Below are 69,525 nucleotides of genomic sequence, written 5' to 3'. Positions count from 1 at the left end.
CAGAGCCTCACCACCATTAATGTTATCAAAGTTTGGGGGTTTTGCCAATCTCACGTCTTAGTGTAGTTGAAATTTGCATTTATCTTTCAACTCATGCTATGTTGGGTATGTTTTCATAAGTTTAAGGGTCATTTGCATTTTTTTTCTGTGAACATTTTGTGCATATCTTCTGTTCAGTTTTTTTTTTATTTTAATGGTCTTTTTCTTCTGAATTTTTAGGTGCTTTCTATATATTAGGGATACTAACTCTTTAACTATGATATACGGTGCAAATATTTTCCAAATTTGTCATTTGTCTTTTTACATCGCTTAACGGCATGAACTTTTGAGTCAAAAGACAGTTAGTGTCTGGATTTTTTGTGTCTGCTCTTGCCTCAAACCTTTGTTACAAAGACTAAATGGTGTTTGTTGAAAATGCTTTGTTAAGTGTTATTCAAATGTGAGTCATTCCAAAGTGATACCTAGCACATCTAATAATATGATTTATACAGGTAGGAGAAAGGTGCCTTCTCTTTTTTCTCTCATTCTCTGGTTAGAGGTAACCTTGATGTAATATAATAGTGGTCTTCTCAAATCAGTAAACTAACCTACCTATCATTACATCTACAACTGTAACTGACCTGAAATTAAGGGGGAAGGTTAATGACTCTAATCACAAATTCGTAAAAGCAGTGGGCAAGTTTCAGAGCCCACAAAGTGATAACATGGCAGACTCCGTGACTTTATTTTTATCATTCAAATTATATTTAGAAACTTTTTTGCTCATCATTCAATTATTTGAAATCAAGCACTGCTTAAACCTATATAGAGAAGGAGCCCCGAACTGGGTGAGAAAGAGATTTTGAGACTGCAAAATACATACAAGACATGACCCAGCTCCTGACTTGCTCAAAGTATTGTTGGATGGGCAAATATGAACGTACTTATAAGTAGTTGACATCTTAATTGGATGTCAATCAGAATTATTGGTTACAAGCATAGAACCAATTTTGGCTAATTTAAATTACAGAATGACAGCAGAGTGGAGAGCCCACAAAATTGACAGAAACCATGAATTAATGCAAGCAGCAGAAACCACATGCAAGGTCTTGCCTCAGTAACCTCTTAGGGCACTGCCATTGACCAACCATCACTTGATACTTGACCACTGTTCTTGGCAGCCATGAGGTAGGGCAATGGAAGATCTTCCCCCACCAGCTTTGGCTTCCATAGAGGAAGAAAGCACATTCTATCTACCCTGCAACACTATACATAGAGGGGAGGTGATAAGTTCCGTGGAGAAAAATAGGGAGGAGAGAGAATGCTGGGGAGTTTGGGCTGCAATTTTTAAAAGGGTAAGTTAGAGGGGTGCCTGGGAGGCTCAGTCGGTTAAGTGTCTGACTTCGGCTCACGTCACGATCTTGTGGCTCATGAGTTCGAGCCCTGCGTCGGGCTCTGTGCTGACAGCTGGGAGCCTGGAGCCTGCTTCGGATTCTGTATCTCCCTCTCCTGCTCCTCCTCCGCCCACACTCTGTCTCTGTCTCTCAAAAATGAATAAACATTAAAAAGAAAAACAAGGTGAGTTAGAGAAAGCCTCACTGAGAAGTGCCATCTGAGCAAAGACCTAAAGAAGCAAGTAGAGCAAATAGAGAAGAAGCAAGAAGAAGCAAGTAGAGAAGATGATGTCAAGAATGTTCTTGCAGGGGATGCAGCAAATGCCAAGTTCTGTCTGGAGTTTGCTTGGGTGCTCAAGACAAGTATGGCTGAATTAGAGCAAGAGAGCAGGGAGGGTAGCGGGTGAGGTCAGAGAAGCAGGAAGTGGTGGTGGAGGTAGTGGTGGGTGATCACGTGGGACCTTTTGTGGCACCATAAGGACTTCGGTTTTGCCGTTTAGGGTTTTGAACAGAGAAGTGACTCCATTTTATGTTTAAAAGGGTCACTTGGGGGCGCCTGGGTGGCTCAGTCGGTTGAACGTCCGACTCTTGATTTCGGTTCAGGTCATAATCTCAAGGTTCATGAGTTTGAGCCCCGCATTGGGCTCTGTGCTCACAGCACGGAGCCTGCTTTGGATCCTCTGTCTCCCTCTCTCTCTCAAAAATAAACAAATGTTTAAAAAAAATTAAAAACAACAACCACAGAAAAGGAATATATTTAAGGATAGAGCCAACAAGAATCGCTGATGGATTTGATATAAGGTACGAGAGAAAGAGATGGGAGTCCAGGATAACTCCAGGGCTTTTGGCTTGAGACACTTAGGTAAAATTGGAGACGGGGAAGAGAAGGCTTGGGGGAGGAAGAACAGAAGTTCTTGGCCTGACCATTGTGGTCAGAGTGGCCCTGCCTGACACTGACGTCCTGTGAGCTGGGTAACGTTCAACAGAAGATGGAGGCCTAGCCATGAGCTCCTAGCCACAGCGAGGCCAGCCAACAAGGTGGGGCCAGCTTCTGGATGTCAGGAGCTACTGTTTCTCTCACCTTCTCAAGGTACCTGGGGAGATGGGGGAAGGGGAACTTGGGACATTCTCTTCTGACTGTTGGGTTTTTCTATGAGACAGGAAGCAAGGCTGTCTGCCGCGAGTGGGGATGCAGGAAGATGTCCGAGGTCTGATGCAGGGAAGGTGTCAGTCACTGGATGCCCATCTTAAAGTTAGTGATGATGACTGAGTGAGACAGCCAGCTCGACTGTAATTTTCTGCAGCCACGTTCTGCTGTGTGGGCTGTGCTCAGAGTAGGTGAAGAGTAGTTGACATAGCGTCAGATGCAACAGATCTGAATCCTAGCTTTGCCATTTTGGTAGCTACATGACCTGCAGGGCTCTGTACCTGAGAGTCTACATCTGCAAAACAGGAAAAATAGTAGTACCTACACCTCGGAAGGTTGTTTTGAAGGTTAAATGCGTAAATAGATATCAGGTACTTAGAACAGTGCCTGGCTTAAGGTAAGCACTCAGAACGTATTAGCTGTTCTACCATTTCCCCCCTTTATCACAAAATCAATGTACAATCTTTCCTGACTTGGTGTTCTAACATTTGGGTCTTGCAATGTGTATGTAGTGGGGGAGAAGGGATAAGGAACAATTCCGTTAGTGCTATGATTAAATAAGGAGATAAAGTAGGAAGCTGAACAAAAGGAAAAGTTGGTGAGCATGAGTAGTGCTCCACGTGTGAATCTAGAGCTAAGCCCAGAGCACTCCCAAGGGAGCAGGTGTTCTGGGGTGTGTGTGTTTTAAGGTTTAAGATAATACCGAGTTTTGAAAGTGCCTCTAAAAACAAGGTCATAACGCATTTTTTATGCATGGGAAGTTTTACTAAGAAAATACACACATCTCATTACAATTTATGTACCTCAAAAGAGAAAAAACAATTCACATCATTATGGAGTGTTTACAGATTCCTGAAACCATCTGTAATAAGTCAGTCTGGTATAACACTCTACACAAGGCTTTCCCCTTAAACTGGTAATTCCCTTAAGCAATTACCACAAGATTATCCCATCCTTTTATCTTAAATGCACAGGTGAGAAAGGCTAAGCGGTCACTTTTGTAATGCATGATTCCCTTGAAATTAGTAATTCATGCTTGGGATGTTATCAAAGGGAACACAGTATCAATTGCAAAAATATGGTTTTAATTTCAGTTAATTTTAAAGGTTATTAGGCAAAGTATAATAAAACATTAGGCAGAAATGCTACTTTGTCAAATATTTAGCTAAAATAGGTCTCAGAAATTCCTTATTCCACACATACATTTTTATATTTCTACTTTTTAACTCTTAGCTTTTTCTCCCCCTCACCTTTTTTTCTTTTTAAGCAAGCTCCACACCCAATTCTGGACTTGAACTCATGACCCAAGATCAAGAGTCACATGCTCTACTGATTGAGCCAGCCAAGCACCCCAACTGTTCTCAGTTTTTAATGGAAGAAGTTATGCATATTATAGGCATATATACATGCCTATAATACAATAGTTACCAGTGTATCAAAATATCACTGCCTCAAGATATGGAAATATATCTCACAATTCAAATTCACATTGGCAGAGGCACCAAGTGTATAAGCATTATTGAAACTGGTTTGCATAGCAGTGATAGCAATTGGTGGTTCTGGAAAGATTATCAAATCAAAAGTGTTAGTGAACTAGCTCTTGAGAATCTTTGATATAAGTTATCAAATTCAAAACCAAATCTTTTATGGTTACATCCAGTACTTAAAATGCTGAAGACTAACACAACAGTGTTATATTGTATTTGAGTTATATACGGGAACAAAGTAAAAATCAAGTAAACTGATAAAACACATTTAAAACGACCTAAGTCTAATCTTAGAAGAACACGTGAGGAGTTTTCATCTGAAATAACACTTCTTGGAGACAACGTATTTAAGATCCAGATAAAATCACCCGTCACAGAGGCCCTTCTTCCTTGAGAGGAGCTGAGGTTAAGAGCCCTGACTCTGCTACTCACCAGCTAGGACCTTGCACAAGGCATTGAACCTCCCTGTGCCTGTGGCCTTTCTAAAACAGGTGCAGTGACAGGAGGTGATTTGCAAATGAAGTATGCTGACGCCTATTAGATGCTTACAAGGAGACGAGGTGCTATCCATAAAATTGACTTTAGCATTATCTGCTAACTGTACATACCTAACATGTTGGTGACATTCAATGACTGTAGGAATCAATGACTTATTAGGATATACACTTAAAATCAGAAAAATGTACACTTAAAATGTACTGGGGAATATTTGTACATAAATATACAAAGCATCCAAAAGTCACCTGGCTTTATTTGTATGTTTTATGCAACTAAATTATGAACACATTTCCTCATCATGTATCATAATATATCGTGTTACTTTTCTGAGAGGCACCATTTTCCTTATCCAAGAAGGGAAATAATTATTGTTTTAAAATCTAATCACGAGTTTACCTGAGTAACTCCTGGCAAGAATTATGCATGAAGAGTCATGTCCTAATCAGGTCCAGCTGAATGTATTAAAATTTGAAACAAAGCATTGAGCTTCTACTCTGCTTCCATTAAAACATTCTCATTTCAGATGAGGGGGAAGTTGTCTATAGTCAAATTATCTTGGCTATTTTAAATATTAAATATGTTACTTTATTTAAGCTTGGCTGTAGAGGATTTATTTCATCTTAACATTTAGATGTACATTAAAGTACAAATCACAAATCAGTTGAGAGCCAACGTAGATAATGATTCTGTGTTCTCTCTTATAAAGTCAGCAATGTGCCAGTCTCTGAATATGTGTGGTCGTGTTTTGGATGGAAACACGATATTGGTGCTGTTTCACTGTTTAGGGTAGTCCCTCTAAATGGAATCCCAGCAGAGAGCTTTGAGATTTCTATCAGTGTCCTTAAGTGTTATTTACACTCAACAGAGAGGATTCCATTTTGGTGAATTCAACAGAACCCTGGAGCTGTTCAAGAGTATGAAGTTCTTTTTGAAAGCTACTGAGTGGCTTGGGGAAAAAAGCTACAGGAGTATTTGGATGAAGTGTTCTTTCTAAGGCAAGACTTTTCTCACTCCTCTACCACCCGTTTGAGTTTTCTGAGTTATCTGAGGGCAGTAAATATATTATGCTCTGTGCCCCTTAATAATTATGCTTTGGTCTTAATTCATTAGCAACTTCTTTGCAAAAAGGAGAATGCAGAATCTTATTTCTGCAGAAGCTGATAATTTAAGGAAAGAAAAGACAAAGGATAAGTTGTATCATAAGGCAACCAACAGAGAAGAAACAATTACCCATTTCATTGCTAATCTTAAAAAAAATTTTTTTTAACATTTATTATTTTTGAGAATGAGAGAGACAGAGCGTGAGCAGGGGAGGGGTAGAGAGAGAGGGAGACACAGAATCGGAAGCAGGCTCCAGGCTCTGAGCTGTCAGCACAGAGCCCGATGCGGGGCTCAAACTCACAAACCGTGAGATCATGACCTGAGCCGAAGTTGGATGCTTACCCGACTGAGCCACCTAGGCGCCCCAGATAGCTAATCTTTTCATAAGTGAAAACTGGCTGCTAGGTTTTACTTAACAAGCGCATTTAAAAACTATACTTCAGGGTTACCTGGGCGGGTCAGTTGGTTAAGCGTCTGACTTCAGCTCAGGTCATGATCTAACAGTTTGTAAGTTCAAGCCCTGTGTCGGGCTTTGCAGTGACAACATTGAACCTGCTTCACATTTTCTGTCTCCCTCTCTCTCTGCCCCTCCCCTGCTCACTCTCACTCTCTCTCAAAAATAAACAAACATTAGGACTTTTTCTAAAACTTAAAAAAATTAAAAAAAACTATACTTCAGAATTGAACAGTATTCTACTTATATATTTTCAGAAAAATCTGTTTAAAAGTTCTATATTAATTCCTGTCCTTATAAACATCTCACAAAAACTCTACATAAGTGGATGAAAACAATTACATGGAAGGACATAATTCCAGTTATCTTTTTTTTATATAAAGTATGTACTATATGAGCACTAAACAAACTGCACATCACACTCAAAACTCTGGAAGAAAGCCACTCAATGCCTTCTCTGTGCCAGCGGCCTAGACATCACCTGGGAGATGGCAAGAAATACAGACTCTCAGGCCCCACCCCAGAGCCACTGCATCAGTGGGAGCCATCAGTTAGCTCTCCAGATAATTCAGATGTACACTTGAAGACAACGGTTGGGAGGCAGGGCACATGTGTGCCAGAATCCCCTGGGGACCTGCTGAAAATACACCTGCCAAGGCTGTCCCTGGTGGTCCAGGGGACCTGGAAGGAAGGGGCAGAGGCATATGTATTGTAAAGAAGCTTCAGGATGGAGGTGCCTGGCTGGCTCGGTCGGAGGACTGTGCCACTCTTGATCTCAGGGCCATTAGTTCAAGCCCCACGTTGGGTGTAGCGATTACTTAAATAAAAACTTAAACAAACACACAAACAAACAAAAAAGCTTCAGGGTGATTCTGAAGCAGCTTCCTGGTTAAGACATCATCCTTTAAAAAGATTTTAACCAAATCTCGAACATGTTCATCATTATACCCCTACTATTTACGCAGGCTGTTTCATACCATGGGTGCTGGTACCAGATTAGAGGCTGTGTTCTCATTTTCCCCTACTGGGTAGTGTCTGACAGACTAAGCTTACAGAATTTCTTCTCTATTCAAAAGAATGAAAATGACTCTCCACTGAGGTTTTTAAAAATAATTACCTTCTTGTTAGGTAACAGATTCCATAGAAGGTCTGAATGTTTGTTTCTTTTCCGATTTGATGCCATAATGCCACCAACCCCCTTCCACTATCCTAATAGCTCCTGCCTAGATTCTTAAAATTTTTTCTTCAAAGTACATCCAGTAATTGTTACTTTGTTGGTAAATACTACATGAGAATAGGTTGCTTTTAATATATATTCCAACGTATATTTATTAAAAGCAACCTGTTCTCATGTGTTACCAACCACTATTTTACTGGTTATATGTATATAATTTCTCTTTTAAATAAGCAGGCTATATACCAGTTGGCCTTGTTTTTTCCTTGAAGTATAATTTCCATGAAGACTATACTAGAAAAAAAAAAGACTATACTAGACATATTTACTACTTCGTAAAATTACTTTAATTCGGCATATGGTCCTGCCTTCAATAAGCACTAGGCAAAAAACAGGATTTGTAATTATTATGCTTGTAATGTTAAACTCAAGATAGTATTTTGGGGGGTGATTTTGTTTTGACAAAGGTAACAAGAAAAACATAAACCTTTCATCTTTAACTAACAGAAACAAATTGTGACCTGGTTGCTTATTTTATAAAACAGATTTATTTAACACACTTCTGACTTCACTCACCTGTTAAATGGATTAATCAATTGCATTTTTCCATACTCCAAATGGCAATGCCATTTCAAGCATTCTTAAAATGTTGAATTATATTCAAAATTAGTATCAATCAATCTCTACCTATAGATAGAAGGAAATATGAGCATAATAATTAAGCCCTTTTTTCCAAGGACCGTGGAGAGAAATACCAAATAATGTCCACCCTTATACGAAGCTATGAATAACTTCTTGTAGTTAATATTCTAGAATGAGCATTTAAAAGTTCCTTCAAAGCAACTATGTTAGGCACACATAAAGTAATACTACTAATTCTCAAAATGCTTTTGGGTTTTGCTTTAGATCTCTCCAATACAGGGGCACCTGGGTGGCTCAGTTGGTTAAGTGTCCAACTCTTGATTTCCACTCAGGTCATGATCTCAGGCTTCGTGAGTTCGAGTCCCATGTCTGCACTGACAAAGCGGAGTCTGCTTGGAATTCCCTCTTTCTCCCTCCCTCTCTGACCCTACCCTGCTCACTGTCTCTCAAAATAAACAAACAAATTTAAAAACCCAAAAAACAACAAACACTTCTCCAATACGCCACGTAAGAAAACTGGCTTCAGTAGCCAATTGTTACCCATTTTAATTGGGATTAAAAATGGCATTTCCTGGTAAGAACACCAACCTTATTTATCCCCACTTAGATCTAAACTAATTAAATTAATTAAAAAATTAATTCCATCTTCAGTAGAGAGAGTTGTCACTAATGGTATTCAAAGGAATGTATCACAGAAACATTCCAAAATTATCTAAGTGATAAAAAGCACCATACTGGAATAGGGGATACAGCTTCTCCAGTTAAGTATGCTTCTTTGGATGTGAAACATATGACTAATTTGTTAAGGGTCACATGATGTCACTTATAATTTATGCATTATATCCCTTCCTTTCAATCATCTAGAAATAAATAAAATGAAAATAGGTATTTTTCATCATAAGCAAACCTAAATTTCTAGTGGGCAATAAAATCGCATCATTGAAGCAAATTAAATTTAGGGTATTACCTTTATTAAATAAAAAAGTTACACTATGATTTTTATACACTATTGAAAACAATGACTATTTTGTTTATTTGTCTAAAGGCAGCAATACTTCCCACTTCTCTCTCATGATGCTAAAGCTTCAAATTAGGTCCAGAAAATAAATAACAGGGTAGATTTTTCACATTTCTCTAGATTTATCAACTCGAAAGGGATTTCAGAGCATAAAGATAAAATGAGGCAGACAAAAAGAAGACTTGCAGATACTGACAGTTTGTCCTCAGAACTTGGTTAAATTTGGCTTCTTAAAATTCTATACTCCTATCCACAGAAGTAAATTTTGATTCTAGGGCTGGGGAGAGAAGATCATTACTATAATAGTAAATAGCGAATACTTTGGCAAGCAGGAATAAGAGCACAAGTGAAGACATTGATAAATACATTTGGAACATCTCTTTGATGTGGTATGAGCTACAAATCAGAATGGAAGCACTATGGTTATTTGATTGCAGGGTCCTGGTGGGCATTAAGAATATAGCCAACACATCTACCCTCTACAGAAGTATAAATTCATGAAAAGAATAAGTCAAGCAAAGCGGTGGGGGAGAATAAAACACAGGAAAAAACCATAAATTTGAGAACATTCTCTCTTTTTGTCTGAAAAAAAAACGGGTTCCCTGAAGCATGGAAAGTATTTCTCAGTGGGTATGCTTCTATTCTGTTATCAGGGGAGGGCTTAATGCAGATTCTGGCCAATCATAAACATCTGGCAGCAACGAATCATATTCACTTCGCCATATTCTTTCTCTAATGTACTTGGCCTTGTCCTCAGGTTCTGGGTATCGAAAAGCCATTTTGTTAGCATACAGGTATTCTGTAACCTGAAAAATAAGTAAGATTACTGTGTAGGCTCTGAATATCAACCTGATTGAGAGAAAAGGTACTATTCAAACACAGAGAAATGAATTTAGAAGAGTGACGTTTTTCTTTTTTCAAAATACAAAACAACATTACTTTGACTCATTTCAAACATTTGGAAACTATTAAAAGCTTAAAAGATGAAATAAAAATTATCTCCAATCTCACTGTAAGTCTGATGTGTTTTAAAGTCACCCCCCACCAACTATTGGCATTTCCTTCATACTTCAATCTAACAAATAATTTTAAGCTCTACTCTGTGTCAGTCAAGTAGACCTACTTGTCCTATTTTCCTTCTCCCTATTTTCAAATGGGGTGTAGGAGACTCGACTTCCTACCCACAGGTGACTGGACTCCGGTGAAAACCTAACCCACAATGAGCCAGGTAGTTTTTGCTCTAGAATCTGGATTAAGAGACACAGAAATTATTATAAATCAGGTGTTGGGCACTGAACTGTAAGGTCAAGTAAAGTTAGGGCTGGGACTTACACATGGAAACTCACTACCACCATCATGGAGTGCCAACCATGTTCTATGTGCTTTACATGGACATTTCATTTAATCCTCACAAGAATCCTACGAGGTAAGTACTGATAGTATTATTTTCATTTTACATATGAGGACACTGAAGTATGAGGAGTTTAAGTAACTTGCCCAAGACAGTTAAAAGAGAGCTGAGTTTTAAACCCAAAGCATTCTGATTATAGATCCCAGGCCCTACACGGTTAAGCTAGATTACCTCCCACGTCACTTGGCTTGAATGGATTTCTGGTATTTGTAACCAAGTCACACACCATGACTGGTGATGAGGATAAACGCTCTGAGCCTCAATTTTGATGTAAAATGAGGTAGTACAAAAAGCTTCCTCACAGGATATAGCACAGTGCCTGTGAAATAGTCAATTCTCAAGTCACGGTTTCATTTTAACTTAAAAAACAATGTAGTGGCAAAGAGTAAAAAAATACTTAAACAATTATGCCTTTCTCCTCCTAGTCTAGTTCCCATTCTAAATGGTGATCATTATTGAAGTTTATTTCAGCTCTCTAAGAAAAAAACTTAACAAAAACTGAAGGATATTAAAAATACGCTTTCATCCCAGGGGCTCAACCTTCCTGTATTTTGTGATGAAAATATGTTTCAATTATTTTCTGGTCTATTGTAAGAAACATATTTGTACCCACGGAAAAGACCGGGGCAAGGCAGGAGATCAGAGTGAGTTCTCCTTGGTCAGGTAGGCATGCAGCAGGTGACTGGTAGCTATAAAGAGATGCTCAGTGGCTGCGGGTTGGGGTGGGGGACAGAAACAAAGCACTGCCTAGTCTCCTGATCCCTTGTTCTTAAAAAGGAAAGCCTCAGTGAAGGAGAAAATTCTCTACTCTAGGGAAGGGGAAGAGACATGATGTGGGGGCTGTACTCCTGTGCCAACTCCTAAACACAGGTATCTCCTATTTCATACGACCTTCCATCTGGGCACGACGGTAACCTCTTGACTGACTGATACGTTCCCAAATCTTTCCCACGTGTAATATCATTCTATAAATTCTAAAGCTGAACTCTTTCCATCCTAGTTCTGGGCTCTAAAATCCTCAGTTGTTTTGCAACAGTAAGGTATTCAGACTCTGTAGTCTGGCTTTCATGTATGTACAAGCTGGCCTTAAGATAACTTTCAAATCCTGTCTTATGCCATTTTCCTACCTATACTTTAGATTCCAGCTCAACTGGAGTGGCTGTTTTTATTTTTTAGGATTTTATTTTTAAATAATTTCTACACACAACCATGGGGCTTGAACTCATGACTCTGAGACCAAGAGTCGCACACTTTACCGAATGAGCCAGCCAGGTGCCCCTGGATTGGCTGTTATTTCTTAAACATATCATCCTTTACTCTAATTCCCAACCTTTGTTTAGTTCATGAGTACTAAAATAATGCAAAAATAACATTTATAGTCAAAGGGGTAAAAATCTTAGGATCATCAGTACACAGTCAAAAATGTGGTTGATAAATTCCGCATCTAATCTTGATGTTTAAGAAAATTTTAGTAATCTGGGAATGAAGCCTACTTCTTTAAAAAGATGAAAGAGGGGCGCCTGGGTGGCACAGTCGGTTAAGCGTCTGACTTCAGCCAGGTCACGATCTTGCGGTCCGTGAGTTCGAGCCCCGCATCAGGCTCTAGGCTGATGGCTCAGAGCCTGGAGCCTGTTTCCGATTCTGTGTCTCCCTCTCTCTCTGCCCCTCCCCCATTCATGCTCTGTCTCTCTCTGTCCCAAAAATAAATAAACGTTGAAAAAAAAACAAGTTTAAAAAAAAAAAAAGATGAAAGAATATTTATTTCAACCAAAAGCTAGTATCACATTCAATATTAAAATATAAGGATGTTCTTATCAACTGAGTTGCTTAAAACTGATCTTAAGGGTAAAAAAAAAAGAGCAATACATATAAATTAATAATACAATTACTTGCAATTGATTTAAAACTCAAAATTCCAAAAGAGTTAATTAAGAGACCATTAAAAGAATAAAAACTGGGGACGCCTGGGTGGCTCGGTAGGTTAAACTTCTGACTCTTGATTTCAGCTCAAGTCATGATCTCCAGTTCGTGAGATGGAGCAGCACAGGGCCCATTTGGGATTCTCTCTCTTCCTCTCTCTGCCCTTCCCCGACTCAGACTCTCTCTCTCAGAATAAATAAACTTTAAAAAAAAAAAAGAATTAACATTGTTCAACTGACTAGTTATCAAGTAAATTCATAAAAATTAATACCTCCCCTATACGGCAGAAATGACTAGCAAGGAAACAGATATGGAAAGAAAAACTTTGTTTGTTATAAAGAACCCAAAATTTTAAATATCCAGGAAAATAAGTATTCAGCAATGTACCACATTTATAGAAGACAACAACAAAATGATATTGAAAGACTTAAAAAAAAGAAAAAGATTGTGGTGAGTGAAAAGAGACACTGATGGGGAAGAAGAGTCAATACTAAAAGACAACTGTACCAATTTAATTTATAAGTATGATAGTTTCATACGTAGTTGCAGGGTCTTCTTTTTTTTTTTTTTTTTTTTTTTTTTTTTTTCAACGTTTATTTTTATTTTTGGGACAGAGAGAGACAGAGCATGAACGGGGGAGGGGCAGAGAGAGAGGGAGACACAGAATCGGAAACAGGCTCCAGGCTCTGAGCCATCAGCCCAGAGCCTGACGCGGGGCTCGAACTCACGGACCGCGAGATCGTGACCTGGCTGAAGTCGGACGCTTAACCGACTGCGCCACCCAGGCGCCCCATGCAGGGTCTTCTTTGAACTCAAAAACTGATCGAAAAATTCATCCAAAAAAATGCACAGTTTAAACAAATCCTAAAAAACCATAATGATGGGAAGGAACTATATAGTATAAAATAATACATATTATATATGCTACAATAACAATTATTTTTCTTAAGGTTTTAAGACTGTTTTTAAGTAATCTCTACGCCCAACTCACAACTGCCAGATCAAGAGTCTGTGGGGCTCAAACTCACAACCGCCAGATCAGGAGTCACATGCTCTACTGACTGAGCCAGCCAGGCACCCCACATACCACAATAATTTTAACAGTGCCTAGTAATAGGCCAATATAGTTAGCAACAGACTCTCAAGATATGAGGACTGTATGTTAATAAAAGGACCATTCTCCATTAATTCGTGCTGGGGCAACTGGTTAACTACTCCGAAAAAAATGTTTCTCTATCTCACATCATATTCTAAAATAATTCTGAGGGGTTAAAAAGTTTTATGTTATTAAAACACGCAGGTAGATATTTATATGATTTTGGGAGTGGGGGAAGGCATTAACATCCATAAAGGGTGAAGAAACAATCCACAGAGTAAACACATCATTCCATAAAAAAAAACTTTTGAAATAAGGCATTCCACAAGTTAAAATAAATGGCAAACGGGAAAATACCTGCACCACAGCCAAGAGGAGGATCACGACACTTAATATATACACAGCCTTTATAAGTTAGTATTAGAAAGAAAACAACCAGTACAATATAAAAACAAGCGAAAGTCGAGGTGACTAGGTGGCTGAGTTGGTTAAGCGTCTGACTTTGGCTCAGGTTATGATCTCACAGTTCATGAGTTCGAGCCCTGTGTCAGGCTCTGTGCTGACAGCTTGGAGCCTGGAATCTGCTTCGGATTTTGTGTCTCCCTCTCTCTCTGCCCCTTCCTCCCTCCCTCCCTCCCTCTCTCAAAAATAAATAAACGTTAAAAAAGATTTTTAAAAACAACGAGATATAATTCTCCACCTATTAAGTATCTATGATTAAAAAAACACTAAGTATTGGCAAAAGTGTGGGAAAACAGATGTATTTCATATCTAATATGTACAATGTAAACTGATACTTTTTTCCTGAAGATATATGATGGTAATTCATATCAGAAGCCTTAGCATAGTAATACTTTTTGTTCTTATGATTAGACATTTATCTTACACAATCACAAATGTGTGCAAAAATTTATCTAAGGATGTTCACTACAATATTTCTAACAAAATGAGAAATGCTTAAATTAAGTCCAAAAATACAGAAATGGTTAAACAAATTATGATATACCAACAAAGAGAACACCATGCAGCATTATTAACAGTCATACAGGAGAATTACTACTGATTTACATGGGAAAAGGTTTATAATACATTTAATGGAGAAAGTGCAGTGAAGAATCAATTATAAAAACAGTCACAGGTGACTGCATGTGTGTGCAGATGTATGCATGTGTTTGGGAAGAAGAAAGACTAGAAGATAACAAATCCAGAATAATAATGTGGGTTACATCCTGGCAGAAAGAATATGGGTCACCTAAAATTTCTTCTTTGTACTCTTGAAATGTTTCAAACTTGTCTCTGTAAACTTGTGCTACTTGCATAAGAATATGCCATTAAAATTTATGTGAGGAGGTATAAATTAATACTTACTTTAATAGCAATGTTAATAGAAACTTCCTGAATATCAGCAAGTGGTGGGTAAAGTCTCCCTTGAGCTAGCTCTTTATCTGTCAATTGATTTGCCAGTGCCTGAAGAGAAAGACAGCATTTTACTTTTGTTTAAATAACACAGAATAAGGATCTAATAAAATGGGAAAGGGGTTTGGGGAGCAGTAAATCATACAGGTATCATAATTCTCCTTACTTTTATCAGGAATATGCTTAAAGCACTGCAGAAATTAAAACTGTTCACCACTAAACAATAAATAACCAGATTTAAAGGCTTATTGACAAATTCTTCTTAACACATACAAAGTTTGGCATAATTACAACAGCTACTATGAAAAGAGACATTAAAATTTGTATTAACACGAGTTCTTCAAAACTCATATTGCAGTCTGGCGCTCCAAAAGGCCAGCACACTCCAAATAAACCAGTATTTGTCCATTAAAAAAATGAAGGTGCCATAGTATATCACCTTCAGATGTATATACTACATATATATGTATATTCACTACACATACACACATACACGTATACATACTATACATATACTATACAGGTACAGTACGTGTCATAAGTATGAAAGGATTCGTAACTTGCAATCAAACACCTAAAACATCATGACAAAAATGAATTTTATGCAAAAGTAGATGGGCAAGTCACAAAATCAATAGATGAAGAACTTCCTTTCCATTCATAAGGCAGATTTGACCCATTCTCTGTCTCTCTGATTTTAATTAGGATCCATTCATCTTTATAACTCATCCTTTATAAAATAGCCAAACAATATTTAGTATGTGTGCTGCCGAAGTGAGCACTGCCAAACACTATTTAAAGCATTTACCTTTGCAGCTTCTAGGAAAACATGGTCACTAATATGCCGGGTATTACAGAGAATAACAGCTAAAGCCACACCTAGAAAACGTTATAAATAGTTTATTTAGTAAGGTCACTTTTCAAATTACGAAAGGAGCCAAATAAATTCCCACACTTAAAGCAAATTAATGGTAACCCACTTCCCCCAGACGGACCTCCAAAACAAAGCAGCCAAGAGAAAACAGAAATCTGAGAGTTAAAAATCAAGTGATCTTTGTTAACTGTTACAATTCTTATTTACCAGAACAATTTCAGAAATAGCAAATGGCTTTTCTCAATTTAACAGTTAGCAAAATTACAAGGCATACAATTCATCAACACTTGTTACAAGAAACATCAATCCCCAGCCCACCTCTAAACACCTTTCCACTTCTTAGACGTTACTATGGACTTCTATAGAGGCAATTACTTTCCATTCTTTTAGTTGATTATTTTAATGTTTCTCTCTCTCACTCTTCAACAGCTTGCTTGAATTTCTCCTGACTGACTTCTGAGTTTTAGAGATCACTGATTCCTTCCTGCAGGAAATAAGTGTGTTGGCTTTCCTTCACATCCCCAGCCTCCTCCCTTCTTCCCACATGGTTAGGGCACAACTTTGGCTGAACCAATATTGTTTATGTTATTAGGACTTCATAAGTGTTACTTGCAGCTGAGCCATTATTAACACCCTGTCATGATTATTTCTCCTCTCCTGCATAACCTTTTGTTTTCCCTGAAGTTACTGTCCGGCTGTTCTCCTTGTTTTAGATTTTCTGTACTTAAAATCACTTCATCCTGAAACACTCATTCAACTGCCTAAATCATGAAGTGTTTCAGCTCCCAGACATAGTCTCTTCTTTCATCCTCTAGAAGAAACCTGTGCTGAAGCTCCCATCTGGTATGGCTGCTATGCATCCCAGACACAGAGTTGGCATCCTGGAAAAACCCCGATTTTCATGGGGACTCCCTTTGCTTCTGAGTTCACTTCCTAAATCCCACTTCTTCCTAGTTGTTTGTTACTTCCCTTTTTGGTAGGATATGTTCTCCTGTAGTTTTCTGAAGATGCTCCCTCTCCTCCCCCCTCCTTTTTTCTACTACTTTCTACTTATTTGATAGTTTCTTTGGGTTTGCAATTCTAGTTTGGAAATAATATCCTATCAGAATTGTAAGCATTATTCCAACACCGTCTAGCTGCCAGCTAGATTGAGCTGATTGAGAAATCAGTGCCAATTTGATTCTCGATCCTTTTCAGTGATTATCTTTTAGCTGCATCTCTGGAAGTATTAGGATCTTTTTTCATACCGAATGTCCTGTAATTTCCCAGCGATGTGCCTTGAGGTTCATGACTTTCACACACCACGTTTGGCACTCAGTGGGAGGGCCTTCCTATCTAGAAACTTGGATCTTTCAGTTTGGGGAACTGTTCATGAAGTTTTTCATAATTTTCTTCCCTCCATCTATCTGTTGTCTTTCTGAAATTTCTATTTTCTGATACTGTACTTCTGGGACTAGTCTGCTAATTATCTTCTTTTATTTTCCACCCCTTGTTCTTTGCTCTATTTCTAAGTGACTTCCTCAGCTTTTTCTTTCTTTTTTTTAATGTTTATTTATTTTTGAGAGCAAGTGGGAGAGAGGCAGAGAGAGACAGAGACCCAGAATCCTGAGCTGGTTCTGTCCTATCAGCACGGAGCCCAAAATGGGGCTTGAACTCATGAACTGTAAGATCATGACCTGAGCCGAAATCAAGAGTCAAACGCTTAACCAACTGAGCCACCCAGGAGCCCCCTTAGCTTTTTCTTATAATCCTTCTGCTATCAAACTTTTCATTTTCAAGCACTCATTTTTGTTTTCTAATGAAAAAAAATAAAATTCTGTCTTGTTTCTGGAACATAATATTTTTGTCTCCATTGATAGTTTTTTAACTTTCCTTCTCCCCACCTAATCCCTGATTCTTTCTAAAAGGCTTTTTTTTTTCTTGTTTATTTGGTCTCTTTTATGAAATACATTGTTCATATAAGAGATTTTCCTCAGCTGATTAGTAATCTTTGAGTGTTTCTCATATGAGCGTTAGGCACTAGAATGATGGCAGCTCTGAGGCGAGGATGGGGTTTGCCCACTCCGAGAATCACTGCGGTGGCTTGGCTTTTAATCACTCTACTTTCTCGCACCTCTGTCCTCAACTGTGTCTGGCGTCTTCCAGTCTAGAAATTCTCAGTTTTACACTATTCAAAAGGTATCCCAACAGTCTTCACCAGAGTGGGGAAGCACAGTTATCTAATTACCCAAGGATGAGAAGAAAATCAGGTGGTTAATAGCTTCCTTATTTAACCCAGCCTCTAGATAATATATATATTTTAGAAAGTAGAGCATTTGTTCTATCTACAGTTAATGTTGTTACTTAAATATCTGGGGCAAGATCTATAGTCTTCTTATATTTTTCTTTTCGATTCCACATTCCTTTTTTTCCTCTTTATTCTTGACTTTCAGATTAAAAAAAAATTATTTTTTAATATTTTATTTATTTTTGAGAGGGAGAGTGCAAGCGGAGGAGGAACAGAGAGAGAGGGAGACTCAGAATCCGAAGCAGGCTCCAGGCTCTGAGCTGTCAGCACAGAGCCCCACGCGGAGCTCCAACTCATGAACTGCGAGATCATGACCTGAGCCAAAGTTGGATGCTTAACCAACTAAGCCACCCAGGCTCCCCTCAGATTTTTAAAAATCATTTCATTTCCTCCTCAAAGGTTCTCTCACCATCGCTGGGAAGTTTTTCTAGTCTTCTAGTGATTATCCTAAAATTTATAACATGCACCCATATGAAAATTCTACGTTAATCTCTAATTTACCCTCCTGACACAAGGCAAGTCCCTCATAACAGTTTAACTCTACTTAACTGACAAGCTATGTATTATTGTTGCTCCTTTCAAGTAAATCTTTTTCCTCTGGCTGCATTCAGTCTTCACTTTGTTGTTGTCTGCTAAAGCCTCACAATGATGTTCCCGGATGTGGCCTTCTTTTTATTTATCCCACATGGGTTTCACTGAGCATCCTGAATATGTGTATTGACATCATTCATCAGGTTCTAAGAAATTCTCAGCCATGAAGCCTACCAATATTGCCTCTGATTCATTCTCATGCCCATCTTCTAGGGCTTCAATAAACCACATCAATTAAAGATATGCATCTGTTTTTCTATATTTTCCTCTTTGTTTGGTCTCTGGATCATTTCTTCTGGCCCATCTTACCATTTAATTCTCTTTGCTCTCATCTGCTATAAGCCTCATTCACTGAGTTCTTAAAATTTATTTTTCAATGCTAGAATTTAGTGTTACTTGGCTGTATTTTTCGAATTTGGTTTTATCTCCATAAACTAATACTAAGCATATTTGTTTCAGAGCACCTGTTTGATATCTAGAATTCCAGAGTTTTCCTGTTGTTTCTGCTCCTTTTGCCTTGTGCTGTCTTATCTCTTTACATGAATTTTTAACTGGGAGTGTATTTCAAAATTTGTGAAAGGAACTTGAAGACTAGGGTGGTGTTACCTTGTTCCACAGAAGATTTCTGTTTGCTTCTGCCAGGCACGTGTGGATGCCGGTAGGCCAGAATAAAGGCCTGAGGTTTTCTAGATCATCCATGTGATAGTGCAAATATACCCCTATTCCAAGGTACAGCTTTAGGGTTTCGGTCCACTAGTGGTTCACTAGAATCCCTTCCTTGGCAGGTGCCGGATGCTAACACTGGTCTTCCCTTGTGGAAAGTACTGCTTTACTGCTCAGCCACTTCTTGCTGATCAGAGAGCACTTCCGGCGTAAGACTCCTTCACATGCTGGTTTTCTGAGCTCTAGTTCTCTCCCTAATCTTGACCCAGAATTCCCCTGAGATCAAGAGTTGCATGTTCTAGGGGCGCCTGGGTGGTGCAGTCAGTTAAGCGTCCGACTTCAGCCAGGTCACGATCTCGCGGTCCGTGAGTTCGAGCCCCGCGTCGGGCTCAGAGCCTGGAGCCTGTTTCCGATTCTGTGTCTCCCTCTCTCTCTGCCCCTCCCCCGTTCATGCTCTGTCTCTCTCTGTCCCAAAAATAAATAAACGTTGAAGAGTTGCATGTTCTACTGACTGAGCTAGCCAGGTGCCCCACAAAAAAACAAACAAACAAAAAAAAAACACTTTTGAATGAACGAATGCCACAGAAATCCCCCACATTACAGTCAACATTTTGTTAGCCTTTTGACTATTTTCAGGTTTTATTTTTGTTGTTATTTCATCCAGTTATAATTACTGGAGTAGGTAATTCAAATATTATTGGAGCCTTACATGTTTACTTGCTTTATAAACAGACTTTTGTCTTCTTGTTTTAAAGCCCATTTTTACCACCACTACCAATTTATTTTTACATCTATATTTATAGTGCTAATAATGGTTATTAATAAAGTTAGGACTTTGTAGTGCTGTATAAAATAATCAATTGCCAAATTCCTTACTAGTTAAATAAGATACAGAAAATGACTTTGTTAAAATGAACAGAAAGGTATTCTTTTCCATGTTCTTATGCTTTTATGCCACAGAAATATTGTTGGATAGAACAGATTGATTTTGATAATTATCAAGTTCAGGAAAGAGATCACTGGTGATGGGAGAGTTTCTACTACAGATACTAGGTCTCCAGAGATAAGCAGGGTAGACCTCTAGACATAAAACTGCCACATGGAAGGAAAAGGAGGAAAAGCGCTGGGATATTCACAGGCTTAAAGTCTTTGACAACAGTTGTAACATGCTTGCTTGATGCCAGCCCATGTACACTAAAAATCTACCTGTCATGAAATCTTAGAGCCTGCTCTCAGCTCTTCAGGGAGAGGCCCACAAGGAGAAAGACACACGTAAAAGGGAAATTCAGATCAAATCCCTATTTTACTAAACATAGTCTCTCATTAAAATGAATGAACTAAGGATCACCAGAAATTTATAGAAAATGAACAGCACAAAAGAAGAAATATTTAAAAGAATCTTAGCCCTTAGGAGACATTTGAAGGGATACTGCAACCTTTAAAAAAAAATAAAAGTGGATATTAAAAAAAAGAGTGAGGGGCGCCTGGGTGGCGCAGTCGGTTAAGCGTCCGACTTCAGCCAGGTCATGATCTCGCGGTCCGTGAGTTCGAGCCCCGCGTCAGGCTCTGGGCTGATGGCTCAGAGCCTGGAGCCTGTTTCCGCTTCTGTGTCTCCCTCTCTCTCTGCGCCTCCCCCATTCATGCTCTGTCTCTCTCTGTCCCAAAAATAAATAAACGTTGAAAAAAAAAATAAAAATAAATAAATAAATAAATAAATAAAAAAATAAAAAAAGAGTGATTTTAGGACAAGAAAAAGGTATTGGGAATAAAAAAGGTATTTGAACCTACTAAACTGATGACATGTGATATTAAACACTGTTAATTTCATGTGGTTATGATACTAGTACTATGGTGATATTTAAATTAAAAAATTACTTTTTCAGAGATATATGCTGAAGTAGTTATGAACAAAATTACATAACATCTCTGATTTGCTTTAAAATAACCCAGTGAGGAAGGCACGGGTGGGAATATATGGTTACCTGTTGATAACTGCTGAAGTGTGGGAGACTGGAGCATGGAACTTTGTTCTTCCCTCTGCTTTTGTGTATGTTTGAAAATTCTTATAATAAAAAAGATTTTGGGGTTTTTTGGTTATTTTTATTTTGTTATATTTATATTTGGTTATTTTTATTTTGTTATATATTTGGTTATATATAAAATTTATTTTATATTGTTATTGTGTTATTTTATCTTAAGCAGGCTCCACACCCCATGTGGGGCTTGGACTCACAACCCTGAGATCAAGAGGTGCATGCTCTACTGATTGAGCCAGCCAGGTGCCCCACAAAAAAAGACTTGAAACATACACTAAAAGTGCTAAAAACAGATGAATGAATGAATGCCACAGAAATCCCCCAAATTACAGAATAAAAAAGGCAGAGGTGAATATGTGAAATAAAATTTACAACTCAAGAACAATAGAGGGATTTGACCCCGGTCTAACATAAGTTCTGTAAGAGGAAAACAGCAACAATGGAAGGGAAAAATGAGAAAGAAACAAAAAGTTACAAAAAATCCTTTGGAAAAGATATAGTGAACTGGCCCACACACATACATGCATAATAAATGGAAATTAAGCCTAAACCTGGATGCATCCTGGTAAGCTTTCAGAAATCCAAAGAGAAAATTTTAAATATTTTTAGGAAGAAAAAGCTAGTATTGCATGAAGAAATGAGAATCTTAATGACATCAAATTTCTCAACAGCAACACTGGCCACTAAAAGGAGAAATATTTTCAAAGATCTGAGAGAATGGACTTTCGGTCTACAAATCTCTACCCAACCAAACTATCAAGTGAGAAGACAAAATAAAGACACTTTAAGATATGTAAAAACTCGGGAACATTTCATCCATGCTCAATAAAAACACTTACTCAAAAATGCATTCCAAAAAGTGAGACCAAGACAGAAATAGGACACATGCGTGTGAGAGAGGACAATAATATGGGGCACAAGAAGTAGTCAACTGTGGAGCACGATCTAGGAGAAACGAAGAAAGCTAACAGGAAATTAAAGAAAGATTCACTATACTTGACACCTGAAAGACTTTTGAGTTTCAAACATTTTTTAATATAGAATTATGTATTCAAATCATACTTGTTTAGACATAAATGATCTATAATCATGTAATTTTAGAATCAATCCATAGACAAAGCACAGAAAACAACAGAACATAATGTAAATGTCCAAAAACCCTCTCTACAGTGTAGAAATACTAACTGACCAAAATTGAGAGATGGAATAAGAACAGATAAGAAAGCTAAGTACCAGATTTTTCAACTGTGGCCAACTAATAAAAACGGTCTTGGGGTGGCTGGGTGGCTCAGTCAGTTAAAGTTAAATGTCCGACTTTGACTCAGGTCATGATCTAGTGATTCTTGAGTTCAAGCCCCACGTCAGGCTCTGTGCTGACAGCTCAGAGCCTGGAGCCTGCTTCAGATTCTCTGTCTCCTTCTCTCTCTGCCCCTCTCCCACCCACACTCCTGTCTCTCTCTCTCTAAGATAAACATTAAAAAATTAAAAAAAAAACAGTCTTAAGTTGTTATCAAAAGGTCTTTAAATATGTTCTATAAAAATAAAGGTAACTACTCTAAAAACTAAAAATAGTAATACAAATTCAGAGGTATAGAGAAGCAGCAAGGTATTAGGAGGTATGTGGACACTACTATATTTTACAGTTGGGAAGTTCATACATACTGTCTATAGCTGGAATCAAGATAAGGGAAGAGAAGTGTATCAGTGATGATGGTAACCATCAGAAAAACTCAAAGCAAACCACTGACAGCGGTTATAGCTGAGAAGTATGATAACGAGGCACCAAGAGAACACATGGGCTCTTTCCATAATTTGGCTGTTGTTGATAATGCTGTTATAAACACCGGGGTGCACGAATCCCTTTGAATTAGTATTTTTGCATTCTTTGGGTAAATACTAGTAGTACAACTGCTGGACCGTAGGGTAGTTTTATTTTCTACTTTTTGAGGAACCTCCACAGTGCTTTCCAGAGTGGCTCTACCAGTTTGTATTCCTACCAATAGTGCAATGGGGTTCCCTTTTCTCCATATTCTCACCAACATCTATTGTTTCTTGTGTTGTTGATTTTAGCCATTCTGACAGGTGTGAGGTGATATCTCATTCTGGTTTTGACTTGTCTTTTCCTGATGATCAGTGATGTTGAGCATCTTTTCATGTATCTATTGGCCATCTTCTTTTGAAAAGTATCTATTCATGTCCATTTTTAAATTGGGTTGTTTTTTAGGTGTTGGGTTTTATACATTCTTTACATATTTTGGATTCTAACCCTTTATCAGATATGTCATTTGAAAATATCTTCTCCTATTCCATAAGTTGCCTATTGACTGATGAATGGATAAAGATGATGTGATACACACACACACACACACACACACACACACACTGGAATATTACTCAGCCATAAAAAAGAAATGAAATCTTGCCATTTGCCAACAACATGGATGGAACTAGAATTATGCTAAGCAAAATAAGTCAGTTAGAGAAAGACAAACACCATATGATTTCACTCATCTGTGGAATTCAAGAAACAAAACAAATGAGCAAAGGGGAAAAAAGAGAGAGAGAGGCAAACCAAAAAACAGACTCTTAACCATAGAGAACAAACTGATGGTTACCAGAAGGGAGGTGAGTAGAGGGATGGGTTAAATAGGTGATGGGGATTAGGGAGGGCACATGTCATGATGGGTACCCGGTGTTGTATGGAAGTGTTCAATCACTATATTGCACACCTGAAACTAGTATTACACTGCATGTTAAGTGCAATTTAGATAAAAACTTAAAAAAAAAAAAAGGAGGTACCAAAGGGAGACAAAGAGGCTTAAATAATTTTAAAACATTCTGTTCCTTCTGCATTTTTATATACCATGTAGTACATGATTTCTGTAATAAAAACAAATTTAATGAACAATATGAATACATTTATAGGATAAATAAAGCAAGTTGGATTTGCTGAATTCCTTGAGTTTACCTGTACAAACATACCAAAATTCTGTAAACACTATTGTTCATTTTATTCTTAAGTTCTAAGGAATTTGGAGAACTAGTTAATGTAATTAACTATTGATCTTTAACATAAATAACGGTGGCATTTACCTGGAAAAATATATACATTGTTTCCTTGGCCTGGTGTAAATACTTGCCCGTCATTGAGTTTCACTGGCTCAAATGGACTGCCACTGGCAAACAAACACCTTCCCTGTTAAGAAATGAAACAACTTCAATTTGTAACTTCATTTGGACTAAAATATTGAGGTGAATCAAAACAACGAATCAAAACAAAGTTAAATCCTGTACTAAAACAGACCAATATATTCTTTGTGAACAGACATAATTTATTATATAACATAATACTTCCACTAAAATTCTTATTAGATGGGTGCCTGGGTGGCTCAGCTGGTTAAGCGTCTGACTCTTGACTTTGGTTCAGGTCATGATCTCATAGTTCACGAGATCGCGCCCCGCATAGGGGTCTGTGATGACAGTGCAGAGGCTGCTTGGGATTGTCAAGCTTGGGATTGTCTTTCTCTCTGCCTTTCTCTTTCCCTTTCTCTCTGCCCCTCCTCATGCTTGCTCTCTCTCTCTCTCTCTCTCTCAAAATAAATAAATATTTAAAAAATTCTTATTAGAATGATGTGTTTTTTTTTAATGTTAGAGAGAGGCAGAGAGAGAAAGAGCACAAGTAGGGGAGAGGGCAGAGGGAGAGAGGGAATCTGAAGCAGGCTCGACATTGGGGTTTGATCCCACGACTCTGGGATCATGACCTGAGACAAAATCGAGAGTCAGACACTCAACCGACTCAGCCACCCAGGCACCCCTAGAATGAGGTTTTATGCATCACACACATTCAAGTAAAGTTGAAAACTGCCCATTAATAAACTAAAAATCCTGACACTTCTTTTTCCTTTTAAAATGTAGATGGGCCAACAAATGCTATCCTGAATAATAAAGATGGCTGTAAACACCTGTGAATGAAGTGGAACACATCAAAAATTAAATTGTGACCACTGACTGTCCATCTGCTGTTTTTTGGCTCTGTTCCAGGTGCTTTCTATGAGTTAACTCAGTATAGCCTGTGTAAGAAACCATCTGGGATTATCATCTCCATCTCACTGATATATAAAAAAAAAATCTCATAAAACTATGGCTTAGATGTCCAAGTGCTTTGTAAAAAGTCACACATCACAACTGCAGCAGTTACATTTGAATCCAGACTTTTTTTTTTATAACTCTAAAGCCCATGGTCTTTCCATTCTGCTATAATGCCCGAATTATGCAGTTCACACAAAGGTGTATGGTATACCCACACTATTACCCCAGAAAAATATGGCATGTTGCCTTGTTGAAGAAAAATAAATCTCCAAATTTGTTGTGTCACTTCTAGTACTATGCTCAACAATGGTATACAATGTTACTAGCATATTCAGTATTTCTTTAAAAAAATTTTTTAAATGTTTGTTTATTTTTGAGGGGGTGGGGAGGAGAAGGGGCAGGGAGCGAAAGGGAGACACAGAATCTGAAGCAGGCTCCAGGCTCTGAGCTGTCAGCACTCTGACGCAGGGCTCAAACACACAAACCGTGAGATCATGACCTGAGCCAACATCAGACGCTCAACTGACTGGGCCACCCAGGCACCCTGAATATTCACTATTTCTAAGAGAGAATTAGATGCCCATGAAATTGAAGAGCACCTGAAAGTAAATTTGTAAATCCTTTAAATATCATTTCCCTGTGCCAAATCTTACCTGCCCCACTCCTCCTTGGCAAAAAACCAAACCAAAACAAACAACGATAATCTATCTTGGAATACTTGAGGTATGACTAAAGTAGATCATGTTTAATGAGCTACTTGGATTAAAGAAAAGGAGATTTATAGAAAATTAAACTATCTCCACACAGTAGGATGGACAAACTGACATGGCACCTGAACACTGGGCAGAATAAGAAGCGTTTAGACAACACTATTGTCTTCTTTTCTCTAGATCTAAAAATGTGTATTATACCGTTATACCAATGGTGTAATGATTATTCTTTGAAGTATAGTGGATCCTCAGATTTAACACTCAAGAATTTGACCCTTTGGATCATATGAGCAGATACTTGTAACTGGGAATATAACCCTGTGGCAGTGTTAAAGAATTCAAAAGAACTAAATCTTAAACAATTTGGATGAAAGTAAAAATTTGTTCCCGACAGCTGTCAGATGACTGAGAACAATGGCCCTCATAAAGACAAACACTGACAGTGAAGATGCGTTTGAAGAGGGTAAAAAGAATTGTTTTATGAAACGTGAGGGCAAGAAAGCAGAATATATTTATGAATTGACTATTTCTATAATACATCTTTGTACGTCTGTGTCACTAAATAATTAGAAAAATAATCAAATAGAAATTCTACAAAGGAAAAATACAATAAAATTAAGAATCTAACAACAGATTAGCATAGCTAAAAAAAGAATATGCCAACTGGAAGATAAAGTCAAAGAAAATCACCAGATTAAAACACAGTATGCAGACAGGATGGTGTATAAACTAACGTAGTAGATATAAGAGATATGGTGAAAAGGTCTGACAATCACACAACTGGAGTCCCACAAGAAGAGAGAGAGAAGGCAGCCAAATCACAGAGATACTGCCAAAAGAGACCACAAGAGAGGGCAGCATCAAGATAAAGAGCTCATAGTCCCAGGGGGAATAAATACAAAGAAAAACACACCCATGCCCAATGTGGTAAAACCCAAGACAAAATGGTATATCAAAAGGAAAACAAATCAGAAAACAAGAGAATAATACCTTCAAAGTGCTAACATAAAGTCCCTGTCAACTTTTACTTCTATGCACAGTGAAAATATCCTTCAAAATGAAGGCAAAATAAAGCAATTATCAAGAGAATTCATCAGACCCACACTCAAGGGAAGTTCTTCTGGTAGAAGGAAAATGATCCAAGATAAAAGCACACACATACAGGAAGGACAAAATGGCAACAGAAGATATCAAAATGTATCGAAATGAGTATTTTGTGTTTAGAATCATAATGTCTTTTGGGGTTTAAAACATAGAGAGAGTTAAAATGCACAACAATGGGGCCCCTGAATGGCTCAGTTCGTTAAGCATCTGACTCTTAATATCGGCCCAGGTTGTGTACTCACCATTTTGAGATTGAGCCCTGCAACAGGCTCTGCATTCAGTTGGGCTCTGAACCTGCTTGGGATTCTCTTACTCCCTCTCTCTCAAAATAAATAAATAAACATTAAAAAAAATAATAAATAAAGCACACAACAAGACCCACAAGACATGAGGGTATTAAAATGGAAATATAAGGTAATTGCTTTCAAGAATTCAAACAAGCAATAATATCAGAATTTGAAAATCCATGGGTGCATACTGGAATCTCTAGAGTAACCATGAAAAGAATTACACAAGAATGTATACCTAACAGGCTACTAGAGGGAAAATCATAGACAAGACCAATTCATGCAGTTGTCATCAGTACCTCTGTAAGTGTATATGCTTCTTCAGCTGTGCATTCAGCCTTTGCTGTAGGATTGCTCAATGCAAATATTACAGGCCTTTCGTTGATATCAGCCATGGCTTTGATTACATCAGGGGTGAAAAGCCGGCCAGCTCCTGCAACTCCTATGACATATAAAGGGGGAGGGGGGGAAGCAATTTCATTATAGTTAAAATAAAACAATTCTTATCAACATCATTTCTACAATAGGTTTAATACAACAAAAGCACAGGTAAACTCCCATCACAAAGACAGATTTTGTATAGCTGAGAAAATGCCATGGGAACAAAATCTTGAATCTGAAAACAACAATAAAATTCTAAAAGCTTTCACTGAAATACTCAGTTTGCCCCAAAAATAGTGAATTGCAGGAAATAAAAGAAGAGTATGAGAGTACCTCCAACTCTAATTAAGAAGATAAAACTTGCTACAACATGGAGGAACCCTGAGGACATTATGCTAAGTAAAATAAGCCAGTCACAAAAGGGCAAACGCTGTAGGATTCCACTTACATGAGGTACCTAGAGTAGTCAAATTCATCAATACAGAAAGTAGAACGGTGACTGCCAGGGGCTGGGGGCAAGTATTTGTTTAACGGGTATGGAGCTTCAGTTTTGCAAGACGCAGAGTTCTGGAGCCTGGCTGCACAGCAACGTGAATGCACCTAACATATCCAACTGTACGTTTAAAAATGGTTATGATGGCAAATTTTACATTATGTGTATTTTACCGCAGTCACAAATGAATTTTAAAAAGATAAAAACTTGCATCTCAAATGTTAAACTTTCAAACTCCGGTATTCATTACAAAATACCAGAAATTCAGAAGGGATACCAAATCATCTTGACTAAAACAATCTATTTTCCTGATGGAATTTAATGGCCTTTTTATTAAGCTCCTATACTGTATTAGGCCTCTGGGATATAAAAATGAGTATAACGCTGCTTATAATTGAGAAAAAAAACAAGTAAAGAGAAAATGAGAAAACCTGTAACAGGTGCCAACAAGTACGCAGTGTTAAGAGGAGGACCCGGCCCATGACAGGACACTGGGGATGACCAAGCAGTGCCTCAGCTGAGTACTCTTCCAGTCCATCCAGTAAAGAGACTTCAACAGTCAAAATAATTAATTTTCAATTCTGTTTTATAAACTGATATGTAATAAAGAGAAATACTGATCTGGAGACCAAAGTTTTAGCACCTGCTCTGTCACTCCTGGATATATGAAATATTCACAAATCTTGGGCAGGTTGTTTAACATCTCCGTGCTTGTTTTTCCTATGTACAATAGGAATTTATATTCAGTGTTTCTCCATGTGGAGGTGTGTGAACATATTTTTAGGAGTCCGTGAGTTCTAAAATAATTAAACCTTTAAAATTTTTGTTTTCTTGACCCTCCAGAGATAGACTGAATGGACAGATTCTTAGGTTTCCATATAGGGTTTTGAGAGAAGTTGGATGATCTTCAAGATGTCCTCTTGCTCTAAAACAATTATGAGTTCTAATCAATGAAGAAGCTAATGGCCATAGAAACTTACTGTTTGTGACTGGTTTACTATTTAAAATTCTACAGGGCCTCTTCAAGAAAGTGATAAAATTATTTAAGAATTATAGATTCAAATCTTACAGCTGTATACGAAATGAAATTGCTCCTCTTTTAAAAACTTTTACATTTTCGGGGCACCTGGGTGGTTCAGTCAGTTAAGCATCCGACTCTTGATCTTGGCTCAGGCCATGATCTCACAGTTCATGAGTTTGAGCCCCAAGTCAGGCTCTGCACAGATGGTGTGGAGCCTGCTTGGCATACTGCCAATCTCTCTCTCTCTCTCTCTGCCCCAACCCCTCGTGTTTTCTCTCTCTGTCTCTCTCTCAAAATAAATAAATAAACTTAAAAAAAAAAAAAAGACTTTTACATTTTCTGCTATGAACTCAGTGCCATTCCGGCATAGTCTGATGTCAGCTATGCAATGCCTGACTTTCAAAACGTACCAAAGCTTTCTGCTTTGTTGCCAATGCAAAGCTTTGACTCTGCATAGGACTTTCTTGGTTCAGTCTGTCAGGTGACCTTGGTCTTTTTTCAGGTTTTGAGTGCAGCGGTCAGTCACACCAACTCTAAAAGCAAAGCATGATAAATCGCACAGCTTCGAGCACTTAAAAGTACAAGCAACATCTGTTAACTGAACTTTACACACTATGACCAAAAGGCTACCACAGAAAAAAAAACATTATATGCTGAAAGCTAAATAAAATGGGTCATTTCATTTTTAGTGCTCTTGCGTGATAGTTAAGACCAGCAACATAGAGTTAAGTGATACAATGATTTGTCAACAACTCCACTTACCAATTATAGCTGAAGGCTTGAGTATGTTTACTGCATCTTCAAAAGTATCAGGTATATGCTCTGGGGCTGAGTGAGCAAAGGGCTCCTGATGACTCTCGATTTTAGCTTTTCGTCCCTGAATTTTTGGGAAAAATACAGTATTTTTTAGTAAATGCTTACCGAGAATTAATCGAAAAGACATCATTATGAGTCACATATTGTTTCTATAATATGAATGTCTTTTCATTCTCATTTACTTTCCTCTTCAACCTCTATCTTGCAATTCTATCTTTGCAGTGTCCACAAAACCCACATATAAAACATAAATCCAATCTTGTCATAATCAGAAACTTTCTAGTCCCTCTCAAAAACTCATTTACTTTGTTAAGTGCTTCTAAATCCAATATGGCACAAAGGCTTATAATACCCTATCCGGGTTAGACGCATTTTGGAATTCAGCATTTTTCACATTTTAGAAACGTATTATGGTAATATAGCAAATATTACAAATCTTCCCACCGTGGACACCCCAAAGTGAACAACACTTATGAATAGTACTACCAATACCGCCTCTGGTTTTGCTACCAGGTAAGTTCAAGTCAGTCAGATCTGTTACCAATTTCAGAAAAAACTTTGGGGATTCAGAGCTTTTAGGAATCTAGACATCATGGACTAGTTGTACTAACAAGAGTTCTGAAGCAAGAGGAACAGGGAATTCTGGCTCAGGACGGCTGAATTAAGAACATGCTTTCCTCCACGAATCCCAGGCCAAAAACTAGAACAATGAAATCCTTAGTAGTATTACAAGGCCACCAGAGGTACCACTGACAAACCAGAACATTGAAGAATTTCTCAGTATCGAAAGCAGGCAAAAACACATAGAACGCAAAAACCAACCAGGCTGAGAAATCCATACCTTTATTTTGGCAAAAGAGAAGACCCTGCCGCAGAGGTGAAACTTTGCATCAGAATTCCAGAATAGCCCCAGAGAAGAACTAGCAAGGTTTGGGAAAAGCAACACACCGCCATCGGTTGGCTGGGAAGTTAATTAAAGGACTGACATCTAGCCTCAACAGATTCAGGTTTTCAGAACAGTGGCTTCCTGTGCTCGCTCTCCACTATGGGGGTTCAACAGGAAACTCTCAAAGTCTCAATAAGGAGGGCAGTGTTTGGGTCACCAAGAGAGACTGGACACCTATGTGTTTTACACATAGGTCAAGCTATCCACACACCCTGAAAGAAAAATAGACTTTGAACTTGTGGATATAGAGGGATTCTCACTGGTGCTAACCAATACCATATTCGTTGTTGAGCTGACTTGTTTATTAAAAAGAATCACAAAACATCTGTGAAAACCAACACCACAAAAAGAAGCATCAAACTGGGTACCAGTAAAAATATGTATTCTGCCAACAGCTTTCTAAAAGCACAAGGTTTATAATCCTTGTATTTGATATATAAGCAAATACGGTGGCTATAGCTCACTCGGGAGGCAGCACAGTCCAATGGTTAAGAGCACAGGCCTCACAGGCTGCTCGGATGCGACTCTTACACACAACTTAAATTGATGACCTTGGAAAAGTCACCTGCCCTTTCAAACCGCAGTTTCCTCATCTGTAAAATTTCACAGAATTTTTGAGAAGATTAAATGACATAATACCTGTAGAGTCTTACCACAACGTCTGCTGCATTTTAAACTACTATTTAAAATTATGTATAATTTAAGCACTCAAAACTTTTCATTCATACACTTCTTCATTTTATTTTTTGTACGAATAGTTGTGAGCACTAATTAAGAAGGCAAGATTTCAGAACTGAAACAAAGCACACGGAAATAAACTTGCTCCAAAGATATGTATTTCAAGTAACTGAGGTATGTCATTATATATAACAAAAATACAATAGCATTGTGTACTGGACAGGTTCAACTATGAAACAGTTTACCTACATTATAATGTGTTACACAGTATAAGATACAAGGCATTTCTTAAGCTACTAAAAATGGCAATCAATGCTAGGAAGGCAGGCAGGTCCAAAGGATACTAAATTAATCTGGGATAGAAGCTTCTTATTATCCATGAACTGGCTTCAAGAAAACGTCCGTGGACATCTGTTAGACTACTACAAGGGATTATGATCTCCAAATGGTTAAAGAATTTCTGCTCAAATGTCAGATGTCCTGCTAACAATTTAATTAGAAACTTCTGAGTTCCCATATAAAGCCTAGTTTTAGAAAGGTCAAGTACAATCTTATTTGTATGGCTACTTGCTTTCTTAAGACTCAGAGAACAAAGCAAGAAAGAAAATGTCCGTGCCAACATGGAGATTATGATTTAAATAAAAAGCAAGAGTCTTTATAAAAGTCAAAAAGTAGACTGGAGGCACCTGGGTGGCTCAGTCAAACATCCAAATCTTGATTTCAGATTAGGTCACAATCTCACAGTTCCTGGGATCAAGCCCCACGTTGGGGTCCACGCTGACAGCATAGAGCCTGCTTGGGATTCTCTCCCTCTTTCTCTCTCTCTGTACTCCCCCCACTCACGAGCATGCACTCTCTTTCCCTCTCTCAAAATAAATAAACTTAAAAACAAAAAAACATGGGAGGATTTCTGTTGAGAATATACTGGAAGGTCCCCAATTGGTACAATCTGGACAGTTCAGTACAATACAGTATTTTAAGAATTGGTAATATTTTAAAAATCAAACTAAAAACACCATTGTAACAACATTCTTTTGCTTCTCCAAGATTTAATTACCTTACCTTAAATAATAAACCAAACTTGTCAACCATCCAAATTTTCTTTTGTGCCTCTTCTTCTGAGAGGCCATTTTCTACCATGGCCATAACGATGAGATTTGCAATTCCAAGAGCAGCCTGTCCAACAAAATATAAATTTTAAAATTAAAGACGAGGGTAAGGCACAATGCTTAAGTTACTTTATATATGAGGATTATGTGTTATGAGGAATATTTGGTTTATTCTTCTCTAATAAACCACACAAAAGCTGATTTGCTATAATATTCTCTCTAATCATATTTTAAATGATCTACTTTATAATAGAGATCTTCAATTCACACAAGATCGCAACAAAATGAAAAGTTCATTATGCCCCATTTGCCAATTCTAAAGGGTGATGTCGATTTTAAACTCTAAAAGCTTACAAAAACCTACCTCTCCTGCTCCAAGAAATAAGATTTTGTGTTCTGAGAACGACTTCCCAATAACTTTTTGTGCTGCGAGAAGACCTGCTAAAGCTACTGCAGCCGTCCCTGTGTGGAAAAGAAAGATTTCTTAGAATAAAAAAAGGGCATGTTAAAAACCTTTAAAGAAAGTAGGGGGTCAAAAACCTAAGGTTTTCTTTTTGCTTTACCTTGAATATCATCATTGAAGGTGCAATACTTTTCTCGATATTTTCTCAAGAATCTGAATGCATTATGATTTCCAAAGTCTTCAAACTGAATAAGTGTGTTCTGTCCATATCTAAAAACAGCGAAACCCATAATGACTGTGTTGAAAATACCACCATTAGATAGCTTTTCTAATAGTCTTTATCATCCCATTTAAAAATAATGTATCCCTTAAATGGGCACCTGGCAATTTTCAGAGAGCCTGTGAAAAACTGGAGTCGAAATGTAGAAATCTACTACTCATTCAGAAAAATTTATGAGGTGGACCTATGGGATAGTCACTGGCATAAACTATATCCAAGTGTTACCAAGCACATACAAGCATGAAATAACTTCCTAAAAAGAAAGGGATTTTACCTCTGAGTCTCATAAAGTATCTATTTGACATGTATATTCTCACTGTACTAGCAGTTAAACAGCAACACAGGAGAGTATATTAAGGAAGAGTTTATATTAAATAAGAAATTAAAAAATAATTTCTGTACGAGTTCACTGGCATTCAAAAAAAAAAAGACATCAATCATCTTGGTGAGGTGGGGTAAGGGAAGGCTTGAAGAGGCGAGGAGACTTCATTTGGGCCCTGAAAGAACAAAAAGTAAAGAAGCAGGAAGAAAAACAAGGTGTGTTTTGGTGAACCTGAATTGTCAACAATCAGGCTATATATTTCAGGGTTTATATGAAAGAATAAGGAGAAGTTGGTTAAGGTAGGCTGGGGCCAGATAAGGGAGAATCCTAAATGCACAATCAGAGAATGGGACTCTGTTGTGTATCCAAGGTAAAATCACTGAAGGCTGCAGGGAAGGGAAGACCCGTTAGGAAGGACAGACCTGCCAGTGACGTGTAACACACACTGGTGTGTGGAGAAGCAGGAAGCAGCCAGGAGGCTACTATGGTATAAGGACAAGAGAATCTGAAGGAAAAACCACGGGAAGTTAAAGGGACAATTTTAAGACATTAGAATGAGCAAAAAGAACTTGATAAGGGCCACCTGGGAAGTCAGGGAAACGCCATTAAAATGCCAAAGCAACCTGGATGACTACGAAGGTACTATTTATTGTCCAAGGTAGGGAAGTGAGGAGACGGGGAGGAGGTGGCAATTTCCGGGAAGATGAAACGTTTAGTTTTAGATATGTCAACTTTGACTAGGGAAAGGCATTAATTTTTAGTATCTTCTATGTACCAGCAATTTAAAAGGTAGGGCAGGGCTAGTATCATAAAGAGTTTGAACTTTACCCCCAAACAACAGGAAACTACTGAGAGATTTCAAGCAAAAGAATGACATGATGAAGGGCACATTTTTAAAAGATTAGCAGAGGGAGCCTGGGTGGCTCAGTCTGTTAAGCGGCCAACTTCGGCTCAGGTTATGATCTCCGGGCTGGTGGGTTCGAGTCCCATGTTGGGCCCTATGCTGACAGCTCGGAGCCTGGAGCCTGCTTCAGATTCTGTGTCTCCCTCTCTCTCTGCCCCTCCCCTCCTTGTACTCTTTCTCTCTCTCAAAAATTAAAAAAAAAAAAAAAAAATTTTAAAATAATAATAAAAGAGTAGCAGAGAGATAAGGTGGAGATGAAATGGAGAGGAGAGAAACTGAAGGAAGGTTTAGAAGCCTCCCGGAGAAAGATGAGGATGTGCAGAAAGGCTGTGGCAATGGAAAAGAGGAGACGTATCTCTGAGGCATTTACGTGGTAGTACCACCTGGGTCTGAGGACTGACAGACACTATAGAGGGCTGATGGAGAAGGAGGGAAGAGTCAAAGATAAGAGCAAAAGCTAAGTTTTGGCCAGAGGGTAAATGTTGCTGCCATTAATAGAAGCTGGCTAAAGGGAAGACAGGCAGCTTGCTAAGGGAAGGAGTGGTTTTGGACACAAATATGAAGTAGCAACAAAATGTCTAGATGGGATGTTAGAAATGCAGGCCTCAGAGACAGGTGGGACTAGAGGTAAGTTCAGGAGTCACATGCCTGAAGGTCATGGCTTACATGACTCAAAGAGAAAAGAACTATGAATGTATCCCCACTTAATAGAAGAGAGCAAGAAGAACCAGTACAGATGACAAAAGACAGAAAGAAGTGAGAGAAAGACCAAGTTAGGAAAGCCTTTCAGTAATCGAGAGAAGAGAGAATTTCAAAGATGAAGGAGTAGAAAACCTGGTCAGATGCTGCAGAGGTGGAGAGACAGGAGGAGCAATGGTCAGCAAATTTATTATTCTTTTTTTAATGTTTATTTATTTGAGAGGGAAAGAGAGGGAGAGAGAGAGCGCAAGTAGGGGAGGGGCAGAGAGAGAGGCAGACAGAAGATCTGACAGCAGAGAGCCAGATGCTGGGCCTGAACTCATGAACCATGAGATCATGACTTGAGCTGAAGTCAAGTGCTTAACGGACTGAGCCACCCAGGAGCCCCAATTATCAGCAAATTATTTTTAAAATTTTTTTAACGTTTATTTATTTTTGAGAGACAGAGAGAATGAGCAGGGTTGGGGCAGAGAGAGAGGGAGACACAGAATCCGAAGCAGGCTCCAGGTTCTGAGTTGTCAGCACAGAGCCCGACCCAGGGCTCAAACTTGTCAACCACGAGATCATGACCTGAGCTGAAGTCTGATGCTCAACTGGCTGAGCCACCCGCACCCCAGATCAGCAAGTTTAAAACACAAAAGCTGCACGAGAGTCCCAGGAACGGTGCAAGTGAGCCCAGAGGCCAAGGGGTGGGAGAACTGGACAGGAGGGTCTGGCAGAAGCAGGGAATACAGACTTCCTACAGCAGGTCCAATAACTCAGGAAAGCAAGGCAGAGTATAAAGGGTGTCAGCAGCATCAGAATCTAAGCAGGCAGAACAGAACCCAAATTCTCAAATATTTAATCTCCTTGTACCCATCTTCAAAAGAGATAAAGGAAAAGAAAACTGTGGTTCCTTTCTTTTATTAATTAAAGATTCTTCCATTTACTCAACCTTTTAAAAAATACCTGTCAGTAATGGCTTTCATAAACTCATCAATCAGGTCATCATAGCGCTGTGATCGATCTCTTTTCTGATATAAGCCCATGTAAAACGGATCTTTTAAGAGTGCCTACAAAATAGACCAAATGTAAAAATAAAATCATTTTGTTACATCACCAGTTTAAACATACTCTATAAAGCAAAAATTGCAAAATAAAAAAATTACTATCATAATTTTTAAAAATTCATTACATTTTCTTCAAGAATCTCTTAATAGGCTTAATTTACTGTTATCTGTATAAATATCAAAAGCACAGTTCAAGACAGACTAGCTTTAATCACATTTTCCCATCTTATATTATCTTCAAAAGAAGAATATAATAAAACTTTTGTTTTTTAAATATGAGAGAAAGATCAAAGGGGAAAAATTGTTTTACTCACTGGATTATCAGTTCCTACATCAATACACACAGGCAGGCATCTATCAGGCCGTATTCCAGCACAAGCTGTATACAAACAGAGTTTTCCTACTGGGATCCCCATTCCATACACACCCAGATCTCCAAGACCCAGAATTCTCTCTCCATCAGTCACCACAACGGCCTTAATTACAAAAAATACATATAAATTAAAAGTTGCCAAAAATGGGGTACTAAAGCATTTGAAAAAAAAGAGTCTCTTCGTATATTTTCACTCTTTTAAAAACAAAATTGTTCCTTGATTAACTTCCAACATAAACCAACCAAGCATACTTAAAACTGTAGGACTTTAGAATCTAGGTATAAAAATGAGAATGAACTAGGTCTGATTTTCCTCTGTCTTTGGTTTAGGAACAGAATGCTTCTGACTGGAGAGTCAACTTATATATCTTCACAAAGACTAAACCAGGGACAGGCAGGCAAACTTCGGACAGAGATTAACCAGAAGAGAAAATCAAGTTTAGAAATGAACAACATGCTACTCCCACATAATAACGTAGGCCAAACAAGAAAAACCTTAGCAACAGTGTGTGGGGGGCTGAGGGGAGATCTAGAATACAAAATATACCTACCAAGTTTTAAGATGATACTGTGAGTAATTATCTGACCAAATTTTTTCTAGATTACTACAACTAATAATTATTCATTAAAGATTATTTTGGTGAGGAAGACATGTTATAAAGGCAAGTAAGGTTACTGCCTATAATAAGCACTAAAGCCTACCAAAAGATCTTAATAAGTCATCAGATTTTGTTTTATGAAAGCCAGACTGATGAAAATTTATATCTATTACAATTGAAACTCAAAGAGTTTTATATTTGCTACGGATCTAAATCTACCTGGGATTCAGAAGAAAAAAGGCGTAATAAATCCTCTCACCACCCACCAAAATGAAAGTTTTTTTTATGGCATTTAATGTATTTTCTCTACCGGCAATAACATTAATTGAAACAGAAAAGGAATAAAAAGAAGGCAACAAAAAACACCAGTGGTAGTGACAGGTTCACAGTGTGAACTAGTTCCAATTTCTTTCCCAGGGTAAACTCCGTACTGGTCACCCATTTTGTAAGTATTACTATCCTGATCTCCTCAGGGCGCTAAATCTGCATGTATGTAAATGCAAAGTAAATCAGAGCAACAATGAAAACTGTTCTTGGAAATTCAGAGATAACTTACAAAGAAAGAAAATACATTGTGAAGAGGAAGGTTGTGCTATTAGTACCTTAACATGATTTTCTGGCCAGTTATCCACAATTGATCTAACATGACCTCTGTCTGAGATTGAAATAAATAATCCCCTGCAACAGAACAAAAACACCTTTGCATTTCACAACAGTTTTTTGCTTTCTACTAAGTTTTTGTTCATAATTGGAATATTTAGATATTGTAATAAAACATCAAGACACAGTATCGTTTCCAAGCAGATTTTGCTAAATCACACTGGATTATTTTCAAACATTTTCAACTATTTCAAACTATAATTGCATTGCTCACACAGTAGCTGCAACAAAGATGATTATTATACGATGTGATGGTGTTACCCAAGAAGGAATGTTTCCACATCTCATGTTCAAATAAACTCCAGACACCTCCAGTAAAAGGCAGTACAAAAATAAACCACTAATGCAGGAGAGCATAATAAAGCTACATACACTCTGATTCAAACTCACTAAAACTGAAAATTTGAAATATGAAACAGCAGGAAGGGAGAGAAGAAAACTACAGTAAATAACTTCACACAAAAGAGGATGTCCTTGAAGCATTAGGAAAAAGTGAAAAGTTATTTTAAACACACAGCGTATTGTTATCCAACTGAGATAAATAATCCAGATTTTTAAAAAGGAAGAGAGGTAGGGAGAAGGGGATGGGGGAGAAACATAGGTTGTAGAAAATGAGTCAGGCAGATGTGAGGGTCAACAGGTCCCCAGTGCCTTCAAACTGGTTCTTACACTTAACTTTCTCATTGGTACCTATCTCAGCTTTGGCATTACTATCCCATCTCAAATCAGTTTAAACAGTTTCTCAACTACAGCTGCTTAACAGAGTTGTCTGATGAACTTTTTAAAAAAATGCCAGGGGTCCCACCTCCAGAGATCCTGATTTAACTGGCCTGGAGTTTAGGTCAATTAAACAATCAAGATTTACTGATGATCTTCAATGCAAAAACAAGAAACAAAAAAACACCCCTGCAGCACTATACTGCATAATGGACACACAGTACCTGTCCTCACCCAAAAACCATGCTCTTTATGCTTCGAGTCCGTTCTGAGTGCTGGGTACACATCAGAACCACAGCAAGAGCTTTTATGAAACACCTACACAGAGGCCCAACTCCAGATTGAATGAATCAGAATCTCTAGGGTGGGGCCTAGGCATCAGTATTTTTTAACTTTATCTTAATCCTTTAATCTGGATTGAGAAACACTATTCTAAATGAAAAAGAAATGTAAAAAAGCTGAACAGCTGGGTTAACATAAGAAATGCTTAAGACTTGGGGCGCCTGGATGGCTCAGTCAGTTAAGCGTCTGACTTCGGTTCGGGTCATGATCTCACGGTTTGTGAGTTTGAGCCCCGCGTCAGGCTCTGTGCTGACGGCTCAGAGCCTGGAGCCTGCTTCGGATTCTGTGTCTCCCTCTCTCTCTATTCCTCCCTGACTAGTGCTCTGTCTCTCTCGGTCTCTCAAAAATAATAAATGTAAAAAGAAAAAAGAAATGCTTAAGACTCATTAACTGATGGCAGCTCACAGGACAGAACAAGACAATGTTTGTTCTCCAAGGGTCTTCCAGGGAATACCTGCAGCACCATCACCAACCACGGTCATTAAAATCCAGACCTCCAGACCTTTCTCTTTGTCAGCAGAATCTTGGGAACAGGAAGGAGAGGAAGGTTGGCATGGATCAACATTTTAAGTCCCACAGGTGTTTTGTATGCACATTAAGGTCTGAACGCCACTAGGTTAGATGAGGGGAGAGTGAAGGTCAATGCTATCCTGCACTGTCTGAATTTGTACATTTGTACCAACGTGTAAGCAGAACATGGGAAAGGTGTGAGGACTGAAGAAAAGGGCAGGTTAGAGGAACATGACAAGAAAACACAAATTAATCAAAAATTTGTAAAGAATTGTCCCATCAGTTCCTCATCTGACCTTCTCAGCTGCTCTCTGAGAGGTGCTAGGATCCCTATTTCAAATGAAAACAGATTCAGAAGGAGAAAGTGACTTATTGAAAGACTTAAGTAGATGCCCATTCCAGTACTCTTTCTACTTAAAATAGCTGAGGTGCCAGAACTATTTGAAATTAAAATTCGTACAAATTCTAAAAGAAAAAACAAACAACACAAATTAAAAAAAAAAAGAGAGAGAGAGAGAAAGAATCTCTTAATTTGGGCAGATCATCAAAATGATATTCATGATAATTCTGGAGAATCTGCCACGAAAATTAAGATTACATCCCCCCTTTTTTGGTACAGAAATGCACAGTTCTAACAACCAAAATAAATTACAGAAGGTTAGGAATGAATGTTGCTATTTCTACAAAAACAAAAGATATCAACATGCTGCATTTTTATTAATCCCTTTTTGTCCAAATTAAGCTTTTGTGAGGTGGGAAGGTGGTTGACCTAAGACTGCATATATAAAAGAGAAATGTAAGAGGGGTTAGGGGGTGCAATTTTCCCTATACAATAATCTTTGCAAATACAGTTTTAAAAATAAGCCTTACTTAGGTCTTCTAAAGATATGTCCATATTGGGAGCAGGCAAGACCGACTGTTGGTGTGTATACAATTGGCATCAGACTTTCGATATCATCTTGCAGAATTCTATAAAACAATTTTTCATTTCTTTCCTGTATTCCCATTATGTAGATGTATCTGAAATTAAGCACAGTAAATAAGGTCTACATCAGTCAGCATTTATACTTAGAGTTCTGGCCTTTGAAAGTCATACGCAAACATCGAAAACTGAGGACTCCCTTCCCTGCCAGAAAACAAACCCTGAATTATCACTGTTTAACACCCAGGACAAAGATTAACAGAAGTAAAAATGCACTTAAATTATAGATGCTGATGATGACAAAGGAGAAGAGGAGGAGGAGAACAGCAGAAACAACAGCTAACATTTACTGAACCCTTACTGAAAGTCAGGCTCTATACCAGGAACTAGAAATGCAAAGACTATCCTTATGGAACTAATGTTCAAAGTGACTAACATGTAAATACGGAAGCAAAATAAAGTGGCATTCATTCAAATATTTACTAAATACTATGTGCCAGGCACTATTTTGGACTCCCAGGATGTAAGAGGTGACCTCTGTCCTTGTGGAGTTATAATCCAATAGGCTTAATGGCATTATCAGGTCTATATAAAGCATAGAGGTAGCATAAAGGCAATGGTCAACTCATATACACATATAAACAATGGCTTTTCAAGAATAAAGTTTAGAAAACTGGAAAATGTTGGCCTGAAAAGAAAAAAAAAAACCAGCGATGGGGCATCTCGCTCAGTCAGAAGAGCATGCAACTCTTGATCTTGGGGTCATGAATTTGAGCCCCATGTTGGGTGTAGAGATTACTATAAAAAATAAACTTAAAAATATTAAGTCGTAGATGCTTTTATTATTAAAAAAAAAAAAAAAGTGGTCACCCTGAATTAAATATGTGTAAAACAGACGCATTACTTTTTACTCAAACTTGTTCCTCTTCCTGTTATCACCTGACCAAATGGGAATCCAAGATCCCATTCTTGATTTCTCCCTCTCTCACTCTACCTTACCCTAGTCTAATAAAGCAACAGCCCTACAGAGTCCACCTACTAAATAATTTTCAAATATATCTATTTCCCCCTCTCCACCCTCACCCCATCCAAGCTAGCATCATTTCTCACCTGGGCTACCTCAAGGACTTTCTTTCTTTTTTTTTTTTTTTTTAATATATGAAATTTATTGTCAAATTGGTTTCCATACAACACCCAGTGCTCATCCCAAAAGGTGCCCTCCTCAATACCCATCACCCACCCTCCCCTCCCTCCCACCCCCCATCAACCCTCAGTTTGTTCTCAGCTTTTAAGAGTCTCTTACGCTTTGGCTCTCTCCCACTCTAACCTCTTTTTTTTTTTTTTTTTTTTTCCTTCCCCTCCCCCATGGGTTTCTGTTAAGTTTCTCAGGATCCACATAAAAGTGAAACCATATGGTATCTGTCTTTTTCTGTATGGCTTATTTCACTTAGCATCACACTCTCCAGTTCCATCCACGTTGCTACAAAAGGCCATATTTCATTTCTTCTCATTGCCACGTAGTATTCCATTATGTATATAAACCACAATTTCTTTATCCATTCATCAGTTGATGGACATTTAGGCTCTTTCCATAATTTGGCTATTGTTGAGAGTGCTGCTATAAACATTGGGGTACAAGTGCCCCTATGCATCAGTACTCCTGTATCCCTTGGATAAATTCCTAGCAGTGCTATTGCTGGGTCATAGGGTAGGTCTATTTTTAATTTTCTGAGGAACCTCCACACTGCTTTCCAAAGCGGCTGCACCAATTTGCATTCCCACCAAGAGTGCAAGAGGGTTCCCGTTTCTTCACATCCTCTCCAGCATCTATAGTCTCCTGATTTGTTCATTTTGGCCACTCTGACTGGCGTGAGGTGATATCTGAGTGTGGTTTTGATTTGTATTTCCCTGATAAGGAGCGACGTTGAACATCTTTTCATGTGCCTGTTGGCCATCCGGATGTCTTCTTTAGAGAAGTGTCTATTCATGTTTTCTGCCCATTTCTTCACTGGATTATTTGTTTTTCGGGTGTGGAGTTTGGTGAGCTCTTTATAGATTTTGGATACTAGCCCTTTGTCCGATGTGTCATTTGCAAATATCTTTTCCCATTCTGTTGGTTGCCTTTTAGTTTTGTTGGTTGTTTCCTTTGCTGTGCAGAAGCTTTTTATCTTCATAAGGTCCCAGTAATTCACTTTTGCTTTTAATTCCCTTGCCTTTGGGGATGTGTCGAGTAAGAGATTGCTACGGCTGAGGTCAGAGAGGTCTTTTCCTGCTTTCTCCTCTAAGGTTTTGATGGTTTCCTGTCTCACATTCAGGTCCTTTATCCATTTTGAGTTTATTTTTGTGAATGGTGTGAGAAAGTGGTCTAGTTTCAACCTTCTGCATGTTGCTGTCCAGTTCTCCCAGCACCATTTGTTAAAGAGACTGTCTTTTTTCCATTGGATGTTCTTTCCTGCTTTGTCAAAGATGAGTTGGCCATACGTTTGTGGGTCTAGTTCTGGGGTTTCTATTCTATTCCATTGGTCTATGTGTCTGTTTTTGTGCCATCAAGAACTTTCTTAACTGGTCTGTATACACACGGTTTTGCTCCCCTGCTCCAATCTAGTCTTCTCTTAAAAAAAAATAACTCTTATTATTTCTATTCTCTTTGAATGCTTTCCAAACACCCATTAAATAGGCTAATGCTTCTAAACTAGTTAGCAACACCTGTGCCTACTTTCCAGCCACATGTTCATACTGAACTTACTTCAGTTTCTCAAATACACCCATGTCTTACCTTGGTGTTGCTACATACAATGCAACTTCTGGACACCCCCTATGCATGCATAGTCCCTACTTACTCTCCCCGAATGCAGCTCAGGTGGCACTCTCTCCCTTGGTGCCCGTTCCCCTCCCCCACCACACAGACACAGATTTTCCTCTTTTCAGATCCCTTAATACCCTACTCCCTCCTTTGCAACTCTCACTCTACTTCCTGACTCTGTCTTCTTCCCTCCAGCCTGGATGGTATCATGAGTTAGGGACTATTGCTTTATATACCTCTCTATCTCCAGTAACTAGCAAAGTAAGTGGAATATAACTGGTGTGCAAATATTTGGTGAATAATCAGGGAGAAGTGATTCTATTTAGAAGAGGAATAGTATTTTCTATGCAGCTACCACAGACAGAAATAATACCCATAGGTAGAAGTTAAAGGGAAGGAAATTGCTCCTCAGTCCAGGGGAGAAAACAGACAAGACTGAGTAGCTCTGTGAAACAGACAGCAGAGACCTATCAGGCACTTGTGATTCCCTTTCACCTCCATCTAAGTTTGGTCCCTCCTCTGAGTGCTCCATGCTGGATCTTGTCCTCACCTAGGACTACTACAGCTTAGAAATTCTGATTACCACTAAGGCAACCCTCTCCCCTGTGGCTAGCTATCCATTGCCCCCACTTCCCAGTTCTTTGAGAGATCTCTGGCTCCTGGATCCCTCTGTTTTCTCCCGCTCTATTAGCTCCTCCCTGGCTCCTCTTCTTTCCCCACTCTGGATCCCATGATCAAGCCTCTCACTCTGAACAAATCTTCACCATTTTGGAACACCCCTGTACCTTTATCACTGCACTCCCCTTCCACAGTGTCTGTCTTTTCCAGCCATGGACCCCCTGAAGGAAAGGGTGGAATTTCTCATTCCTGTAGTGCTAGAGCTTAAAGCAATGCCTGACACATAACAGCCCTGAATGAATACTAGCTGAATAAATTAATGTAGCATCTTTGCCAGCCCAGCAAACCCCAAACCTGAATTAAGTTACATTTCACCTTTTCCATGTAAAAATAACATTGCTGGGCAGAATGACATCAATACAAACAAGATTAAGCCACTAAGTCTTCAGGGCTTTCCCATCCCTTTAATCTGTCCTTGTTCAGCTACACTCTTTGGCTAAGTGGCTATTCTAAACATTTATCACTTTCCTCACCAATTCTATTCAACCTTGGCCCTTTTAAATCTTAGCCACAACCTCCATATTTGACATCATAGAGAAAATCAAGGTCAACAAGGCAGGATGAGATCTCACAACCTCTGCCCTACCACCTGCATAGCTTATCCGTATTGTACCTGTATTTATCTTTGCTCTTGCCCCAGAAAATGACCTGTTCTTTTTTCTCGTCCAAGGCCAGCCTCTACCACTGCCCTTGACCCTACACCCTCTACCTCTTCACTCAACCCACTGTTCTCTTTGTACTTGACCCTATTCCCTCTACCTCTATACTTTTCTTGTGCAAGGTCAGCCTCCACCTCTGTCCTCGACCTTATGCCTTCTACCTCTGCACTCAGTCCCATGCTCTCCATCTTTGCACTTGACTCTACGCCCCTTTCAGTTCTCTGGGATCTTGTTCTATCAATTACCGTTTCTTCTGGGCTCATTCCTCACAGCGTGAGCAGCTTCAACTTCCTTCTAGCTTGAAATATACCTGCTTAACCCCAAGTCCTGCTTTACTTACTGGTGAGAAACCACTCTCACCAGTAATCAAACAATAATCTCCTGTACTTAACAAACCCAGAAGATATTTTTAATTCTGCATTCAGACTGATCCCTCTACCCATAATATTTTGCCCTTCTTTCTCATTTTGCCTGCCACGTGTAATATACTGTTTAAAACACAGCTCAGGAATCACTTCCTCCAGAAAACTTTAATGGATTCCCCAAATCCGGCTAGGAGTCCCTATTTTGTGCTTTCAGAATGTTCTCTGCATGTACCTTTTTCTCACTGTCCTGCACACAGTAGTATAGAGTACAATGACCGTCACAGTATAATCTCTATTGATGAGCTCCTAGAAGGCAGGGCTGTGTATTACTGGGGTGACAATACATTCTAGTTTTCCTGGGACAGTTTCAGTTACTCCTGTGGATTGGATGATATATTATATGGTCACCTACCTTTTACCTACTTTACACTCTCAGTGGCCAGTACAGTGGCAAACACAAAGTAGATGATTAATAAAAGTTGTTGAATAGAAAGGATACAAGTCAGATAATAGCTTTTGTTTCTAACATTCCATTCAAGTCTGAAATGCTCTGTGATTTTAAGCTTAAAAATAGATTTCTGCTAAATTTTACAATAGCAAACACAAACATTCAGTGAAATAAAGGAAACATAATCATTATAAAAATAATAGTTAACTGACTAAAATGCAAACTTCATCTTGAGACCACATATATTCCATATGCAATAATAACCATAATGCTCCCAATTTTTCTGATCAGGACATCAATAAAAAAGCCAAACATCTGAGGCACCTGGGTGGTTCAGTCAGTTAAGCATCCGACTTTGGCTCAGGTCATGATCTCACAGTTCGTGGGTTTGAGCCCTGCATCAGGCTCAGCACTGATGGTGTGGAACCTGCTTGGGATTCTCACTCTCTCCTGGCTTTCTGCCCCTCCCCCGCTTGTGCTTTCTCTCATAATAAAATAAACTTAAAACAATTATCTCCTTAAAAAAAAAAAATGAAACATCTAATCAACTCTTACTTTTCCAAAGGACTATTCAATTTTTTCACGTTTTTATGAAATCGTAAAGCTTGAATATCTTGTGTCTCTATTTTGGGAGGTAGAAGTCCTTGGAGACCAAGCATTTGTCGTTCTTGTAACGTAAACGCCATTCCCTACAAAGGAGAAAAGGATTAAAAATTATTGCTTACTGAGGTTGCAATGGTGCTATCTATCCAACAAAACGTAATTTCAATGTAAATTTTTAAAAAATAAGTAAGATACCATTTTGCCCAGACTGTCATAAGTATTTAAGATTGATCATCTCTAGTATCAGTGAGGGTGTGGTAAAAGAGTTATTCTCACATACCATTGCTAGAAATGTAAACAGGTTTAAGCTTTTTAGAAGACAACTTAAAAACATTCTTAAATTTTAATGCACATACTCTACAAGAGAGCAATTCTACTTCTAGACAGCCATCATAGAGAAATAGTCATACATAAAGAGGCATATAAAAAAGATTAGTTATAGTACTGTTTCTAGTTCTCTTGACTATTACAAACTAACTAAAAGCCCATGAATTATGGAACAGTTAAGGAACCTATGGTATTTCCTGGTATGGAAAACACAGATCTCCAATTATGTAGTACAAGTATCTCCCAGACCCATAGTTAAGAAAAAAAAAAGCAAGTTTCAAATCAAACACATTTACTGTTAACTGTTATATTCAGAAACCCCCCATAAAATAAATCATATACACAGATCCATACATACATTAGAAATGAAATTAACAGAATACAGTTTAAAAGAACACAAACCAAACTGATAACAGAAGCTCCTTCCACTAGAAAGCAGTGAGGCTGAGTTGACAAAGAGCAAGCAGGGAATGATACTTAGGAAAAAATTAACCTATGTCATATGAAAATCTTTGTCAATTTCTGATATTCAGCTGTGTGTTAACTTCTTTTTATCAAAGTGATGTCTGTAAAAACGCCAGAGTAAAGACTTCCAAAAATCTTTTTCTCCATAAAAGCAACAAGAATACTGGCCAAATGACCAGAATAAACTTTTTCAGAATTCTGGAAACTAACCAAAGGCCTCAGCAATCAGGGAACATTTTATTCAAGAGAAGCAGCTGAATTTTCATAAGAAAAGCAGGATTCATGACATTTTTATTTGCCTTATTCCTATGTTTCCCTCCCCAGCTCCACAGAAGCCTAGAAAACAGCAATCACTATGAAATAATCGCTTTGAAAAATAGAGTCTAGCGGTTGGAGATTTTTCTACAGCCCCATCCCCAGGAAAGCTGCCATTTTTTCAGTGGAAGACCCCACTTGCAAATCTGTCTTTATTTAACCTTATATGGAGCTCACCCAGTGTGAACAGCTTTTTCTCCAGAAGAGTGTCCTGAAAACAATCTGAGGCAATTATTTAACATGGCGGCTGCCTAAGGCAGTAGATAACAGCTGAGGAAACAACAGGCTAACCAAAAAACTGAAAAGGAGAAGCTGAAGAATAAAATGTCCATGGGGTGGGAGTGGGGGCAGTGGTTGAAAAGCTTGACATATTCCTAAGAATCTAGAAGGTCATCATGCACAAACTGTAGGCAAGTCCAGGAAGGATCTGAGAAGGCCCTTAGCTCCCATCTCTGGCTAACCTGGAGGCTCCATGTAAGCAGGAAATAAAGGCTAATGTGTAGTTGTAACCTGCCTGAACACTAAAGACACACTCCAACATGTACACTAAGCCCTTAGGTATTTAAGTCTCTGTCTAATCATTAGTTGACTACTTAGCTAATGATGCAGACTTTAGTGGGCCTAACAAACAAGAATAAGGACTTTAAAGAAGTTCAATTATATTTCACACGCAGAAAAAAAATTAGTTCAGATATGTCACTAAATAGACAACAGCAACATAACAAGCCCTGGGAGGAATATCTGGTTTCCAGAGCAGCCACATTCTTTAATATGTCCAGGTTTCAACAAAAATTATAAGGCATACACAAAGACAAAGTCTGGCTCATACACAGGAAAAAGGGTACCTAATAGAAACTGTCCCTGAGGAAGCTCAAACATTGTACTAATTAAACAAAGACTCTAGTTATTTTGAATATATTCAAAGAACTAAAGGACACCACATCTAAAGAAGTAAAGGGAAGTAAGAGAATGATACTTCACTAACTACAGAATATCACTGAAAAAATAGAAACTATAAAAAAGAACCAGGGGCGCCTGGGTGGCGCAGTCGGTTAAGCGTCCGACTTCAGCCAGGTCACGATCTCGCGTTCCGTGAGTTCGAGCCCCGTGTCGGGCTCTGGGCTGATGGCTCAGAGCCTGGAGCCTGTTTCCGATTCTGTGTCTCCCTCTCTCTCTGCCCCTCCCCCGTTCATGCTCTGTCTCTCTCTGTCCAAAAAATAAAAAAAAATTAAAAAAATTAAAAAAAAGAACCAAACAGAAGTTCTGGAATTGGAAGTACAATAACTAAAATAAAGTTCAGAGGGGTTAAGCAGCAGATTTGAGCAGGTGGAAGAAAGAATCAGTCAACTTAAAGGTAAGTCAATTGAGATTCTCCAGTTGAGAAACAAAGAAAAATCAATCAGTAAATATGAACAGAGCTTCAGAGACTGGTGGGACACTATTAAGTGTGCCAACATATGCATAACAGGAGTCCCAGAAGGCAAGGAAAGAAAAGGACAAAAGGATATTTGAAGAAATAATGGCCAAAAGCTTCTCAAATTTGATGAGAAACACGAACCCTAGAAGAAACACATATCCTAGAAACTCAACAGCTCCAATCAGAAAAAACTCAAAGAGATCTATACCTAGCCACACATATTCAAACTGTTGAAAGACAAGGACAAAAGAAGAAACTTGAAAGCACAGAGAAGTGACTCATCATGTAAAAAGGATCCTTAAAAAGAGGAACAGCTAATTTCTTATCAGAATCCACAGAGGCCATAAGGCAGTAGGATGACATATTCAAAGTGTTGAAAGAAAAAATACAAAACAAAAACGTGTCAACCAAGAATTTCTAAGCCTTTACAAAATTATCCAAAACTGAAGGAAAAAATTTTGAATGGTCCCTATCCCCAAAGGAACCTGAAATATAGTTAGGAATATAAATTCATGAAAACGCAACTACCATCAACTACTTCAAGGACAGCTTAAGACATGAAAGGAAGCACGCAGCAACATATATTGATTACTTGCCACAGGAACAGGAAGATAAAAACCGCTACAGGGTTTCAGAGAAAGGAGAGATTATTCCAGTCTATGGTGGTATGAAAAGGCTCTACAGGAGAACTGGATTTGAGCGAGTTGCATCTTGGAGAGCAAGCAAGATTTGGGGAAGTGAGGCAAAAAAAAAAAAAAAAGAGAGAATTAGAACATCCCTCATTAAGCTTCATTTAATTCACCACTGCCTACAGAATTCTCATTTCTGTGCAAGGTACCAAAAATGCAAAGATAAGGCGCTCTGCGTGACCCTTGATCAAATTTCCTCTTGCAATTTTCCTGAAATCCTTCAAAACATATACTGTACAATTAATTATGCCCAACCCCCACCAGAGGAAATAAACGGGACTGGCAAATTTCTGATGACCATTGTTTTAAAATAAATCACAACTTAATCTGCATGCACCCTTCCCAAGAGGTAACTGTCCATATTACAATAAATCCAATGTATCCTCTTACAAGCTTTCTGTAAGAAATCTTTTTTCAGAACTATGTGTATTTCCCAATTAATATCACCACTAAAAAATAGAGAGGGACTTGCCCTCTGAACACACTTTGGGTACAGAATTAAGGCAAGACTAGGTATCAATGATACCTGCCACTTCTGCCCCAAGAGTTGTAAAGAGGGTCAGAAGTCTCCCCACTTTGAAGTAGCACTATGAGATTACTGGGCAAAAGCACTTGTACACAATGATTTGTGTCCAAAAAGCTGGTTGGAGGTACGGTAGGGGTGGACATTAGATGAAATTTTAGGGGCGCCTGGGTGGCTCAGTCGGTTAAGCATCCGACTTCGGCTCAGGTCATGATCTCGCAGTCCGTGAGTTCAAGCCCCGCGTCCGGCTCTGTGCTGACAGCTCAGAGCCTGGAGCCTGTTTCCGATTCTGTGTCTCCCTCTCTCTCTGCCCCTCCCCCGTTCATGCTCTGTCTCTCTCTGTCCCAAAAATAAATAAACATTGAAAAAAAAAATTAAAAAAAAAAAAATATATATATATATATATATATATATATATATATATATATATATATAAAAGTAGATGAAATTTTATTCTACAATTTTGACTCCATCTTCCAAGGGCTCAATTAGATTGGTCCAGGGTAAGTACCTGATTTGAGCTGGGTAAATCTAAATATCCCTGAGGGGTGAAACTGGGAGCCATAATGCAGCCACGATTCTTGCCACATGGAGAAAAGGGAAAAGTCATGCAGAAAAAGCAAATACCTCTGAATACTTTTAGGATAAAGCTACAAAATACAAAAAGTTCATGCTTTATCAGTGTGAAATATATCAAACCTTTTCCAGGAAGAGAGAAAATGTTATGTTAGTATTAAAGTTACTAGCCTTGTTTGTTCTTGGGTTCAACATGAGTGGCTTGCCTTTCTCTTTTATGTGCAAATGACGACATGCCAGAGTACAAGGAGCAGCAACTACTCTGATCCGGGACAACATCTTTCCTTTCACCTGGGAAAAAAGAAGCAAATAAACTTTTCAGAGAACTGCATGCACATCAGGTATCAGTTTTCAAAAGCAGATATAGAAAGCCTAATTATCCACACTTGATAAAGCTTTTTCAAAGTACATTTATGTTTCTACAGGCTGCAACGGTTGTAAAAGAGTAATAGTTGGGTGAAGACAAAGACTGACAACACTCTAAGTCCCTGGTTACTCATCATTGCCATTTTGTATATATGGCACACTACAAAATGTGCTAAATACTTATTCTTTTTCTAATCTACCCAAGTGTGACAAGATGTATCTCCCATTTATGGGACCCAGAAATGGAGAGATTAAGAAACAAGGTAACATCTAGTAAACATGAGTTCCATGTAAATGGGTGTGGGAGTCTAGGCTGAAGGTGGAAAAGTTAAGTAACAGAAAAGCCTGGAGCGTAAACATTTAGAGGAAGGGAAGCTATTCAAATTCTTAACCTAGGGGCACCTGGGTGGCTCTGTCGGTTATGAGGCCTACTTCTGCTAGGCTCAGGTCGTGATCTTGCAGTACAAGAGTTTGAGCCCCTCCTTGGGCTCTGTGCTGACAGCTCAGAGCCTGGAGTCTGCTTCGGATTCTGTGCCTCCCTTTCTCTCTGCCCCTCCCCTGCTCACACACACTCTCTCTAAAAAATAAACATTTAAAAAAACGAAAAAAATAAGCCAAAAAACAAACAAATTCTTAACCTAGATGTAGGACTTTAATGTACTAACATAATATTAGTATAATACTATACTTATTTTTATGTAATAATTATATATTATGTGTTATGGATTATGTAATGTACTAAATATTTTTTGTTTTCAAAAACCCTGTTATTTAACATAGATAAACATGCAAATTGGCTAGAAAACATATTTTTACCCTTTCCTGTCCATCAAAAACACATACGAATTTTTCAAAATGGAAAATTCTACATACTACATTAAACATTAAATGATAGGAATATAATAGATTCTTCTGCATATCAATTCTCCCACCAAAAATCAACCTGCAATGCCCATTTATCGTAATTATTACAAATCATTGCAATGATCCCACAATAAGTTCTTAGTGGAATTTGTAGTTTTTGAGAAATCAAGGGTTTGTATGGGGGGTGCAGCAAACCGTTTATATTGGGATTATTTTTTAAGTGAAGTGCAATTCACATAACAAAACTTGCCATTTTCAAGTGAATAATTTGGAGGGATTTAGAAAAGCTATAATGTTGTGCAACCCCACATCTAGTTCCAAAATATCATCCCTATCCCAGCAGAAAACACTGTACCCATTAAGCAGCTTTTCCCCTCCCCCAGTGCCCATAAACCACCAATCTGCTTACTGTCTTTATGGATTTACCTATTCTGGGTATTTCATATAAATGTAGTGTATAAGTACGGCCACAAAAACAAGAAATCTATATGATTATAAGAACATCAAAAATCATGAGAGATGGGGGTGGGGGGATGGGAGGATAGGACAGATGTTTAAAGGTACAAACCTGCAGTGAGAGCCTTAAGAGATAGTAACTCCTAGAGATCTAATACATGATATAGTGAATATAGACAACAATGCTGTATTATAATCATCAAACTTGCTAGGAGACTACATCTTAAATTGTTTCAACCACCAAAGAGAAATGATATAACATTAGAAGCAATAAATATCATTACAATGGCAATCATACTACAATATATAAATATATCAAATTAACATGTTGTACATCTTAACTTTACACAGTGTTTTATGTCAAATATACTTCAATAATAACAGTAATAAAGAATTACAAGAGATATACAACAAAATAATTGGGCCACTTTAAAAAGTTAATGTCCTGAAAGACAAACACTAAGGAACTACTGCAATTTAAAGAAGACTAAACATATGACAACTAGATGCAAAACCTAAATAAATAAAAAAATGCTATAATGGACATTTATTGGGACAACTGGCAAAACTGAAACATGTACCATAGCTTACATAAAAGTTTTGTAAAATTTTAAATTTCCTGAATTTGATAACCATATGTAAGAGACACCTGTGTTTCAAAAACACACAGTGAACTATTAAGGGGCCAAGAAGTATGATGTATGCAACCAAAGCCTTTCAAGTTATTTCAAAATAAATTTTAAAAAGACAGAAATTGAAATGGTAGCATTGATCATGTGTTTGTGTGGCTCTTCCAGGAGAGACAGCATTATGTGTCAGGATTAAAATTTTAGTACCAGAAGACTGAACTAGTATTTGCAGTATATTGCTGAGGTAGGCACATCTAAAATAATATGGAATACTTTTTACTTTAAGTCAAAGAAAATCTGGAAAAAAAAAAAGCATTTTTGTAATCAGCACTTGTTGTATAATAAGAAATGTATTTGGTTTTTGTCCCCAGTTTCTGGAACAGAGTTCCTAAAAATCTTTGGAATTTCCTGCATGATAGGAGTATTTTCTGTTATTCATAAGCCACCCATTTTGAGGTGACCCAGTGTGGACCACTACAAAGCCTCAGGGAAGAGCTGGAAACACCAAGCGATTAGAGAGCAGGAATTTTCAGCCCCACTCCGGAACCTCCAGAAAAGGGAAGTGGGCAGGGGCTAGAGACTCGTGAAGAAGGAGATCTGCCAAGCTTTCAGGTTGGTGAACACACCTAGGTGCTGGGGGTTGGCACACTCAGGGAAGGCAGGGAAGCCCCACATCCTCCCCCGACTCCCATCGATACCCAGTTCTACGGATCTCTTCCATCTGTTCCTGAGTTGCATCCTTCTATAATAAACTGGTAAAGGCAAGTAAAGTATCTCTCTGAGTTCAATGTGCCATTATAAAATCATCCAATTTGAGGAGGGGTTTGTGGGAAGCCTCAGTTTATAGGTCAGAAGTACAGGTCACAACCTGGACTTCCAATTGGCATCTGAAGTAGGGACATCTTTTGCGACTGAACTCTTAACCTGTGGGATGTGACGCTATCTGCATTTGGACAGCGTCAGAATGAGGTTAAAGGACACCCAGTCAGCATCTGCTGAGAACTGGTGAATTGCTGGGTGTGGGGGGAAAAAATCCCATGTTTGGTGGCCAGAAGAATTGAGTCTGCAAGTAAGGAGAATTAGTTTTTCCTTTCAGAAGTTAAGATCAGCACTCTAATACATGAAATCTACTTTCAACTCCTGGTTAAAGTTTTGCTATCAAACACTGAATTTAGTCTGTTTAATAAAGATAATACCACCTGTCAAATCTACCTTACAGATAATTTTGATGATCAAATGAGAGAATATATCCAAAAAATACATAGATGTTATATCACTTACTTTATTAGTAAGTGATAGTAAAATAAAATATAAAAGTAATTTTAACAGTGTCTTTAAAACAGCAGGCATGAGTAAAAAACAAACAAACTTAAGGGGAAAAAATTCTGCCAAAATTAGAACCAAGGACTAAGAGACAGGTAGCCTTAATATCATCTGGGGAGGCAACAAGATAAAATGTTACGTTATGCAGATGTGATACAAGGAGAGTGAAGTAAAAAAAGGAACCAAAAGGCAGGGCTTCCAATTTTTAATCAACATGCAAAATCAAGCTGCCTGCTTATGTGAGTTTCTGGGATACTGAGATATGCCTGTGGTTTCTCCCCTGGTGTGTCATTCACATGGCCTTGCCCTGGAACTTACTCTCTGCTGTTTACAAACTGGACTGGGACAGAAATTGCTAGATCACTGGCTGCAGGAGACTACTCACCTTAGCCTCTTACTTGGGGTCAAAGGAAGCAATGCAAAGGAGACCGAAATTAGACAGAGGTCATGACTGGGGGCAACGAGGACAAGTTTTGTAGTCAGACCCAAGTCTGAATCTGGACTCGGCTCATCACCATTTTGCAATCAGTGGTGTCACCCAGGCATTCCCAAATGGTCTCTGAATTGGTGTTCATCTGGGACACGTTTTTCATGGGTCTGTGGCCAAATGAGAAAAATTGGGACAATGCAATATAATCGTTCATAAAACAAAACTTATGGTCTTTGTTTTTGTGTTCTAATTACGATCTTCATACCTTTTTAGTGATAAAAAAAAATGTCCTTTCTTTTATGAAAAGACAGGCATTGTAGACTGTGGTAGTTTTTAAAAAGGTCCTTAACCTTGACAGAATTAAAAGTTGGCAGTCTATGTCTGGTCCCAACTGTCCCCCTGTGCATGCTTGCCCAAGAAGTCCCAAAGTCTGGGAACCACCACCTTACAAGTCTTAATTCTCTTATCAATGAACTAGCGGAGGGCAAACTCTGTTGGGCAGAGCTGTGTGTAGTAATCAGGTATTTATAAAGTGTCAAGCAATTAGAGCTTTATCATCATCATTAAGAGCCTGACTACTTGACGTGAAGGTTTATTCAATAAAATCCATATCCAGGCAGGTCAGCAGTAGTCAAAGACAAGCTCTGGGTTCAATTACCAGATTTAAATCCAGGGTTGGCCAGTGCTAGCTCTGTGATTTTGAGTAAGTCTGTTGCAGTCTTCTCATCACTCAAGTGGGGATGATAAACAACAGGACCTACTAAACAGTACCATTTTAAGATTTAAATTAGGTAATCCGTGTAAGATGCTTATCACAGTGCCCTCCAAGTGCTTCAATGTTAGTTACCTAAGCACTACTGGTGGTAGTAAGAGACTAAGGTGGTCAGAAGGTGCCTCCCGAATGCCTGTGAGTTTCTGCATCAACATCTTCTGGTGTGAAATCCTTACTAAGAGGCTGTAAGGATGATCATGGTTAGCATTTATTTATACGACTTCAAATGAAATCTCTAGGTCAATAATGAGAACGTGGATGGCATACACGTCCAGGCAACATCAAATGTCATCCTAAACAACATCTACAGAATCAATATAGTGTTTTTCATTACCTTTGAAATTTGTACATGTTGATCAACAGAAATGATATGCAGCCATACAATCAAAATGGTGACTTTAAAATAAAAGTTAACTTTTAATAAAATAGGTTTTTAGAAAATCATATGTTAGAGTGATTTTGACATTTAGTATGAATTTTGTCCTCCCTCTAAAATTAATCCTCAGTAAACTATTACAGGTTTCAACATTACTTGTTTTAAAATATTATTAAGTTTGTCAAAAAATTCACCAACATAAATTAGAATTTTAGTTTAACTTAACATAAATTTTAATATAGTTGAGAAGAGCTTATTTTTATAGGAAATTAAATATAGTTTATGGCATTATAGAAATTAATTTACAAAAGAAATTCTCAAATGGTAAATGAGTTTTTCTTTTATGAATTTTTTAACGTGTTTTCATAACAAATGTATGAAAGAAAAAACATTACACATAAACACCTTCTAAGGGTGAAATCTGTAAACGCTTCTTTCTCAGGAATAACCATTGAGCAAGGGTATATTTAATTCTCAAGAGAATGAAGAACTTCTACAAAAGCATAGCCCAATATTCCCTATTAACCTATGATAAAAGTTCTAGCAGCATACCTGGCCGTTATGCCTAACTTCTCATTAAGTTTTTATAACTACCATAAAAGAGTCAGATACAGGTTACAAGTCAGAGTTCAAACCTAATTAAAGGTTCAATATTAGAAGCCAAGAGTTAAACTGTTTTTTTCTATATTTCTGCAAACCATGTAACATAGTAACATGTAACTCAATTAGTTTTAGTAATTACACAGTAGATTCTATACTTATCTATATTTTGTATAACTACTAGAATTAGTATACACACACACACACACACACACACACACACTCATACAATACAAGGGCAGCTGAGGAGGGGTAAATGTGGGCAACCATTTCTTCTCTAACTTCCAGAATGCCTGGAAACTAAAGAATAAATTTATGAGTGAAGAATAAATTTTAAAATTAAAATTCATGAGTACAACTTTGCAACTAGCTCAACAACATGAACAATGCTTAAGAAGCATACAAGGCAATGTTAAGAGGGGGCTGGAGCTGTTATGGTAAATTGCCTGATTCTGCTTGAGTTCAAATCCAGGCTTTGCTACCTAAAACCCGGGATCTTGCGCAAGTTACTTAACCTTCTTAAGCCTGAGTTTATTCATTTATAAAGGGGAAATAACAGTACCAACCTCAAAGTTATTTTGAAATGACTCACATAGAGAGTAGTGTCCAGACCGTAACTGACAATCAATAGTGCTTCCATTGCTACCAATAGCAACACTAAAAGAAACAACAATGCTATTATTTTGCCAGAAGTGATTGCCACAAGCATCAGGAAGGTAAATCTGATAGGAGGTAACACTACGTTTTGTAAGGAAGCACTACTGTTAAGATGTTTATTTTGAAAAAAAAATGTATTGTTTTGATTATGCTTCTCATTAAAAGGCAACAAACTTTCTGGAATTATTTTCGTAAGAAAGAAAGTCAATTCCAGGATCGAAAATGTAACACCACCACACAAGCAGAAGTGGTTACCACCAGCGTCAAAGGAACACCTGCCAGTCCTGGTCTACTTATGACATTTTGCCTGACAGAACTGTTCCAATCTTAGAACTTTCTAGCTCCTAACAAACTTCCTTTAAAGCGAGGAACGAACTAACACACACACACACACACACACACACACGAACGAGCGCGCGCGCGCACACACAGACACACACACACACACACACACACACACACACACACACACAGCGCCTAACTCCTGTCATTAATTCATCCCTGCAGAAAGACATTGGTAATAGGTGTCTAGCCACAAAATCGGGTGTTCAAAGGGCGCGGAAGGGAACGATGCTCGGGTTCTGGAGGCCACAGGATCTCACTCTGGGGCGGGAAGGGGGCCACCCTGGGACCAGCGAGTCTAGAAACGGGGAAGTCGCGCCCCAAAACCGTGTCCGGGGAAGAGCCGCGAACGCTGGAACTGGGGACCGCTTCAACCTGACCACTCCCCCGCCCTCAGCCCCGATCCCAAGAACCCCTTCCCATTGCCTCGCCCCGCCCATCCGCTAAACGGGTCCATGCCAGCCGCACACACGGAAGCCGGCCGCAGGTCCGCAAACGGCTTCACTGGCCGGACAGGAGGAGGCCGGCGCCCGCTCCCCTCTAGGAACTCCCGCCCTGGCCCCGCAGTGCCAAGCCTCCCGCGACGGCGCGCCACGCGAAGCCTTACCCTAAGTCTCGCCCCGCGACAGGTGGTGCTGCCGGCGGAGAGGCCGCGGCCCTGCCGCCCACCCAGGCGATGCTCAGCTGCGGCCGAGTCCGGCCCTCCCCTTCCCGAGCTTCGCGGAGCTGGCGCTAGCTCAGGCTCAGACTGGCATGGGCGGCCAACAGCCGGCAAGGCAGCCTAAGTACGGCGGCGTAATGAGCAAGGGAGTCGGAAGGCCGGCTGGCGCGGCCTGGGGCGGAAACTGACGGGCGCGCGGACCAATGCGGAGGCAGAAAGCCGGCCCCGGAGGGCGGAGCTGTGGCTGAGGCTTCGCGGCCCGCGCGCCGGGGTTCCTTCCCCTGGGCGCTTTCCTCGGTCTGTTTCTTTGAGGTTTCTCTTTTGAGGCCGGGCGCGCACCCGTGTGCACTCGATCCCGAGGAATGCGAGAGGGGCGGTGTGGAGTAGGAGTCCGGAGGTACAGGCGACGCCCGTCGTTCCACGAAAGGAACGGAGGCTGGTTTACGGCGGACCTCGCATCCCTGGGGCTGCGGGGATACTCGAGTTGATGGCTGCGCGTTCGCGCGAGAAGAGGCTTTGCGCAGGCGCGGGCGGGCCGGGGGATGTCGGCGGGTACCAGTCTTCCCAGTCCCCAGGAGGCGAGAGAAAGGCTGGGAGTTTGGGTCCATCCTGAACAGCCCATGGAGGCAGGCAGAGGATGAAGGAGAGATTAAGAGCTGGATACAGGTCAGGAGACTAGAGAAGCAGAAGAAGGGGAACCCAGGAAATGCGAGGCCTCCGCACTTTAGGGGCGACTTCTGTTTCTGAGCTATTTTTGTGTCTCTTCGCTCTTTTGCAGAATTCTTTGCTGCTCTCCACGCCTGTTAGCACAGTTACTGGCCGGCGAGGAATTTACCAATCCCTACCGTCACAGTCACCATAAATAGTTCAATGTTCTCTCAGAAGAGCACTGGAACCCTACATTGTCATCTTGAAAGCGGCAGGGGCTGCACCTTAATACATGTTCACTCACTCACGGTTATGACATTGGAGGCTATTTCTTCACTTTTTTTTCAGAAAGTCTTATAACCAAAACTTCTTGGCTGTAACTGAGTTTACTTTTGAAGTATGGTAATGATAATTTTAAAGTGAAAGTGTGAAGGGTAAAAAAAGTCAAGGAAGATGGAATAAGAAAACTGAGTGATGGAAATGTAAGGTAGAGAAAATTGAGCGGAAGTTGAGAAAAGTGAGTTATCCATTCTTAAACTTACAATTACGTGAAATCTGGAGCAGCCGGCCACTATGAGATGGAAGGGTGGGGCATGCTTGGAAACACCGTAGTTAGTTGATAAATGATAGATATGGCTGCTATAGTAACCATCTCAGTAAAAGAAGGACTATAAGTAACCATCACCTAAAAATAACCCTGCTCGCAAGGAATTGTCAAGAATATCAATCGGAATGAGAGAAACTTCAAAAATTACAAAAGTCATAAATGCTCCATTAATAGAGGTAAAATTGTTTTGTCTTTGAAAGACAGTTCGTCCTATATTAGAATAACCCATGGATGTGACTTATTTTTGTTAAATTGAGGTCATTTCATTCCTTAAATGAAATACTTGTTAATGTCAATGAGGCATACACTACTGTTTGGTGGCCCACCCCAATACATTTTTCCTCCCGAGTCCCTTGGTGACTGGTCTGAGGCTTCTTATTCAAGACAGCATATGGCTATTGAGTACCTGAAATGTGGCTAGTCTAAATTGAGATACACACTGAGTATGAAAACAATACAAAAAAATGTAAACCATGTATGTTGATTTTTTTAAATGTTTATTTCTTCTGAGGGAGATGAGGGATAGAGAGAAAGAGACGGTGTGAGAGAGAATCCCAAGCAGACTCTGTCCTGACAGCACATGGGCCTGGAACCCACGAACCATGAGATCATGACATGAGCTGAAACCAAGAGTCAGACGCTTAACTGACTGAGCCACCCAGGCACCCCTCTTGATTTTTTAAAATATTGATCACACGTCAAAATCTTTGGAGAATTTTGGTTAAATGAATTTATTATTAAAATTACTTTCCTCTCTTTTTGCCTTTTTCATGTGACTACTAGAAAATGTAAAATTATATATGTAGGTCCCATTTGTGGCCTGCATATATTTCCATTGTATAGTACTAGTCCGAGAGGACCCTGTTAGAGTCACATACATGGAAGCTGCTGGGTGGGACTTCTGGAAAGCCATTTAAAAAATAAGCTCAACTGGTATATGCCTTTGGCTTTTTTGCTTCATTCCACTTCTTACCAGAAATGTTTGGAGGCGTGGCAGCCATCATTGCACCATAAGATGACAAACAAATGGATGAAGGCTTACCCTCTAAGGGTATTGGCGGGATTAAAGAACTTGGATCCCTGATAGTATTATTGAGCCACATTCCACCATGGTTCCTAGCCCCATATTTCTTACTTTGTGAAAAATAAGCCTCTGTTTGTATAAATCAACTCAAATAGGGTTTTCTGTTGTTTGGAGCTAAAAATAATTACTAACAATTACTATTAACATGCACGAAAATCATGTTCCTTGCCATAGTATCTTAGTTATATACTTCTTTCTTTAGAATAGTTCATAACTCAAAAAAAATAGCTCATAACTCAAATTGAGGATATCAAATCTAAAGTAGTAGGAGCACTAGTAGTAGTAATGATAATAATAGATTTTCCACATATCTGTTTTCAGTCATATGGACTGAGTGCCCCAGATCTCACTGAAGGTAATATATAACTTATAGGATATGTTCCTTTAATGTCTTCTCAAATCCAGAATTTTCTAAGTCCTCAAGTTGGCTCCAAGGGCTTCATCTGTTTGTATGATCCAGAAGTGCAATCCTTATGGTACAATAAATTAGGGGAAGGCTATGTATAGTCCTCAATTTCAATTTTGCTGGAATTAAGCAGATAATTTATTACTTAAATATTGCTTATTATAATACTCAAGCTAAATTTTACTTGGTGCTGTGAGCACAGAAATGACTGATTGGGTAAGTTATAAGAACTTAGCTTTTAAGGAGAAAGTTTTGATGCTAGAAGTCAATAAAGTGGTTAGCTTTAATGGGGGGTTGGCTGAAAAGAGACAAGGGAACATTCTATATCTCAGTCTGGATGATGACTACATATGTGTACATATGTTAAAATTCATCACACTTGAGTGAGGTACTTATACACTTCAATGCATGAATTTTATCTCTACCCCAACCAATACAAAATAAACCTTTTGCATTGTTCATTGCTGTTTCTTTTGGAGTAAATACCCCTGTTGAAGATCCAGTACCTTCATTTTAGGCTTCTTCCTTGGTAACCTCCACTGGACCTCTCAGAAAAAGTGAAGGACCATTCCTGACTGTCCAGAGTATAGCTCACTGGCCCTGTAGAGTTGTCAAAATGACCGTGCAGACAATACAAGCCCAGAAAGAAGGTACAAGCTCTTCCAGAAAGGATGGATTACAAAGCAGGACATCTGGTAAAACAAAGTGCCAAGGCCCAAATTAACAGGAAAGTAGGAGGAAGAAATAGGTATAGGGCTTGGTCACTAAACTAAGGGAAGGGCATAGGTATGGATAAGTTTGTATAAGTCTTGCACTGTTGTGAGCTGAAGCTGCTATTTCAGTTTGTCTTCAGGTTGGCTAGTCCACTTGTGAAGTAGGAGGAGCCTTAAAGGGGCAGGCTTGAAGGGCACACTTGGCCAGGTGACTTCCCTAAAAACCCTTCAATAGGCAGCTTAAAGTGGAAGTATGCCAGTTATCTCAAGATGGGCACACTCTTGCCCATCTTCCTAAAAATTAAAGGAAGATGCTTAGAGAAACTTCTGTACCAGTTGCCATGAAAATAGAGTAGCTTTATTTCATCTAAGCACCAAGTGTGTTTCCTTAAGGAAAATCCATATTATTGAGTTTTCAGAGAATTATGGAAGGTTATTCTCCTTATAATGAGAATATATGTAGTAGGGTCATTGGTTTTAGGTTGGCACATCATCTATAGCAAAAGTAGATAGATTGTGCTAATCATGTGTTTAGATTTACACAACTCCATCTGCCTTAGAATAGAAAACATTAATAATGAATGCTGACTGCACCACTGGGAATTATCCTTCAATAAATTAGGGTCATTAAAAATGCAAACTCTTAAAAAATAAAAGAGAAAGTAAACTGTATATCTAAAGGCATTTGTGTCCAGTCAGCCTGGTTTGGAAGTGAGACATAAAAGCATTTGATGTTAAAAAGAAAGAAGAAAGAAAGAAAGAAAGAAAGAAAGAAAGAAAGAAAGAAAGAAAGAAAGGCATTTGGTGTAGGTATTATCATTAAAAAAAAAAGTGGGTTTTTTTTTTAATGTTTATTGATTCCTGAGAGAGAGAGAGAGCATGAGCAGGAGAGGGACAAAGAGTGAGGGAGACACAGAATCCAAAGCAGGCTCCAGGCTCTGAGCTGTCAGCACACAGCCCGATGCAGGGCTCGAAACCATGAACCATGAGATATAACCTGAGCTGAAGTCGAAGGCTTAACTGACTGAGCTACCCAAGAGCCCCCAAAACAATGTGTTTTAAAGTACAATGAAGTGCCAGGGCGCCTGGGTGGCTCATTCTGTTGGACATCCTACAGATCAGGTCATGATCTTGCAGTTCACAGCTTGTGAGTTCCAGCCCCTCCAGCCCCGCATTGGCGCCCACTTCAGATCTTCTGCTGTCTCCCTCTCTCTGCCCCTTCCCTGCACATGCTCTCTCTCTCTCAAAAATAAATAAACATTAAATGTTTTTTTAAATAAAATACAATGAAGTGCCAATGATGGTAATTGCCACTTAAAAAAGTACTAACCATTTTTTATATAATTAAAATAATGTAACTTTTCAGCATATCTAAAAGACTAAACTACTGTAACTAAGCAGTAATTAATACCATAATAAGCAATACCTTCATTACCAAAATATTCTAAAGGAGAGTTCTAGAAACTTTTGTGAAGCACAAAGAAGGTAATATCATAGGCTTATTAACAATAGAAGAACCTCTACTCCTTAAAGAAAAATAACACTTTGGTGTTTGTGGATAATATTTTACCTCTTGATTTTTATCTAGAACTTAGGTAACCTGAAGAGAGTAAAGTTAAATTTGCTAGCATCACGTCATTGTGGCACAACCTTCTTTCTTTCTTTCTTTCTCTTTCTTTCTTTCTTTCTTTCTTCCTTCCTTCCGTCAGCACAGAGCCTGACACAGGACTCAAACTCATGAACCACAAGATCATGACCTGAACTGAAGTCAGACACTTAACCGACTGAGCCACCCAGGTGTTCCAATATCTTCCTTCTTTTATGAAGGTGATTCAGTCTTACTAATGCCACCTCTAAAATTTTCCTGGTTGTTTGGTGTTATTCATTCTAAATCCTAGTCTCTCTTCATGATTATCTAATAAGCCCTTAAGAGAGGACTGGAGGAGCGGCTAGATTGGCATCGAAAGATTGTTAGAAAAATGAAATCTATATCCCCACCCCAGACCTACTGCATCAGAATCCAACATGGTCATGCACATTAGCATTTGGGAAGCATGGAGGACCCCTGAAGTTCTAGATTCTGTGAACTCATGCTGCTGTGAATGAATTTTTATATCTAGATATGGGATAACGAGAAACCCATGACACTTTCTTTACCTTCAAGAAGTTGCTGTGCCAAGGCAAAAGCAGTTCTTTCCTTCCCACAATGAGAATATGTTATGCTTAAACCACAAGCAGTACGACTTTGTTGTTCATTCATCAGATGTGTAGTTATGATCTAGGCACCAGGTAGAATGTTTGCACCAAATAGAATGTATGCAAAGTCTCTGGCTGATGTCAGGGAAAAAAATCCCAGAAATGTTTGCCTTTATTATTCAAAAAATGTTCCCGGTATCTTGAGCATAACTTTACATGCAGTCCTTAATAGACACATACTTCATGGTTCTTAGACTACATGGGATGAAAAGGTACCTCTGAGATTCTATCTCTTGGGGGCATTACAGGGACACTTTTCTATAAAGTTGTCAAGCTTTCTGTGGCCAAGAGAGTAGCTATAATAGATAACAGTAATTTAAGAAAAAACATAAATTAATAACTTGGGCTTAAGTTATTTTACTCCTAATCCTAGTCAATATATTTTACTACTAAGCAATAAATGGTGGGTTCTTTGGCACAAGGGATATCAGAATCCTAAAAATAGTTTTGATGTTGTTAAATTGAATATGTCATATCTGTTAGATCAATAAGATGTGGTCTAACCATAAAAGAAATCTCCTAGGCATGCCTTTCCTTCCATTACTGTTTGCTTTAGACTTGCTAGCATTCTGAAATGTTTCTCAAAAGTGAGTCACCCTCCACACCAAGCTGCACTCCTGGGCTGGGAATTCTTCCAGATATCCTTACCATGGCCACTGGCTATCTCATGAATGTCTGGGGAACCCAACACCTCCCTGGAGGTTTGACTCAATACTGATGGTTCATATTAGAATTTGATCATCTTGGGGTCTGCACCAATTTCAGCAATTAATTGGAGCATTCTGGTTTTTTTTTAATTAATTAATTTATTTTGAGAGAGAGCAAGAGAGAGAGTGTGTGTGTGTGTGTGTGTGTGTGTGTGTGTGTGTAAGCAGGAGAGGGGCAGAAAGGGAGGGAGAGAGAGAGAATCCCAAGCAGGATCCACACTGTTGGCCCAGGGCCTGACTCAGGGCTAGATTTCATGAACTGTGAGATCGCGACCTGAACCGAAATCAAGAGTCAGACATTTAACCAACTGAGCCATCCAGGCGCCCTAGAGCATTCTGTTTTAATAGGCATCCAAAGTGAAGTAGAATGTCTTTCCTTCATTATACTTGAACCAAAATTATATTGCACAGAAGAATATAGAAAAAGAGGTTAGTCCAAAATGACACAACCTTCCAAAAATTATACCTGGATTTTTTTAGAAATATTTATTTCTTTTTTAAAAAACATTTATTTTGAGAGAGAGCAAGCGAGGGAGGGGCAGAGAGAGAGAGAGAGAGAGAATCCCAAGCAGGTTCCGTGCTATCAGTGCAGAGCCTGAATTGGGGCTCAATGTCACCATGAGATCATGACCTGAGCCAGAATCAAGAGTCAGATACTTAACTGACTGAGTCACCTAAGTACCCCTCAAAATATTTTTTATCCCCAAATTTCTGGTATAATAATACATATGCTACTTTATAATACATTAAATAAAAATCTAATGGTGGGTCTAATAACTAGTAATGATGAATATAAATGATATTTCAAAGTATCTGCAACAGCTGTAAGGTGATATGAGAAATCTGTGGTTTCTGTTAATCCTGGCAGTTTGTCGTCTTCATCCACAAACAAAAGGCTAAATTCCAGTGAAGAGATAGCGAAGATAAGTATACTTTTCTCAATCCAAGTTCACCTACCACCTGTGGCTAAGAACCCTGTGTACTGGGCTGTTTTGATCTCAGTTTAGCTAAGAACTTCCTTCTACCAGTCAGCAATTTACGAGTTCAACTTCTGATACCGGGAAACAGTTTCCTGTAGCAGTTTCTTTTGTCAGATCTCCAGTTTCAAGGATATGTGGAGACATTCCCTGTCAACAGGTCTTTTGTGACTTTCAGTAAATTCTACTCCCTTTCAATTTATTGAGTGTTCCTTGGGACAGTGTTACCGGGGCTTTCCTGTGGCCTGGTGAAACAAATGTGGGTTTGCCTGGTCAGCATTGCAGAGGGTGCCTTCAAGTTGAAAACTGGCCACATTTCCAGTTGGATTTCACCGAATCCAGTTTGGATTTCAGCATCCAAAGTTGATGACTTAGAAAACTTCCCTTATCATCTACTATCCCTTGTTAAGAGGAATTTGTTCACGTCTTTCCTTGTGCTAGAGGCACATATTGTGAGACACATTAAGGAAGTAATTTTATTACTGACATTCTTACTCTTGGAGTAATTGCTCTAGAATATATTTTTGAAAGCCTACCGTGATGACTTTTTTAAATGCATTTTACAATTTTTTTCTTGGTAGAAGAATGTATCCGAGTTCCTTTTGTGAAGAAAAATGACTTGTTCATTTTTTTAAACAAAAATACAAGAGAACAACTCTGCACCTTTATTAATTTATTTTTCAGTTAGTTTAAATCCTTGAGGTGTACAGCATCACACGGATTCTGTGGCCAGTGGCTTTAGCAGGAAGGCTGCTTCAGAACTGGGCTGGGACCATCCCACTGTTTCCATGAGCACTAGCTACTTTTCTCCAGATAACTCTGGTTTTATTCAGTTTGCCACCAGGAGTCACTGTGCTGTTCTTTGCTTTGTACACACAAGCCCATCTCTTGCCTAGATAGAATCCAGTGTCATTTAGAACATAAACACCTTCAATTTTAAGAAGAGCTGTGTGCTCCCTCTGGTTCCAGAGACTCTAACTTATAGCCAGCAAAAATGGCTTTGGACCACAGCCTTCCAGACATATTTGTCATTTCGGGAGTCCTGCTCCCCGCACACCTCCACAGGTTCCGAGATGGCGGAGAGAGCGATGTGTCGTATTTTTATATTTCACTCACATTTTCTGAAGAAGATATGAAAAGGAACTGTCATCCTTATGTAAGTGTGGAAAAGGAATAGAATTTTATTTCATGCCAGCTGTGAAAATAACATTCAAAAAACATTACGCCAACAATGAGAAAAGGGAAATCAAACTGTTCAGTCATGAATTCAGCCCGGTGTGTACTTATTAGGGAGGAAAGGAGAAGTGAGAAGAAAATGTGAGAAGGAACATTCTGGAGCTCATTTTACTCTGTCCAAATGGGAGAGCTTGACTTGCCTCCAAGGTGTTAAGCCCTTTAACAAACAGCCTGCAGCTCTGCTCTCTCCTATGAAACCAGTCCCTTCCTTATAGCCTATAGTCTGGCTTCCTTCTCCATAACTTTATTAAAACTGTGCAAAACTTCCTCTTTTTTTTCCGGTGAAATTCAAACTTTTTTTTTTTTTTTTTTTTTTTTAGTCCTCAACTTCTTTATTGTTTCGGCAAAATTTGACCCAACTGGCCTTCCCTTCCTTCTTGAAACACTTCCTTTGGCTTCTTGGGCATAATACTCCGGATCGTTGGCTTCACCTTTGCTGTCTCTTCTTCCTGCTGCCGCATTATGAAGGGTGATCCCTGAGGTTCAAAGCTAAACCAATCCACTGTGATGGTATCTGTGTCCTCTGCTGTGAATTTTCACCTTTGGTCCTAGCCTTTCTTCCCCGAGCTTCCATTCACTCAGGAAACACTTTTAGAGGGTCTACTTGCTTTCAAATGAACACTTGATTAATTAATTGTCTCCACCCTGAGGGAGTGTTCAGGAGGCCGAGTGGGTAACAGGTGAAAGACTGAAGAATGAAGAGAGGTGGGAGCAGACACCTGTACAGATACTTATGTCAGTGCAATAATAGAAATGAGTATTACAGTGTATAACGGGGTTGCAGAGAAGAGACACCTACCCCATCTGGGATTGGGGTGAGGGAACTTATTCATTTTAATTCGACAAACATTCACATTCATTAAATCAACAAATAGTAGCAAGGGCCTACTATGCATCAGTAATAAAACCAGGTACTAAGACTGTAAGAATGAGCAAAGCAGGTCTGGTCCTTGTCTTCATGGAGCCTACAGTCTTACTAAATGGGAGAAAGAGACATTAAATGGGTCATGCAATTTTACAATTGTGACAGGTACTACTAAGAGGTAAGCACAAAATGCCAGAGAGCGTTTAATAGAGAGATCTAGTAAACTGAGAAATTGACGAGGGCTTTCCTGAGCTGACACTTAAGCTAGACTTCAATGAGGCTTGAAGCTGAGTAGAAAATAGGCAAAGTGAGGAAAGAGTAGTCAGGTATATGATGACTCAGAGGAAGGAGAATTTGCCAAAGGGCTGATTGAATTTGCCAAAGGGCTTTGCCAAAGGGCTAATATGATGCGCTGAGAGGGGTAGGCACACGGTGATTTGCAGGGCCTTGCCGTTAAATAGTTTAGTCTTTATCTTAAAAAAAAAAAAAAAAAGGCCAATAATCCAACAGTTTTTAAATTGGTAGCTGACAAGATCAAATTTCCATTCAGAAAAGGTCAGTTTGGCTACAGAGGGATAATAGACTGGAGAGGGGGCAGGAGCCAACGAGGAGAGAATCTATAGCCATGTCCTAGATGGAAGTTAGGGATGGCTTGGTCTCGGGGGCCACAATAGAGATGGGGAGAAGCAGACGTATTTGAGAAATGTGTAGGAGGCAGAAACTATGGGGCCTGGTGATTGGATGTCGGTGGTGAGGGAGAGGTATAGATAGAAACTTCACAGGAGGAGCTGCTTTTACAAGAAGGTAGAGGGACAATGGCCTAGAAGTGCTGGGATGTTGGGGGCCTAAGTGGCATGTGGCCAGGAAGCAGGACCGGGCCATTAAGGAGTCTAGTGGTAGCTGTGGCTATGACTCTGGTGCTGCCTGGAGATAGCTCTCTGCATGCCTCACAGCTTGCCATATCTTGTGACTTAAGTATTTTTTATCTCCATGTTGGGGAGGATTATCAGGGCAGGAGGGGTGCATCTGACCTGGGTTTGAAAGGATGAGTAGGGTTAGCTCAGAGGTAGTGTGGAGGAGGAAAGCTTTTCCAGGCAGAGGGAACAGAATGGGAGAAATAGCATAGCGCAGGCAATTCAGAATTGCTAGAGTGGGCGACAGGGTGGAGAGGGGCAAGAGATGATGCTGGAGAGAAGGCAGGGCCAGACCAAGGAAGGACTATAGTGAGTTAGCAAACAGTTTTATTTAAGAGAGGGAGAGACGTGGCCATTTTGGGCTTTTGAAGCCATCACTTAGGCAGCTGTGTGTATGTCAGCCAAGCAAGAAGAAAGCCCAGCTGAACACTGGGGAGGTTGTGGAGTGGACGGGTGGACTGAGTGAAGGCCTGAGCTGGGACAGTGGTGCAGATGGAGCAGAGGGCAGGGGGGCTAAGGAGCCAGCCAACTGAGGGGGACCCCCCCCAGGCTTCTGGAGAAGCTCACTGGCATAGGTGGGGCCACCAGCTGAGACAGAGGACAGAGGAGTAGAAGCAGACCGAGGAGGAAAGACAATAAGTCCAGTTTTTAGCCTGTTTAATTCAAAAGCCACAAGGGTGGAGATTTCTGGAAGGCCACTGAAGAAGCAATGCATCTGAAGTTCAGTACAGTATACAGGTGAGCATCGGATGGGTGGGTCTGGATGTCCCTACCCACAAGTAGCCATGGCAACTGGGAGAGCTTACAGCTAGAAAGCTTAGGCCACTTAGGAAGTATACTTAGTGAGTACAGTGGACCCAGGTTAGAGCCCCAGGCTGGTCATTTGTGCACCGTCTCTCAGCTCCCCGTTCACCCTTCTACTGTGCTTCCAGGCTACGGCCAGCCTTCCTTGCCAGATGAATTCCCACTGCCTTCTGCCTGTAGAGCCACTAAAGGGAAACAGGAAGGCATGAAGAAGGCAGAATGGACTTTCTTCCTGCTTCTAATCATTATCGCAGTCACCCAACACAAAAGTCACAGAGGACGGCCACAGTGCCAGTTTCAGCCTTCTTCATTCACTCCCAGCCCCAGCCGAGGTGCCTCACTCAGAGCTACTAGCATCAGTC

The 69,525-nt window shown here is 39.1% G+C and overlaps 1 protein-coding gene and 1 pseudogene across 2 annotated transcripts; both read right to left on the bottom strand.

Annotated features, from left to right (window-relative positions):
• Nucleotides 1-8,825: 8,825 nt before the first annotated feature.
• ME2 (malic enzyme 2) lies at nt 8,826-58,469 on the bottom strand. Of its 2 annotated transcripts, XM_045457722.1 has the most exons (17): nt 57,893-58,469; nt 54,494-54,705; nt 50,642-50,761; nt 46,111-46,244; nt 40,551-40,700; nt 38,054-38,129; nt 36,794-36,955; nt 36,379-36,482; nt 33,386-33,495; nt 33,187-33,284; nt 32,776-32,889; nt 30,036-30,150; nt 27,678-27,820; nt 24,282-24,384; nt 15,546-15,616; nt 14,690-14,788; nt 8,826-9,700 (listed from the first exon to the last, which is right to left on the bottom strand). In XM_045457722.1, the coding sequence occupies exons 3-17, from the start codon at nt 50,747-50,749 to the stop codon at nt 9,533-9,535; spliced, it is 1,755 nt and encodes a 584-aa protein (XP_045313678.1). In that variant the 5' UTR covers nt 50,750-50,761; nt 54,494-54,705; nt 57,893-58,469; the 3' UTR covers nt 8,826-9,532. The 2 variants fall into 2 exon arrangements, with proteins under 2 accessions (XP_045313678.1, XP_045313677.1); XM_045457721.1 differs by lacking the exon at nt 54,494-54,705.
• A 7,509-nt stretch (nt 58,470-65,978) lies between these two features.
• Nucleotides 65,979-66,367, bottom strand: LOC123588301 (annotated as a pseudogene).
• Between the last annotated feature and the right edge of the window lie 3,158 nt (nt 66,368-69,525).

Source organism: Leopardus geoffroyi, chromosome D3 (genome assembly GCF_018350155.1).
Source record: "Leopardus geoffroyi isolate Oge1 chromosome D3, O.geoffroyi_Oge1_pat1.0, whole genome shotgun sequence".
NCBI lineage: Eukaryota > Metazoa > Chordata > Mammalia > Carnivora > Felidae > Leopardus > Leopardus geoffroyi.
This window is presented reverse-complemented; position numbering and strand designations above follow the sequence as displayed.

What these genes read in the sequence shown, in the direction of transcription:
- ME2 (XM_045457722.1), bottom strand. Translation starts at nt 50,749, where the DNA reads ATGTTGTCCCGGATCAGAGTAGTTGCTGCTCCTTGTACTCTGGCATGT. An exon ending in TTGAATAGTCCTTTGGAAAA is followed by an intron (nt 40,701 to 46,110) that starts GTAAGAGTTGAT and finishes GCTTAATTTCAG; the next exon opens with ATACATCTACATAATGGGAA. An exon ending in GGCCAGAAAATCATGTTAAG is followed by an intron (nt 36,956 to 38,053) that starts GTACTAATAGCA and finishes TTTGTAATTAAG; the next exon opens with GCCGTTGTGGTGACTGATGG.